The 70,401-nt window shown below is 32.7% G+C and overlaps 8 protein-coding genes and 1 long non-coding RNA gene across 13 annotated transcripts; 4 read left to right on the plus strand and 5 right to left on the minus strand.

Annotated features, from left to right (window-relative positions):
* Positions 1–2,602: 2,602 nt before the first annotated feature.
* Positions 2,603–4,241, plus strand: NAC083 (NAC domain containing protein 83). The gene is made up of 3 exons (XM_011088546.3): positions 2,603–3,202; positions 3,392–3,648; positions 3,739–4,241. The coding sequence occupies exons 1-3, from the start codon at positions 3,022–3,024 to the stop codon at positions 4,009–4,011; spliced, it is 711 nt and encodes a 236-aa protein (XP_011086848.1). The 5' UTR covers positions 2,603–3,021; the 3' UTR covers positions 4,012–4,241.
* A 3,336-nt stretch (positions 4,242–7,577) lies between these two features.
* LOC105168457 (uncharacterized) lies at positions 7,578–10,008 on the minus strand. The gene is made up of 2 exons (XM_011088547.3): positions 9,789–10,008; positions 7,578–7,991 (listed from the first exon to the last, which is right to left on the minus strand). Exons 1-2 carry the CDS (start codon positions 9,933–9,935, stop codon positions 7,905–7,907), a joined length of 234 nt encoding a protein of 77 aa, XP_011086849.1. The 5' UTR covers positions 9,936–10,008; the 3' UTR covers positions 7,578–7,904.
* Positions 10,009–12,539: 2,531 nt separating this feature from the next.
* LOC148787315 (uncharacterized) lies at positions 12,540–14,546 on the plus strand. The gene is made up of 2 exons (XR_016066951.1): positions 12,540–13,463; positions 14,022–14,546. It is a non-coding gene; the product is annotated as an uncharacterized LOC148787315 (long non-coding RNA).
* Positions 14,547–17,112: 2,566 nt separating this feature from the next.
* LOC105168458 (pyruvate dehydrogenase E1 component subunit beta-1, mitochondrial) lies at positions 17,113–22,218 on the plus strand. Of its 2 annotated transcripts, none has more exons than XM_011088548.3 (15): positions 17,113–17,236; positions 17,369–17,446; positions 17,553–17,606; positions 18,153–18,233; positions 18,310–18,336; positions 18,476–18,538; positions 18,685–18,771; positions 19,326–19,451; positions 19,570–19,703; positions 19,829–19,901; positions 19,970–20,035; positions 20,254–20,292; positions 20,411–20,535; positions 20,633–20,747; positions 21,894–22,218. In XM_011088548.3, exons 2-15 carry the CDS (start codon positions 17,408–17,410, stop codon positions 21,960–21,962), a joined length of 1,098 nt encoding a protein of 365 aa, XP_011086850.1. In that variant the 5' UTR covers positions 17,113–17,236; positions 17,369–17,407; the 3' UTR covers positions 21,963–22,218. The 2 variants fall into 2 exon arrangements, with proteins under 2 accessions (XP_011086850.1, XP_011086851.1); XM_011088549.3 differs by having other exon boundaries at positions 17,113–17,232.
* A 5,428-nt stretch (positions 22,219–27,646) lies between these two features.
* LOC105168459 (hydroxyproline-rich glycoprotein family protein) lies at positions 27,647–37,803 on the plus strand. The gene is made up of 11 exons (XM_011088550.3): positions 27,647–28,052; positions 29,262–29,334; positions 30,969–31,043; positions 31,690–31,751; positions 31,833–31,901; positions 33,223–33,251; positions 33,370–33,577; positions 33,669–33,929; positions 34,523–34,576; positions 35,277–36,255; positions 37,527–37,803. Exons 1-10 carry the CDS (start codon positions 27,942–27,944, stop codon positions 36,228–36,230), a joined length of 1,896 nt encoding a protein of 631 aa, XP_011086852.1. The 5' UTR covers positions 27,647–27,941; the 3' UTR covers positions 36,231–36,255; positions 37,527–37,803.
* A 204-nt stretch (positions 37,804–38,007) lies between these two features.
* Positions 38,008–39,980, minus strand: LOC105168460 (leucine-rich repeat protein 1). Of its 2 annotated transcripts, none has more exons than XM_088883414.1 (7): positions 39,703–39,980; positions 39,471–39,606; positions 39,303–39,374; positions 39,042–39,185; positions 38,870–38,923; positions 38,704–38,775; positions 38,008–38,271 (listed from the first exon to the last, which is right to left on the minus strand). In XM_088883414.1, exons 1-7 carry the CDS (start codon positions 39,791–39,793, stop codon positions 38,196–38,198), a joined length of 645 nt encoding a protein of 214 aa, XP_088739540.1. In that variant the 5' UTR covers positions 39,794–39,980; the 3' UTR covers positions 38,008–38,195. The 2 variants fall into 2 exon arrangements, with proteins under 2 accessions (XP_088739540.1, XP_011086853.1); XM_011088551.3 differs by having other exon boundaries at positions 38,870–38,941; positions 39,703–39,977.
* An 8,839-nt stretch (positions 39,981–48,819) lies between these two features.
* On the minus strand, positions 48,820–50,108 carry LOC110012467 (uncharacterized). Its single transcript, XM_020696309.2, has one exon. The coding sequence runs from the start codon at positions 49,813–49,815 to the stop codon at positions 49,096–49,098; it is 720 nt and encodes a 239-aa protein (XP_020551968.2). The 5' UTR covers positions 49,816–50,108; the 3' UTR covers positions 48,820–49,095.
* Positions 50,109–50,749: 641 nt separating this feature from the next.
* LOC105168461 (zinc finger protein CONSTANS-LIKE 15) lies at positions 50,750–55,301 on the minus strand. Its single transcript, XM_011088552.3, has 4 exons — positions 54,259–55,301; positions 53,116–53,316; positions 51,279–51,526; positions 50,750–51,168 (listed from the first exon to the last, which is right to left on the minus strand). Exons 1-4 carry the CDS (start codon positions 54,982–54,984, stop codon positions 51,066–51,068), a joined length of 1,278 nt encoding a protein of 425 aa, XP_011086854.3. The 5' UTR covers positions 54,985–55,301; the 3' UTR covers positions 50,750–51,065.
* A 9,752-nt stretch (positions 55,302–65,053) lies between these two features.
* On the minus strand, positions 65,054–69,293 carry LOC105168463 (Protein kinase superfamily protein). 3 transcript variants are annotated; one of them, XM_011088555.3, is made up of 9 exons: positions 69,080–69,293; positions 68,906–69,011; positions 67,511–67,582; positions 67,201–67,314; positions 66,844–67,122; positions 66,617–66,730; positions 65,994–66,066; positions 65,802–65,867; positions 65,054–65,259 (listed from the first exon to the last, which is right to left on the minus strand). In XM_011088555.3, the coding sequence occupies exons 3-8, from the start codon at positions 67,571–67,573 to the stop codon at positions 65,830–65,832; spliced, it is 681 nt and encodes a 226-aa protein (XP_011086857.1). In that variant the 5' UTR covers positions 67,574–67,582; positions 68,906–69,011; positions 69,080–69,293; the 3' UTR covers positions 65,054–65,259; positions 65,802–65,829. The 3 variants fall into 3 exon arrangements, with proteins under 3 accessions (XP_011086857.1, XP_011086855.1, XP_011086856.1); XM_011088553.3 differs by lacking the exon at positions 68,906–69,011 and having other exon boundaries at positions 69,080–69,291; XM_011088554.3 differs by lacking the exon at positions 68,906–69,011 and having other exon boundaries at positions 67,511–67,623; positions 69,080–69,291.
* Between the last annotated feature and the right edge of the window lie 1,108 nt (positions 69,294–70,401).

Genomic DNA, 70,401 nt, shown 5'->3' on the forward strand with positions numbered 1-70,401 from the left:
AAATAAATTTTCAAAAAAAATTGTAAGTCGAATAATAGTAAAAGTTTGAATTGTTTGAAAATAAATGTTAGAAGTGAAAAAAAGTTGAAGTTTGACTGTTTGAAAAAATAACTTAATGTTTACAAGGGATGATTGTATTCTTCTCCTTTGAGATGTGGTATAATTACACGTAAACTTTTGGTAGTTTGGGAAATTACACCTAACATTTATGAGGTTTGTTTCTATCTAACAAAAGTCCCTTCATTAGTTAAATTCACTGAATTTGATGACACTAACAAAAAAACTGAAATAAAAATTGATGTTTACCTCGGTTCATTTATTACTAACTTATTACAGGTTAAATAATTTTTTCAGACTAAACTACCCTTATTATGGTGAAAATATATCTCATCACATGCGTTAACATGTAAAAATGTAGAAGGATAATTTAGTTATAAAAAAATTTATTTCACTTGCAATAAATCAATAATAAGTCAATTGGATGTAAATATAGATTCTTTTTTTGAATTTTTTGTTAATATCAATAAATTTAGTGTATTTTGATTAATGAAAGGACTTATTTGTTATACGAAAGTAAATCTCAAGGATGTTAGATGTAATTTCCAAACCGCATGAAGTTTACAGGTAATTACACCAAATCTCATAAGAGAAAAATGTAATTGGTATTTACAATTTTGCTAATAAGCTGCAGAAGTATGTTGGGAGCTTTTAGTTTAAACAACTTATATTAAGCAATTCAAATGGAGAAAATTGTAAAATATAAACATAGTATTTGGTTTTATTTTTGGTCTATTTCTGAGATGGGCCAAAACATGAATAATATTTGCCTTGATTTGTTTCGAAAGTTTTGGTGTTGTTTTGAAATGTTTTGAAACAGTGTCTCATTTGTTTTTGGTCAAAATAAGTTTACACTAATTATAGGTCCTACAACTAAAAAAATTATATACATATTCATACATATATATAAATATATAAAAAAGACATAATTTGACAATAAACAGTAGTTTTTGTCTCCCACTAAACAACATCAAATATACCATATTTTTATTATATTATCTCCAAAAATAAATCCAAACACACATACTATCTCTAACACATACTTATTTATCTTTATTTTTCTCTCTCTATCTCCAAAAAACACACCAAAATAAATTAAAAATTTAACCAAACACTCTCCAGACCTTATTTTCAGTAACAAGCGGATAAGTATGCTCGAACCATGTGGGACAAAAGAGCTCAGGGGTATTTTGGTAATTTTACTGTGGGAAGCCATTAAAGGCCACTCTTGGTGAGCTCCCAGCTCCAGCTACTATAAGCATGACATAAGGTGACTTCACCCTTACGGAGCCGCAACTCTAATTTTCTTTCCCTTAGGGTTATTTTAGTTAATTCAAGATCAATACGCCATTGCCCATGGTCCCCTCGAGGGACTTGAAATTCCAAAAATGACCCCGCCACCGTCCACTATTTACCCAAGGAAAATTCTTCACTCGAATAATTTCTGAAAATCCCATGTTTGAAATTCCGCACAAGGGCTTTCCCAAAATGCACTCCAAATATTTGAAAATTTTGCATACTTCAACACCATCTCTACACAAATTCATAAGCATAGACGTTACGTGTGCGACATTCGTTCTTATGTACCACTGCACAAAATCACATCAATTTTTTTCTATTCCAAATTTATATTTTCCTATCGCGTGTTGCATTCAACATATATATATATATATATATATATATATTCTCTATGTGTGTAAACTTTAACTCATTTATATATTTCAAGAATTATAATAACTTATTCGTGTTTATAATAATTTATAAGAGATAAATATTCATGAAGTGAGATAAATACTTAAATATGCGGTGGAACTCGAACTTGTTCATAAAATCTCAACCTTAAGTTTCAATCACTAGACTAAAATATCATTAGTCATCCAAAGTCAAATTGCATATCTCGTTCTTTATTCAACATGTGAATTCCATTTGCAAAAAAGTTAACTCGTCGATATATTTTAAGAATTGCTCTGAAACACGAATTTAAAATATCGGATTAAATTTTCTATTCCAAACCCATACTGCATTCAACATAGAAACCCCATGCGCAATACATTCAACTCATTTGTATATTTCAAGAATTACACTGCAACACAAATTTAGAAAATCGAATAAGATTTTCTATTCCAAATTCATACTGCATCTTCAACATATAAACCCCACGTGCAGAAAATTTAACTTATCTGCACATTTCAAGAATTATCTGCAACACGAATTTAAAAAATCGAATCAAAATTTTTTACTCCACACCCATACTGCGTTTGTTGTGCTGCTTTGAACATACAAATCCAAAGTGCATAAACTTTAACTCATATGTATATTTTAAGAATTACACTCCAACAGGAATTTAGAACACAAAAGTATATAATAACATGTCTTATTCCCACAAAACAAGGTTGGAAAAGTGGGAGAGTTTTGAAGGCTTTTGGCAGAGGAAAACAAGGCATGTGAATGTGTAGTTCTTCAACTTTGGGTTTAAAATGCGTCAAAGGGAGTACGGGGGGGGGAGATTGAGTCTGGGTCACGCCAAATGCCCCTCACACACATATTTTATTCCCTTTTATCTTCTTCCTCAACACCTCCCATTTACTATAAAGAACCCTCACTTTCCCTCTCACATTACACACCCCTATTCTATACATCTCTCTCTCTCTCTCTCTCTCTCTCTCTCTCTCTCTCTCTCTCTCTCTCTTCTTGTTCTTGTACTCTCTTGTTCTTGTGATTTTTTCTTGTTTATTTTAATATAAAAAGAAGGTATAAGATTTCTTGATATATATATATATGTGGGTGTATGTATAGATGAGTGTGTGTTGTGTGTGTTTTCTCCTCAACTTTTGATGGGCTTATAATTAGAGGAGGAGTGCATATGACTTTCAAGAACTCAGAACAAAGTTGTTGATTTTGAGTCACTTTTTTACTTCTTTTTTTTTAATTTTATTTTAATAATATCTCTGCTTTTACAAAGAGATGGAGAGACTGAACCTCATGAGAAATGGGGTGCTAAGATTGCCACCTGGGTTCAGATTTCACCCCACTGATGAAGAGCTGGTGGTACAATACTTGAAGCGTAAGGTACTCTCCTGTCCACTCCCAGCTTCCATCATCCCAGAGGTTGATGTCTGCAAGTCTGATCCTTGGGATTTGCCAGGTTGGTCCATTGCCACAAAACCAGAACACCCTTTTCTCTACAACTTCGAAAAAAAAAATCATTTCTTGTTTTACCTATTACACCTCCTCCTAATGATCAAAATCAAGTCTTTTTCAAGAAACAAATCAGAGCCATTCATCAAACAATGCTAAAGACATCATATTCGTGGGTTTATTGATCCATGTACAGGGGATTCAGACCAGGAGAGGTACTTCTTCAGCACCAGGGAGGTGAAGTACCCAAACGGGAATCGGTCGAACCGGGCCACAGGCTCGGGCTACTGGAAAGCAACTGGTTTAGACAAGCAAATCGTGAGCTCCAGAACCCACCAAATCGTGGGGATGAAAAAGACTCTGGTTTTCTACAGAGGGAAGCCCCCAAAGGGCGCCAGAACCGACTGGATCATGCATGAGTACCGCCTCATTACTGCAGAAAAACCGGCCCAGGTGAGATTGAGATTTCAATCATCCGTACGGTTCTTGTTCTGCAGAGAAAACTGTTGCTAACACTGGCTGTGTTCCTGACTTTCCTCGCAGGAGAATTGGGTTCTCTGCAGAATATTTTTGAAGAGGAGGAGCAGCAGCAAGAACGAGGAAGAGGCTGCAGCGACCGAGAACGGCGGGGCGGCGCCGGTTTTCTACGACTTCATGGCTAAGGAGAGGGCTGATTTAAATCTCCTCCCGGCCAACTCGTCTTCCGGTTCAAGTGGGATCACAGAGATTTCGAACAGAAACGAGTCGGATGATCATGAAGAAAGCAGTAGTTGCAATAGTTTCATCGCCAGTCTTAGAAGGAATAAATGCCCTTGAAATGGAAACAAAAACACCATGTATAGACAGACCACTTGTACTAATCTAGATTTCAGCCAATCACTCCCTATGATCAAAATGCAGAGAACAAAAGAGGGTAAAAAAACCGGAGTTTTTTTTTTTCTTAATTCTCAGCAATTTTAAGAAAGTCAAGAAGGATATGGGAAGATCATTATCTGTACTAAACACCAAATTTCAGAGTAATTTTGTGATGATTTTGTCATGATCAATCCCACACTGTTTTTGCACTTGTACAATTTTTATCCTGGTAAAAAAAAAATCAAGTTCAAATTCTACTGCATCCTCTGTTCCACTCAACGTCCTTCGAATGTTTAAAGATCATATCATTTACTTTAAAGATTCGATGCAACGAGATTTGGAATAGAAAATCCAATGCATTCACTCTTACGTAAGTCCGAAAAAGAGAACCCTTTTTATCGAGCGCAAGAATAAGAACATAATCTTCGTAATATCACACTTTGGCATGGGGTTCTTGGCAACCTAAAAAAGGCAAATTTATGAGGAATCAAGTTCCCTGATGCATCACTCTGTCTACAATCAACTCAAAAACCAAACAACATTCTCTGCTGCTGATCATCATCAGAGACTCAGAGTCATCAAGAACCAACTCAAGTCTTGAAATTAGAGGAGTAAGTTGGTTAAGAGTAGAGGGCCTGAAACAATTCCTTGAGATGATTTCTTGCAATTGTGGATAGGGTTTTGATTGGGTAAGGCAAGCATGAATTTCAATTGCTTGGGGCCATGTATGCTAGAAATCCATGTAAGAATACAAGGGAGGAGGAAAGAAGTCGACCCTCTTGCCCCCACAACAGGTATGTCTGTAAATGAATTTGTTGACAAAATTGGGCATAGTGATTAAGGGAGAAAGATTCTCCCACTATCTTCCAACTACTATGCAATTTTGACTTGTTTATTTTGTTAATACGAAATATTTGACCTAATTAAGCACGCCAAAGTATGTTTGGTTTTGCGTTTCATACTATATATATATATTTGTTTGTTTGTTAATTAATTAGAATGGTCTTGCATGTAACGTACAAGCATCGGACATGCAGAGGCGTCGTCATATAAACCAAGCAGTAGTTGACTCACCTCTCGCATGCTTATATTGGTTATTTTTGCTGTATCTTTTTTTCATTTTTTTTCTCCTTTTCTGATAACAACGATCACTACTATGTGGTCCCTACTAAATATAGGCTTACTGGGATTTTTTTGTGAAAAATAATTTTTCAAAAAATAAGTTTAAGAAAATGAGGGATCATTTGTAAAATTCTTTACAATAAACTCAAGATTCGATCAATATAATAATGAAATAAATTCACAAAAACCAAAACAAGTATACACATATTTGATGATATTCCAAACAGTAACTTTATTATTCAAGAACCTCAGATTCAACCATTATATTAAAACATTATTGATGATGGCAAATATTATTGATGATATCATGTGAAGGGAAAATACTGCAGACAAGGTTAAGACAGTGCAGGAATATTGCCAAGTGGACGCAGCGGAGATTATTGGCGGCAGATTGCAAAACGCAATTAAGAATATAATTATTATTACTATTATGGCACTACAAGAAGGGAAGAAACCTCAATTTCTATATATATATATAAATAATAAAAACACAGAGAGAAAGACAGAACACAAAAGCATATAAATATTGCCGACCAGACTTCCTTGCGACAGTGGGTTCAGAATCATCTACGCCCCCTGTTGATGTTCTTCACGTCACCCATTCTATTAATATACATCACTTTCTCTCCACAATACATCTCTTTTTCATTCTCATCTCTCAACTAACATTTCATTACCATACTCTTCTACCCATTTTTTACCTTCACAAGTATTTCTATCCATCCAACACCTATTCTTTCTACCCTCATCTTCCTATATGATTTATATATAAAATTACAAAATACTCGTCATAAAAGTATGATGCCTTATCTACACTAACGTTTATCTGCTCAAAAAAATAATATCAAGCTCATTTGCATCTATTTCAAGTGCTTCTCAATGAAGCCGTTGATTTGACATTTACAGTAACTTTTGTTCCTTTTAGGAGGAATAACAGACATATTATCGTCAATTTTCAAGAGCATTTAGATATTTTCAGAAACAATACCAAACGCTCATAGTATTCCTCGAAAGAAAGTTCAAGTGTGTTTGTGTGTGTGATATGTATCTTTCCATTTAAATTTTTCAAGAAACTGTTTATAAAAAAACTAGAGTAGCGTATGTAAATTGCTAACTTAGGACATAGTGGTAGACCACAGACAAGAAAATTATATAGCATCACCTGATTAGGTCAATCACTAATTAAATAATCCTTCCACCAGTCACAGAATTGTATGTATGTGTATGAATGGTCCCCCAAGTATTTTATGAGAAGTGGGGGGTGGAGGGCAGCTTGGGGATTACAAGAGAATGGAGTTGCGGACAGGGAATGTGAATAATTGGCCAATTATGCAAGTTGACCAATTCCCAGAGCAACCACTTGCAGTGCGTTTATGTTTGCACAAAATTGAGTTGAGAAAGGTTGCTTAGAATCTCTGCAACAACGACGTCTCATTTCTTATACCCACATTCAAACAATACGGTCTCAGCCTCGGCCTCATCAAATACTTACTACTATAAAAGCTGTAGGGCCCCCCTCTTGATTTGAGCTGCAGGATTTCACAATTCACACGCTGCCTTCCTTATACCAACAACCTGCTTATTGGACTCTCTTTCATTTAAAATTATCACACAACCACAGCTACAACTGCACCTGATATCATATCTTATGAAACCTTTCTGCTCATCTCCCCACAAAATTTGGCGTGTTACAACTACTTGTGTACTACTTATCCCACTGCTATCGACTGTGGCATGCTAATCATGTTTGGTGTCTGTTGTGCGCGGTTCGCTTAAACCTGAGATCGTACAGGGTGCGGATCTTCTAGGACAGAGTGATCCTAAGAGTCACTAAGAACTTTCTAAAGCATCTCATGCTATATTTTTCGTAGAATTTGAAGTGATCAATTGTTTTTTCCAACACGATAAGTGACAAAGGGATAATTATCTTGACGTTATTCAATGGACATGTAAACAACTAACAAGGATCTCCTCTGTCAAGGACGGGAAACGTGAAGTTCTATCTAAGTTCCTAAAGGTTAACATCATTGTCAGGGACAAGGAAAGGGACTGGTATGGAAATTCAGCTTTTCGGTGGTTTTGATACCCATCAGAGTGACTTTGTCATCTACCAAATGGACCCCTATTAAATTTGACGATTCAGTATAATCCTGCTATGGCTGTAACCGCATTGGCAACAAAGAGTATCCCCATCTCGTGTCCTAAAATCTCAAGCTCGCTTCCATTGAAAGGACCATCTCTTTATAGTCCCAGCAGTCAAAACACAAAAGAATCACAAAAATCTAAGAAAAGGCACCACGAATAAGATCAATCGCTGCTGCGAATCATCTAATTTTCCTTACACAGTGAAAACCCACAGTAAATCTAGAAACCATGGAGACACCACTTGTGCGCATACTTAGAGGTAAAAGCAACTCCTACCACCTCCAAATTTTTATAACATCATTCACCATATGAATAGGTTTATAGTTGCAAGTCAAACAAGGCCTAATGAAAAACCTACAGGAGAAATGCTACAAGTTGATGCATAGTGTTAACTTGAACTAACCATACAAAGGAAATATCAAGCTAATTAAAACTCATAAGTTCCAGGCAAAACCTAACTACAAATTTGAGGCATAAAGATGGCAGTAGAAGTACACATAAATTTGCCTCATTCGTTTCCCAAGTCCCAAGTGAAAGAGGATCATGCTTTCTTAGAACTCTTACTCATTTCAACTAATCTGAAGGCTCTAGTTCTTGGCAGCAATTTTCCCACCTTCAGCCTGCGAAATTTCTGGGGGAGGTGGCTCCGAACATGCCCTCAAAACAGCCTCATTCTGTAAGGAGAAATATCAAATTCATTCAAGACATTTGACATCGTATGCAGCCAGAACCCCCCCCCCCCCCAAAACACCAAGATGGAATAAGAAGTAGAAAGAAAAACTTTCGCATAATCATGATAATCTTAATTGAATTCACTAAAGATCAATCAAAATATCAAATTGATACATTCTGCAATTACATGTGGGGTTTCTCATGATTCTGTTTGGGGCTCGAATTTCTCAAGTTCGGATTTCAAACCAAGTTTAGCTCAGCTCAACCTAGCAATTTCATACATATGCAAGCATGAACATGAGCTCAAGTGTTCAAACTGTTGCTCACAGATAAGTTTGATCAAATTGGAAGTAGTTCCTCGACTTCCTCATTTTTGAATTCCCTTGGAATTCCTAAATCTATCTCAAGGTGACAGTCAAGACTCAAGAGAAATAAAAAGCAAGGCCAACATGTGGGAGTATATTGTGTGAATGGACATGTAATTTGGCTGGTGAGCAGAAGCAAAATGTTTAAGTTTACTACTACGATGAAACTACAATTTCCTTTCAAGCAGGCAATTTTAATGGTGCAGAAAGTTGCTGTGGACCCAAGTGACACAAGTTCTGAGTCTTCTGACAAGCTATTTGTGTTTTCTAAATCATCAAACTAAGGTTCACTCTTGTCCAACTAAACTTCCACTACTACAGTAGTTGTATAGCACTTTACCACTAAAGCTTGCTTGTTATATGGCACTTTGCTTGAAAATATATGGGCAGAACAGAACAAGACAAATATGATTCCTAATAAGGAGATCAAGGATGACTCGACGTGGTTACTTCATTATCATGATTATTGTTGTTAGTAGTAGTGCTACTACTATTATTATCATGTAAGGATTGACAAACGCCAAAAACCCTATAAAACTGCAGCAATTTCCTTTATTATCTTTCAACAATAAGATGCCCATATTCCGTGATGCATCTCCTGGCCGTCAATAGTAGTACACCAATGCAATAATTTCCTACCCAACAATGAGCTGGATTTAGTTTTCAACTCTCCATGATTTCTCAAAGTTGTAGTACCCTCAATCAAGTGACTAAAGGGGTTGAATCAACCTCATCATAAACTTAATAACTCTGATGGGCCAACTCCAATTCCACTTTCTACAGTGGACGTCTCCAGAGCCAAAACATAAGCATACTACGAGTCATGCACTGACCAACCCAAGATTAAATGTAAAACTGCAAGAGAAGAAAAGCTTCAAGCAAACAGATTTACCATTCAAATTATGTATATATACCTAACAACTAGGAAAAAGCATAAGAAGGATGGACAACGGAACGGAATGAGAAGGGCTCATTATGAATCAATTAACAACTAATTCTTAAGGACTAATAAAATAATGTAAGACAGTCGACTCCTTTAAAGTTGACTCGTAATGGTTCGAATGTATCAAAGCCAGCACTTAGCAATACTCTAAACAAACACTCTTTTTTTCAGCAAACACAAAAGTTAGTGGAATCACTAAGAGCCAATTCAAGTATCATTCATCTCAAACATGATAAACTAAAGAACTACGCGTACAGATGGACATACTACACAGAAATGAGCATAGTCTCTTTGTAAAAGACTTTCATCGAACACCTGGTGTGCAGCACAGACGTCACATACCAATGCACCAAGAGACATTAGTTTCATCAACCAGACTCCAAATGAAATCAAAACACATCACAGAAAACTAAAACACATTACAAGAACAAATACAATAATCAAATTAAACTTAAAAAACGAGCAAACAGATATATGAACTCTTTAGTTACCTGCCAAACGCGACGAAGGCGCTTCTTGGCATTGGCTTTCCGGGTTGAGGTTAGCTTAATTCTCTTCCAAACAAGGCCTCCAGAATCGTGTTTCTTCACTATCTCCAGCACTCTCGTTCCCCAGAATGCACCCCACGCCGTCGCCATCTTTTCCTTCCCTTTCAGCAGTGAAAGAAACGGAAACTTGTTGGAAAGTACTGAGAATTTAGAGGCGAAGTGGGCTATTAAAAAAAACTATTTTCTATAAAAAAAAAAAAAACGATATACAGTACTAAACTGAAAGTTGTATGCAATTGAAAAATAAAAAAAAAAAAAAAAAAGGAAAGGAAAGACCTAAGGCGATTAAGTCCAATTGGACTTGACTTGCCCGTCCCCCTTCGCCCCCACCTAAAATCTCTATCCTCTATTTTGTTTTTTCATTTTCTTCAATCATTTTATATACTTTTTTTAAAACATAAGATTATTATTTATAAACACATAATAAATTATTTTATGATATTTAAAAATTTTACTCTATAATTATATGAACTAAATAAAATTTAAATATTTTAAATAAAATAAATATATATCTATTATCGGGAGCGAATTCAGAGTGAGTCTGGAACAAAACTTGAGATCTGCCCCAAATCTGATTAAATTTATAAATTCAATCTCATCCCCATACTCAAACCAGATCCAATAATTTAGACCAGAGCCCGCTCGAATCACTTACCATTCTTAAAATGTGGGAGGTAAATTATAATTTTTCCACAAAATCACAAGTTAGGCATAAACCATAAATGGAATGCAATTACAAATCTCATAATCTTGGCTCAAGATTGTTATGGGTATTGTGTAAATTGTGTTTAATTATCTGAAAATAATTGTAAAATATAAAGACATTAGTAAAATAAATCAGTGTAATATATGAAGTGATGAAATAAAATCCCATTAACTCACACACTAGGAACAAAATTACTATTGGCTACAGTATTCATGACTATGATTAAAATTAAACTATAGTAAGTAACTAATATTAACCACGGTTAATAAATCGATGTAAATAACTATTTGCTACGACCATAGTTAAATATTATCTTTTTGTGGCAATAGGAGTTCCCAATCTAAGTGTATGACCACGAGAAAACTATATCAATATTCAGTCACGTTACCAAAATTCTCCTAAACTTATGAGAATATAAAAAAACTTCTCAGCTTAAAAATAATGATCGTACTGAATAATATCATAAAATACTAATAAATATGCCATAAACCAAATCATAAAGTCATGATAAAAGAGATTATAAATAAATATTAAAAAAACCAATGATCACATAATAAATAAGATAACAATTCACAGTAAAATAAAATCAATAGTAAAAGTAAAATAATTAATAAACCAAAAATAATATAAATGAAGAAAGGTACATTTCCAAGTATACCCAACCACATTAATCTCCAATAAAACTAATGCCTCGGTTCTATTTTTCATTTTCAACTTTTAAGTTTCTAAAATTGCAATGAAAGCAAAAATAGGTTTATTTATACCTATTCTCACAAGAAATGGTGTACTATTATTTTCATCTCAAACATTACTTTATTATATAATTACATACATTTTTTTTCAATAATTAATTTCATAAACCAATGATATCTATTTTCCATAATGCTTTGATATATATAACATCATTAACAATTTTATATCGACAAAAGAATATAACTATTTTATTTAACTAATAAATATACTTGATCTGATACTACTAACAAAAAAAAGAATATATATATATTTTCATCACAGAAAAAAATATAATTAATGTGGCACCATTAACACCATAAAACAAAATCTCATCGACTAATTCAAATATATTTTTATTTCCACATAAAAATCTATACAAAACTAAAACATATGTTTGGTTTTATGTTTTCACATTTTCAAGACAAGATAAAGCGCACTCAATGTTTGTTTTTGTGTTTTTATATCTTATCTGTGTGTTTTTCAACTTTCTATATATATAATAAAAAAGAGACATGATTTGACAATAAACAGTGATTTTTATCTCCCAAATTCCAACATCGAACCTACACCACTTATTTTAAAATATTTTAAATTACATCAATACACAAATCCAAACATATCATCTATTTTCAACACAGACTTATTTATCTCTATTTTTCTCTTTTATCTCCAAAACACAAAACAAAATAATCAAACCACAAATCCAAACACTACGATGATATTTTCCGCTCAAAATAACAATGATCAATGAAAACATATACAACCAAACATGACAAAAAAAACCCAGCACACAACCGTACCTCAAATGTTCATAAACCATAACAAACACTCTTTGTTGCAAAATGTAGCAAAACTGACGAAATATTGTCGTCCCAAATTTGCCAAAATAATGTGCTACTACATTTCTCGCCAAGTCCCACCAAATTTTGCAACGAAATTTGCAACGAAACGATGACCGCCAACTTTTCATCGACCTTTTGCCAGAGAACTTGCAAAAATTTTCGCTCATTGACAACAAATCTTGTACGTCCGTCGCAATAAAACAGTACTTTTACATAAATATAGTGACACTATAGCAAATAAATGGTTTTTTTTTATCATGTATATATATATAAATGAATGGGAGTTGTTGGGCTTAATTTAAGGTTTGGATAAACAATGTGAGTTGGGCAAGGTAGGTAGGACTTAGGAGCATGATAAAGAATTGAAGGGTTACGTGTCTATTACTGGAGGTAATTGGTGTACTTACTGAGTTGGGGGGCGCGCGCGGTGCGTAATTGGAAGGAATACGTCGGCTTCTCGTGCTCGGCCTGCTGCATTTTGGCGATCATTCATGATTTTCACATGGCAATCCCCTGGAAGTATTCACCCATCATTTGATTTTTCTCTATATTTCAAAAACCAACTTTAGATAATCAACATATCTTCAGCATTCCAATGCTCCCACTTTTGCATCTTCTCAAGATCTTATCACAATTTCTGCGGTCAGCTTTTGTTGCAATAAATAGGCATACATTGCCTGACTCTTGGGTTACTATGTACATACGTATGCTCGATGTGTAACTCTCTCTCTCTCTCTCAAAAAGAGAGAGAGAGTGTGGGGGGGGGGGGGGATGCATGCATTGTGTTTATATATATTTGTGATTTTTGTGTTTGAAGAGGAGCAAGTGAGGTTGAATTGGGAGAGGAGGCGTTTCGGGCGTACAGAGCATGGCACCATCCTCTGCATGGAGCGAGATAGTGCCACGCTGTGTGCGACCAAAGCTCTTTCTCTACTCGTCTTAGCATTTTTAATGTGAGGTCTCCCACAACGATTTTGTTTATTTTTCTTGCAAAAATTCGATTTTCCAACACTTTTTAGATTGTGATTCTAGCAATTTTCGAATGGGAAATCGATGGTTATATCGGCATCGAGGGATATTTGATCAGCTACAAGTACCTTTACTCTGGTAAGGTATTACTGATTTTCTAATACTTTCCAATTTGTGTTTTTATTTTAAGAAATTTCAGTTATTGTTTTCTGAGAAGGGCTTCTAGAGCTGGTCTTAAAGGTTCGTAACATTTTTTGTGCTTTCTAAATTAATTTATTAACCGTCACAATTTGTATTTTATTTCCACTTATGAAGGAATATACAGGTATAAGTTCAATATTACGGATTCGAATCTCATCGAATATATAGGTATTTGTCTCACTTTATGCAAGTTCTTGTAATTTAATTATTGATGTATTTATCGAATTTAATTATTACTTTGTATATCAAAATAAGTTATTGTAAATTTATTATCGCTATTTATATCGAAATCATAAACAATATTTGTATTCATTATAATATTTATAATAATTAGTTCAAATTTTTTTATTAATAAATGTTTAATATTGATTATATAATTAAAAATTATTTAAATTTATAATTAAATAATTATAATATATAATATTAATAATAAACAATATATATAATACTTATTAAAAACAAGCAAATAACTAAAATTTAGGCTGATACGCTCGCGAAGAAGACGATCAATCTTGACAAGTCAAGACAGAAAAGGAAAAAAAAAAAAACTTAGTCATGGACTCCGAGTCGCGGACAATCTCCGTGACCGGCCTTTTTTTTTTCTAAAAAAAATTATTTTTCGTGTGAAGCACAAATTTGTTAATATTTTTATAAAAATATCATTTTATAATTTTTTTTAATAATAAAAAAACAATTAAACCTTTCTTGATACATGGGTTTTTGCAGCATGCAATAATTCTTGGATTTTCGTGCAAAAAGTTATGGTTCACTCACGCCTCGGTTTCCCTAATCTCGCACATCAAAATTCAAACAATTGGAAAGAAAAGACAGAAAAAGGAGAAAGAGAGAGAGATTGTATGAGTCTTTCTTGGACAGTAATTGATGGTTCTGGTCAGCAAACTTGTCTTTATTAGGACTATAGTTATGTGTGATGTTTGCTTTAATCTTACAAGTGTAAGAAGTTATGCAGGGACTACGTGTTCCACTCTCGTTTCTACGTTGCCTATGCCATCACCCCCTTTTCGTTTCGAACTGCTGCTGCCTGCCTTTGACTGCTGCTCTATCGTTACATAACCATACCATACGATTATGTATTTATGGAACCCTACAAGTCCGTATCTTCTTATTAGTCGGTTTGGTAAGATTTTGATTGTTCTAGAACTAAGGCTTTGTGTTTTTTTTTAGCCAAAAAGATATTTAGGTTTCGATATGTTTTAATTAATAATTAATTACTCTCATATATTTCATCAATCTGAGGTTTTTTGTGTTTATATTATTTATTAAGTCTAGCTAGAGTTACTATTTTTTAGTCGTTGACTAAAATATCTTCGAGAAAGTTTAATTTTATGTCAAATTATAACTAATTTTAATTTTTTTTTATATTAGTAATACTAATTGCCGCGGCATGTGGTTTCAGCAAATATATAAAAAATAATTATGGTGTGAGACGAAAAAAATTATGAAAAAAACAATCATGGTGTGAGGGGATGAGAAAGAAAAAAAATGTGCAGTGGGATGAGAGAGAAAAAATAAATTATAATGGTGGATTTATTAAAAATAGGAAAATTTGTGAGGGGAAGTAGAATAAATAGCAGGTGAAAGAAAAAAAACTGTAATGATAAGACTATTAAAAATACTGAAATTACTATTCGGACTATTTTTATTTTAAAGGGAAGAAATGAATTCAAGAGTAAATCAAAGTATTCAAAAGTTGATACAACTAAAAATATTCTTTTATGAATACCAAAAAAGCTCCTAAGCGTACTTCAGGTGCGTGCATTACGTCTTTCGTTAGTTTTTAATATAAGGAGCGTTTTGTGCTCCATTTATTAAAATATAGAAATTTTTTAACCTATTTTTAAAATATAGAAGGATTTTTAGCTATTTAGCGAAAACACAGAAGAATAGAGTTTAACCTAAATTTTAACATAACAGATGGAATATGACACTCATGAAAAATATAATTGAAAATTTTGGTCCACTTTGATAATTTACTAATAATTGGAAAGTTTCATATACTTTAGTAATTTATGTTTTTGTAGTTTAAAATAGTGAAATAATACCAATAACACTATTCATCGTCCAAAATCAAGACAAAAATATAACGTATATTAAATTCATTTTGTTTCCCAATTATTATATAAAAAATACTAAAATATACTCAAATAAAAATTCGTCTGACCCATAATTTTAGAAAAAAAATGCAAGCAACTCCTTTGTGATATTGTATATAAACAAGTTACCTCATATGAAAAAAAATAGCAATTTGTATTCTTGTATTTTTTTTTTTTTATATATGCAGCAATTTATCTTCTTGTATTTTTTAAAATGAAGCAATTTACTTCATTAGAAAAAAAAGGTAAATTAATTCATTTAAAAAAATACAGAAGGGTTAATTGTTATTATATTTTCATAGGAGACAATTGCTCATTTATAATATTACAGAAAAATAAATTATATTAAACCCTAAAAGTTTTAATGGTTAAAAGCTACAGTAAAACAATTCTTAAAGATTATTAGTCAAATTAATGTTAAAGATATAGACAAGAATGTCTTTCAACGTGGTATCATAATTAGGCTAAATAAAAAATTATATGTTCGAATTTCATTACCACTCGTTAAACAAATGTTTCAAATGCATAATATGTAGAAGATATATTGAGATATTAATACTAAGGGTAAATTATAATTAGCTTTTCTAAAATTTGATATAATTATTAATATTTTTTATTATTTAAAAATTATAAATACCCTTCAAATAGAAAATAATTATATAATCCCTTGACAGTGAAGTTGGCAGTACTATTTTACTCTTATTGATTTTTTTTTAAAAAATATACAAAAAATTAAAAATGGGTAAAATAAATCATCTATAAAGAATATTAGTTCATAAAAATATTTTAAAAAATTTAGAATTTATATTTTATAATTAAAAAGGACATTTCGATCCGTTCATCACAAAAATTAAATGAAAGCTTAAAGGATACTAACGAAATGGACTCGTTGTTAAATAGACGTTAAAATTAGAGAGATACTTGTAATTTTGTAAATAACAAAAATATATTTATAATTATGTCAAACCTCATAAGAGGTGGTTGTAATTTATTCCAGGATTACTTATATTTAGACACTCTCTAAAGATGTTGAATTACACTTTCCACCAAAAAAATATTAAAATTACATTTACACCACTTTTGAAAATTCTTAATTTACACTTGATCCCCTTCTATTAGGATTTGAATGAAAAATGTTGATGAAAGTAAAGACAAATACGTAAACTTTTAAATTTTCCCTCGTTCAATATTTTCATATATACTTTTGCATTTGTAAAGGAATAAAGTAATATATATAGTATGAGGTTAATATCGTTGCACTTTTTCTTCATAAGTATAAAATTATTACATTAAGATATTAAATGATGCGTAAAATTAAAAATTTATGCAATTCTTTGGCTGATGTCAATATTTTTCATCCAAATACTGATAAATAAGATTCAAGTATAAACAATAAATTTTCGAAGAGAATATAAATATATTTTTAATTTTTTTTTAAAAAAATATAATTTTATATTTTTTTAAAAAGTTTACGTGTAATTAATCCTTTAATCTAATATTAATAAATGATTCTTCTTACAGCTTAATTTGTTCTTTAAAAAAAAAAAAAACGGCCCTTGTCACGATAAAGATTCCGAGTTGTTGGTTGGGCTGTCGACCACGTTGCAGCAAAAGGGTCCCGCTTTAAGACAGTGGCGATACACGTGTGCGCAGAAGGCTAATTAGCTGCTTCATTCAACAATGAGTAGTCCCATATTCTAGCGCCTAGAGGTTTGTACAACTCTTTCCATCCCTCTGCAGAAGCTGCTCTTTTAAGGCCTTCAAGAACACGACTTTTATATTTTTTTCAGGAAAATCTCATAACGGTTTTCACTGATTTATCTGTGGGTAATTGTTTGATCATGATCATATGCAATTAACCATTATCCCACTCTTGAATATGAAGTTGATGATGTTTTTCGGTGTTTGGATGAAGAATTGAGATAATGTTTTTTCTTTTTCATTTCTGTGAATGTGTAGAGAGTTTGGATTGTCTGGGTTGAGAAAGGAAGGAGAAAGATGCTGAAGATTCTAAGGCAAAAAGCTGCTGCTGCTCCGGTTAGTTTGGGAAATGCGCTGTTGTGCATTATTATTCTTGAAATTGAATGTTGTTAAATCTTGGGAAGTGTTTGAGAGATTGCTTAACTTATTTATTTTCATATAGCTTTTGAGGACTGTCGTATTATCATCAAGAAATTACTCTGCTTCAGCTAAGGAGGTACTTTCATGAACTCTGTTCTACTAACTATGTTGATCACCGCAGCCATTTTTTTTTTTTTGTGTAAAATTCATATCTCCCAGTTCTTGTTTGAAATGTTATATGTAAGTTGAGAAGGGCTTTAGTGGATCAAGATTAATGCCTAAAACGATTCTTGGGACTGTGCAGCGATTGAAGTTTGCCTTTGTTAAGATTATTGGAGGATTATGCTGTTGGTTTCTTTGATCATGGATATATAAAATATTTTAAATGTTTTTGGTTGAATTTGTTCGTCGTTCCTGGTCGTACCTTCATCTGCATCGGTTTGGCACAATTGTGAAACAAATCTCCGTGAAAATTGACCCTCCGAAAATGGGAGATACAGTACAAAATTATATAGCCTGAGCCTTTGCCGAAATGTTTTTGTAATACTAATAAGAAAGGGCCAAACTGCTGCTATAGTCGTGAATGTAGCCCTCGGATGATATGTTGAATTTGTGCTACTTGCCGGTGATTGAAGTTAGATCTCAAAGTTCTACGTAAATGAGAAACATTAAGTTTATGCAGATGACTGTAAGGGAGGCGCTAAACTCGGCTCTTGATGAGGAAATGTCTGCTGATCACAGAGTCTTCTTGATGGGTGAAGAGGTGTGGATCATGTCATTAGCTGTGGGATTGTTTTTCATTTCTTACCTTCTATTCATTGTTCTCTTTGTAATTCCAGGTGGGGGAATATCAAGGTGCATACAAGGTCTCTCTCTCTCTCTCTCTCTCTCTCTCTCTCTCTCTCTCTCCCCCCCCCCCCCTCTCTTTTGGAATTGGGATATGAGTCCATTGACTGCTTTTCTAGCTGCATGGAACTGTAATTGGGTAGTCGGACTTTGTTATAGGTCACTCAAGGACTCTTGCAGAAGTATGGTCCTGAAAGGGTTGTAGACACACCAATAACAGAGGTGTGATTTATGGACTTGGCTGCTTTCCAGATCAATTTAAGTATTTTTGAGAAGAAATTTCCTCAAATTTCAATATCAAATATCATTCTGAAGTGTTTGCGTTATTTCATTCTTTATTAATCAATACCTTTTTGCTTGTTACATAGGCTGGCTTCACAGGGATTGGAGTTGGTGCAGCATATTATGGACTCAGACCCGTTGTTGAATTTATGACGTTTAATTTTGCTATGCAGGTTGGTTGTTGCATGTATCTAGGGATTTTCGTTATCCATTGGAATATTTTCCTTTGATAAAGAACTTGTTTTATATATTGTTCTCTTAGATAACAAAGTGCTTACTAGAGGACAATACATTGACCATGTTTGTGATAAACCCACGAAACTCCTCAATCCTGAGGAGAAAGTAGTGACAGAGAATAGTCGAAGGGTCTGTGTGTAAAGGAAACTCAACGCGTGCATTGCTACTTATAGTTGGTTCTATGTAAGTAAAACGATTGTCGTTTTGTAGTTTGCGGTGTGTTTCAACCCATGCTGAGATAGAAGTAAAGGTTAGCTGCATTAGGTTTTTGTAACAAAGTGTGACTTGTAGACTACAACTCGTCCAAGATTTTTGTCTGAAATTGAGTGTTTGCGCACCTCTCTTCTAAATAGAGGGCGGGGAATGACGATAAGAAAACATTCTTGATTGTCTTATGGCATCCAAAGTATTCAGGTTTATGTTAGTCGACTTGGATAATTCTCTTTTTGAATTTTCTGACCAGATTACATAATTGAATCATCGAGTGCAGGCAATTGATAACATCATTAACTCAGCGGCCAAAACAAATTACATGTCATCAGGCAATATAAGCGTGCCTATTGTTTTTAGAGGACCAAATGGTGCGGCTGCTGGCGTTGGTGCTCAGCATTCCCAGGTATTGTTGCTGGGTCATACTTACACTTTTCTTGATAAATATGTGCCATTTTGCAAGATTTTCTGCTAAAATTTGTCAATAAATGAAGTTTACGTTAGTTCATTTTCATGCAATGTAGTGTTATGCAGCATGGTATGGTGCAATCCCGGGCTTGAAAGTGCTTACCCCATATTCTTCTGAAGATGCTCATGGACTTCTTAAAGCTGCTATAAGGGACCCTGACCCTGTTGTCTTCCTCGAAAATGAGTTGCTGTGAGATAAAATCCCATTGAGATATTATGGTTTTTAACTCATTCCAGTGACGAACAATGCTGATGCATCATTTGTATGCATGATGAATGCTAACGGTGTGCTTTACTGTATTGTACATGTATCAGGTACGGTGAATCTTTCCCGGTTTCTGAAGAAGTTCTAGATGCTGGTTTTTCCACCCCTATTGGGAAAGCCAAGGTACGTACTCGCTTAGCTCTTACATATTAATTGTGGGGTTTATTTATCATTTCTTGTTGCCGTTACAGATTGAAAAAGAAGGAAAAGATGTGTCTATTGTTGCTTTTTCAAAGATGGTTGGCTTCTCTCTCAAGGTAGGTCGCTGTAGCTCCCTTTGCTTGATGTCAGGGCAGCTCAATCCGAAGATTGACGTATGTAAGAAATACATGTGGGACTAACAGAGACATCGTGTCAAACCATCGCGAAACTACATCACTGGGAGTTTCTATCTTTGAAAACTCATCCAACTGCATAATTACTTCCCTGTTCTTGGATTTTTACGACAAGTAATCGAACTGCATTCTTTATCCAGGCCGCAGAGATACTCGCAAAGGATGGGATAGATGCAGAGGTATGCTGATTGGATCACCTAAAATTTGAATAATGAACTCCATTTTTATCCATATTGGTTCAATTCACTGTCTGTTTCTTGAATTTTTCCAGTTTCTTGATTTTTCCGGGCCATGCAGGTCATAAATCTACGCTCAATTAGGCCACTGGATAGATCCATGATTAATGCTTCAGTCCGTAAAACCAACAGGCTAGTAACAGTCGAAGAAGGGTTCCCTCAACATGGCGTTGGTGCTGAAATCTGGTTTGCCTTCTGGAGACACGCTTTTTGTGAATTTCCATCAGAAGGATCAAATTCAATATGTTCACAAGAGTACATTTTATCGTTCTTCTCCTTGTAGTGCATTGATAGTCGAGGATAGTTTCGATTACCTCGATGCCCCGGTGGAGAGGATAGCTGGGGCAGATGTCCCCATGCCTTATGCTGCTAACCTTGAGCGAATGGCTCTTCCGCAGGTTCTCATCATTTCTCTTGTTCTCCTCTCATTTTATTTAATAATCAAATCATATCAAGTTGTGTCCGACATGATTTAGATGGTGTTTGGCTAAGTTTTTCTCAAACATCTTATCACATATTTTAGGAGCTTACAAGATGTTGAATTTTATTCTAAAAATAAGCTCATAAAGTGTATGGATAAAATAAGATGTTAAGGTGTTTGGCATAATGAGGTCTTCTATTGGTAAAACGACTGAAATTGGTAGGTCTTCTATTGGTAAAACGACTAAAATTGGTAGGTCTTCTATTGGTAAAACGACTAAAATTGGTATGATACTATGAAAATCAAACAAGTTGTTATTTCTTGACATGCTTTGCTTAAAATTTTTTAGAACACCTTTATAAATAGTATACATTAGTTTAATTTCAAATAAAAATTTAATAGATAATTTTTTTACAATTGACGAATATTACCTAAGCTTTTGAATAAAAATAATATATATGTACATTTATGCTAGTTGAATACTTATATAGATATATAATTTATGTTTTCTTTGTTAATGCAATGATTATTTCTAGTCGTATAATTTATAATATCTTAAATTTATATTTTTCAGTAAATATAATATTAATACCAATTTTATTTTTATTTAACTATAACAATATATAATTAAATAATTGAATATTTTCTTTTTTTCGAATATTAGAAAATTAAATAGTAAAAAAAAGTTTTTAACTCCTAGAGAGAGAAATAATGTGTGTTTGTGTGTGTGTGTGTGTGAGAGAGAGAGAAAGAGAGAGAGAGAGAGAGAGCGTGTATACTTTTGTCCTATGATATATTAAATTTGTATAGCTTATAAGATTTTATAAAAAAAGTTCGGAAAAATTAATTTTTTTTAAAGAGCTTATAATATACAAAACATCTTATTTTGATATCTTATAAACTCTTTAAAAAGAAATTGTCAAACACTTTATTGGAGCTTATAAGCTCACTAACATCGTATAATATGTTTTTAGGAGCTTATAAGCTTAGCCAAACACCCTCTTAAAACTTGTATTCTAGAAGCACTCCTCTACTAACAAGCTTGTAGGTTTTCTCCCTTTCTCAAATGATTTGGAGATCATTGGTCCTGATCAGTTTCCGATTGTCGTGAAAAAATTCGCAGGTCGAAGATATCGTTCGTGCAACTAAGAGAGCTTGCTATAGATCCATCCCAATGTCTGCGTCTACTTAAATTTTCAGACCTCTTGGGAGAAAGTTGTCTTGAACAGTTCCAATTTCTCGAAACTTCAGGCAAATGTGACTCAAAATTACATGTATTAATAATTTTAGTATAGGTGAATGAGAAACGTTGCATTATATTTGCCAGTTAAATGATGCTTCTCATTTCGTCTAAGAAATTTTTTGCCCTAATCATATTTGATTGAATCCAATCATACAGTATATGTAATAATGTATTTGTTGTGTAATTGATTACTCTTTTTGAATTATACACTTGTAATTGAATGGTTGAATTCAATTTGGTTAGAAGTCCCATTCACTCAATTGGTCTTGAGTGGTGGTAATGGTCGAAAGTCGACGTTTTCGCTTCCACGTTAGCATATTAGATGACGGATGGGTTCGAAGGTACTGTTTTCTATGAGGCTCATTTTTAGTCATATACTATTTTAAATTGTAAGATTATATAATTTGGGATAAACCATTCTATCATACTTTTTTCATACAAAATATCACATCTTTCGTATTAAAAAAACTATCACAAAACATCGTAATTCAAATATATTTTCATTCTATCACATATTTTTATATAAAAGACTATCACAAAACATCGTAATTCAAATATATTTTCATTCTATCACATATTTTTATATAAAAGACTATCACAAAACAACTTAATCCAAATATAATTTATTGTATTGTATATTTTCGTCCAAAAATTTTTCAATATTTTTTATCTATACTATTAATTAAAAAAAAGACCTTATATACTAGCATTTTCATGATTTTGATAACATATTAAAAATATATGAATTATACCCTTAGATGAATTATTAGATAATTAAAAAAGTTAATTCCGCAAGCAATCACAACCCGTCGGTATCTTTTGACTGAGGAAGCTCAAAACACAAATTGAGATCTCAATGCATCTCATACATAAGTGATTATAATATTTTTAATTCCATTAACAAGCTTTGATGCATCATGGATCATTTCATCATTGTTTTTTAGCTCAACATTCGAAACAATAAAAAGAATAAATTATAGTCACCTTTTATGAAATTTGGTATGACTATAAATATTTTTTCGTTGTACCACATAGTTTCAATGCTTATAACGACGAGCTCATTCGTTAGACTTTCATCCAAAATATTTTTTTTATTATGAATTATAATTTTGTAAAATACTTTTATAATCTAATATTATCAGTGAATTATTTAATTTATCCACCCTCAAATTTTTTTACATATTTTCATAAACATTTAAAAAGAATAATAAAGATAAAATAGTAATTTTTACATTATTGGTTAAAGACTACATAATTAGTTTTTTATTTAAATAAAATATCTATAATTTTTTAAATAATACAAAAATATTTATACTCCCCCCTAAGGTTTGGTGTAATTACACGTAAACTCCCTATAGTTTGAAAATTACATCTAGCATCCCTATTGTTTGCTTCCGTCAAACAAATAAGTCCATTCATTGGTTAAAATTCAATGAATTTATTGATATTAATAAAAAAATTGAAAATTAAAATTGATATTTACCCTTCATTACTTTATTACTAACTTATAGCAGGTCAAACAATTTTTTGAACTAAACTACCCTTATAACGAAAGAGATATACCACCTCACATGCATTAATGCGTGAAGACGTATTAAGATAATTTAATCATAAAATAATTTATTTGACTTGTAATAAGTTAATAATAAGTCAATTGAGGATAAATACAGATTTTTTTTTCAATTTTTTTGTTAATATCAGCAATTTCAATGAACTCTGACTAATATGGGGACTTATTTGGTAGATGAAAACAAACTTTAGAGGTACTAGTTTGTAATTTTTTGAACTATAGGGGTCTTGGTGTAATTACACTAAAATTTAGTGGAGGGGGTGCAATTATCCCTTATAATTATTCTAAATCTCAAAATAAATCGCCGCATGCTGTAATTTATCTAGATAAAAAAGGAAAGTCGCTATTGTGGACTTTGAAAGAACGAGTGGAGACTAGTTGTCACTCGGATTTGATTTGACCAGGCGTTAACGCGACTTTGAAGCCGTATGAGTGCCGGCGACTTTTTCTTTTTGTCCTCCACTAATAGTTTCAAACAGAGACCAAAACTTGAAAGAAGAATAATGATCATAATTGTTGTTACAAAGGCGTCTTTTTCATTAAGTTGCGCTTCTCTTTATGTTTCTCAAAAAGCGGCTTTTGAATCTTTCAACATCTCAATCAAAGGCGTGTGACTTGGTAGGGTCTCCCGCCACATTTAGATCACCTACAAAGGTATAATTACCAGATGATTAACTAATTACTACAGTTTACTACCTACAATTGTTAAACATGCATGGATTTAATCCACGTCGAAATCGGTCAGAATTCTTTGATGGTCGGATCGGGTCCGTTGCCAATCACCTACAAGTGTGGTTTCTGATAAAAGAAAATATCATTAGACTAGATGCTCCCCAACTAAAATTCTCCAATACCTAAGTCAGTGAAAGTTGAGAGATGATCGAAAACGATCTAATGGAGTAAATAAAGTCAAAAAAAAACAATAAATATAACGTACCATAAATGTGTGTAAGCAATAATGTTTATATGTCCAAATGGCTGTACATAATTGATCCACGTGGCCACATCTCATGTGAGGTGTCGTAAGAGGATCTATAGTCCGAATTCTAGATTTTTGATGCGAGACTCCAGCGGTGTCGTTGCTACCCGACCGAAAAAAAGTGCACGGATCCTGAGGTCTTTGTGTATTTTCTTCTATTTTTAAGGGCATTTTTGTCCATTTGACTTAGAAGGGTAGTATACCCCCATCAGATATATATAATAAAATTTGTTTAACAGAACACGAACGGGTAAAATTGTAAACAAATGAAGTCAAGTCCGATGAATTTTAGATAAATTTGTCATAGTTTGAGCTCGAGTGTTGATATTTATCATTTTTGACAATTATTACACAAGTCGTCGTTTCTGTTAAAAATTGAAAAAGTTCATAGTACTATCGATCATTAAAAGTTTATTTTACTTAATTAATATTAACTTTTTTGTACACTATAAATGATCTTGGGCTTAAATATCATACAAAATTGATAAAATCTACCATGTGGTCGGGTAAAATTATTGTAAAAATTTAAATTTTAATTACGGTTAATCAAAATTTATTAAGGTTTGACTTAAGATAAAAATATTTGCCGCAATTTTTAGTTTTAGCAAATATGCTCAATTTTGTGTTAATCACAAAACATGTCAAGTTTTTTGCCTTTTATGGTACTATCCAACAATTTGAATTTTTATATGTACGGACTCATGATAATTTTTTTTAGGGTTAATCATATTTTGTTATTCGAATGATGACTGTTTTTATATTTTGATATTTAAATCTTTTTTTGTGTCAACCTACCATATAATTTTGTGTTTTGTCATTTATAACTATTTTTTAATCAATTTTTTTGTCAATAAAAATCACATGCGGTGCACATGTGATATTTAAGAGTTATGTAATATGATATATTTCACATATGCACAGCATGTAATTGTTTTCTGGTAGAAAAATCAATGAAAAAATGGTCATATATGGCAAAGTGCAAATTTTGCAAAGTTAAAATGGTAATTTGATAAAAAAAAAAAAAAAGAATTCAAATTACAAAGTTAAGAACGGACATAGTTTGGATGACAAAATATAATTACCAATTTTTTCTTGTTTTTAATTTAATAATTCATGTGAAAATCGTTTAATTTGAATAATCTACAAGTACTAGCCCTTCATGCCCCAAATTCAAATTTTGCACCGTGAATACTCTCACAATCTTTGTACTCATCCTCTTACATCTCTGTTGATTTAAGCATGAAGGGTTATAACTGGGCCAATGTTTTTAAACTAGGATTGGACTAGCCGACCAGGACCAGATCTGAGATCGGTCCGTATATGGGTATAAAAATCAGTATGGTCAAACTCGGTATGAACTAGTCAAAAGCTGTCAAAATTGGTGAAAATATGCGATGAACTCGATTATTTTTTTTCTTTAAAGAAAACATAAAAAGAAAAAGAACATAGGACGTGAAACTGCCTCGACCAGCTGTGCACGATGCTCGACGATGGATTCTTGAGCGAGTTGTGGAAGTTGCTGGGCGAAGAACTGAAGGGGCATAGGGCGAGCTGTGGGCTGTGGGGGGCGCTGTTTGTGGAGAAGAAGGGAAAGGTGATGGAACAGACGTTTGGTAGGGGTGAGGAGATAAGGTAGAATGTTTGGGTGAAGATGGAAAGATGTTTGTGGGAAGAATGAATGATAAATGAGACCACTAGCATGCACTCAAAAACAAACAATCTGCAATTTTTCATTTTAAAATTATTACTTTTTAATTTATAATTTTTATTTTTTTAATGAAATTGATTGCTACTTTTAAGTAAAGTTAAAAATTTGATTTATTCTATTTATATATTATAATGTTTTATATTTTATTGTGATAATTTTTATTTAGTTTAAATAATTGAATTTATTTTTGCGTGTTCTTTATTAAATTTTATTGAGGATTATTGTTGCTACTGAATAAAATTTACCTTGATTTTTTTTTTAAAATTTCGTATTTAAATTTTGTCTTTTAACTTAATCAATTAATATATAATATGTTGTATAATATATATATGTATATAGTATAGTTCGTGTCAATCGATTTTTTTAATTTGATTGAATTGGTCGAATTGATGATCAAATGACCTAGTAACTTGTCTGGTTCGATCTCCAATCCGATTCTTGAAACAATGACTGAGGTATTTCGAATGTATAGTTCTTACAATTTTTTGATATGTGGGTCAAAATACTAGATTTCAACTTATTTAAATATATTAAGATGTTCTTTTATTTGAATTAGACTCTCGCGGGTCCTCTAAATTCGAGCATACACCAAATTGGACAAAACTCATTATTCATCAAAGAACTAAATAAACTTCGTCTAAAAGTTAAATTTATATCATTTTTTTTTTGTTTATATCTATGTTTTATATGAAGAAAAATGTTAATAAGCATATTGGATACAAGAATGTTAGCAACTATAAATTATAAAATGACTGCTGTAGAGTGATGAGTGATAAATTAAAAAATAAATTTATTTTAATAAAATTAAATTGTAATAAGATATTTGTTACGATATCTGTAGATGATAGATGATGGCGCTCTGTCACTATCCAATAGTGTATAATCAATCGAATATCATCAATCACTGAATTGGTATATTTTTCAATTGAAAAGATATGTTATTATGATTAAATAATATGTTATTTGTGTGTAACGGTATGTCCTTTCATATGAAAATGTGATTATTCAATTTGAAAAGTCACGCTCTTTTATAAATATACTTTTTAAATGAATATATCTATTCAATATCATTTTTCCGACCTTATGGAGGGTGACATTTTTAATTCTGAACTGATTTTTACAATTTAATACTGTAATTTTTAAATTATTGCAATTTTCATCATTTGGGTCGCAAAATTACACGTAATTTACATATGATCCAATTAATTTATTAGTTTAATGTTATTTTTTTTTAATTTAGGAACATGAATGCTAGTCCAAGAGTAGTTTTTGGAATTCTTGAATTTACTATTATTCAAATTTAAATTATTTGTAATTTTTATGTTTTAATATTTTTGAGAGGGGAAAAAAAAGGGAAAGAAGAAAAGAAAAGAAAAGAAATGAGGCGAAGTCCTTGATCTGACATGGTAGTAGTTTTCTAACAGCTTTGACGTAACCAAAAATGGCGACCTCTTTGGTTCCGTGCAAATTCAATTCCACATTCTACTCTTTCTCTCTCTCTCGCTCTCTCTCTCAACATTCAATTTGATCTAGGGTTTCATTATCACTAATCAATTCCACTCTCCCACCTTTGTTTTTTGCCTTTGTAAATTCAGCTCTGGTGCGTGTGTAGAAATTTTTTGTGGTGTGTTTGTGACCTTGCATACTTGTTTTGAGAAAAAAATCAGCGAGATGAAGACGTCGCTGAGGAAATTGCAGAAATTCGCAGCGCTTAGGCACGACAGGAGAGCGCAAAAGCATCATCAATCTCTGGCTCTAGATGAGCTCGCTCGAGCTACGCAGGTAAATTTACGCTGTGATTTGGTTTGAGTAGGAATAATAGATTAAGAATTTGCGGTTTTCTTTTGTTTATTTTCTGGGTTTAAGGTGTTTAGTTCATGGGGAATTTCGTATAATTAAGGGGAATTTAGCAAATTTATTTGCAGAATTTTGGAATAGGGAATTTGTTGTTTATGATTGATTTATCACAGTATTCCTCAATTTAACAAGATTCATGGAGCTTTGACTGGTCAACTGTCTTGATGAAGTAGCAGTAGGTGTGGTTATTTTAGTATCTTAAATGTTATAGTCTGAGTTATTTTGCCATGAACATGGTACTTTTGAGTGAGTTCGGTGATCTGAACTACAATTGTTATTGCAATTTTTCTGTTTGTACTGACTGTATTTTTTATGCACCATCTTAAAATAATGAACTTTATATGATGGAATGACTTTCTATGAGTCTTTTGATAAATACTGAACCATTTGGTCCGAATCAAGAAAATGTTAAAAAGAAGAAAGAAAATAAAAGGAAAGGAAAATATGAATTCAGCTTTGCAGATGGTAATAAATAAAGTCTGCATTTTCTTTTAAAGGAAAAAAACAGGAAGGAAAAACATGAATTCAGCTTTTGTGATGGCAATAAATCAAGTCTTTGTATTCTCAAGAGGTGTCTAACACCTTGATTTTGTAAAATATTATTGGACAACTAGGTGATTATGAAGTCACTGCATAACAAAACAAAATGCAACATTGCCTCGTGGAAACTCGAACTGATGATATGTTGACTCTTCAGATATTCAATCCCCCTTCAAATCAGTACATGTTTCAGTCTATTGTTAGAATAAAAAATGTGTTGCATCTACCAACTTGTTTGCTGTTATTTCTTTGAATAGTATACTTACAGAATCCTTCTGCGATGTGGAACTATTGTCGCGTGACATTTTGTGTGGTATAACCATGTGCTGAGAAGTTTGCTTCGGTGTCCATGGTATTTACATATGTGGTTTATCTGGTCTTCAAGTTGGTGGTTACGGAAGGGTTGAGGCCTATGGAAGGTGCAGACATGTTTATGATGAGTAGTACTGTTTCAGAGACATCACATATTTCTTTCTGGCATATGTCAACCTTATTTGCATTAGCTAAATAGTTGTGTTGGATCACCACATACCACTTGTGAAAGTTTCACTCTGTGATTCTAATTGATAAAAAAATTTGTTTTTTCTCTATCAGGACATGAATGATATGAGGGACTGCTATGATAGGTTACTTTCTGCTGCGGCCGCAACTGCAAACAGTGTATATGGTATCTTGATGACAATAAGAACCCTTTATATTCTTGAAATACTTCTGTGAAGTTATGAAGTAAATTGTCATTGATTTTGAATTCAAGTTGAATTTCTCTTGATAATCCCACTCCAATATTCAGTTTTTAAGTCATTTTTGCTTTGATTAGTATAATAATGGTTTGTTCGCTGGTATATAATGTGATAGCTTGCTTTAATCATTTGCCATTTGATATCCTTGATCATTAGCCACACGGAAAAATTACCTGACAAGTGTTCTAGGTTCGTCTGAAGAGTTCTTTAGCTACTCAAATTTCACATGACTTGAAAGAAAATAAAGCATGCATTGGCTGTTAGAAAAAAGTCTTTGTTTAAGATTGCTTGCCTTATGGTTAAAGGAAGCAACAATAATGTTGAAGAAGGGCACTATATCATTTTTGGAAAATTGTTTCCGATTCCGGTGATATTATGAGAGTACAAATTACATTATCTGTCTATACAGAACATGAAGCTGTATGTGATACAGTTAGTTCGATCAATGTGCCCATTTGTACATAGCATAGTTGTTAAAGGCTCATGGTGCACAAGGGCGCATGGCGCAACGTGGGCCTTTTTGAAGCACGACGCTAATTTGCAAAAATAATTTATATATTTGTATTATTAATATTTTTCAATGACAATAATGTAAAAAAAAAAAGTTAAATACAAACTACAAAGATTAAATAACAAGTTCAACATTAAAAAACGTTATATAACCATTAAAAGAAGATGAAAAACAAGTGATGTTAAAGAAAACAAAAAAGATCCAAATGTAAGAAGGATTGAATAAATCCTACATTTTTTTACCGAAAAGCAAATAAGGGTATAATCTAATCATCTATTTTTATTAGATCATCTTCATTTTCGTCTCCATCATCATCATCATTGTCATCATCTCCATGATCATCGGATCTAAAGCAATTATTGTCTTCTTTAGTATCATCAGACTTTCCTTTTTATTTTTCTTCATGAATAGGATGAAGACGGTGTAAAGTAGATCTAGATGAAGTAGACCCTTTTTGGGTTGCTTTGATGAAGATGCCTGTGATGTGGTACCACAACTATGGTTAATAGGGTCACATTTCCAAATTAAATCTATTTAAAGCCTTACGTAAACTAGCCTTAGTCTCAGTTGCAAGTAGATATTCTTTTTGCGCTGGTGCTTCATATTCCAATTGCACCATTGTTCCTTGTACATTTTGGTATGAGAAACTTGAACAATTTGTGTTTTCTCTCACATTTCTTCAGGTCTTTTATCCATTGATTTTTATTCGATTAAATTCGCATGAAGTTCCTTTGCCAAGCCCCTTTCTTTTCGGAATTTCAGAAACACTGAGAAAAAGGGTTGCTTTTGATGACCTTCATAGGGCCATGTTTTCCAATTAATTCTATTTAAAACCTTACATAGACAAGCCTTAGTCTCGGTTGCAAGTAGATATTCTTTTATGTGGCTATGCTTCATATTTCAAATGCACAGTTGTTCCTTGTACATTTTGATATGAGAAACTTGACAAATTTGTGTTTCCTCTTACATTTCTTGAAGATCTCTTATTGATTGATTTTTATTTGATTGAACTTTCATGAAGTTCCCTTAACCAATCCCCTTTCTTTTCAGAATTTTCAGAATCACTGAGGGAAATGGGTGATTGTCTTCTTGAGAAAACAGCTCTGAATGATGATGAAGAAAGTGGTAGGCTGAAATTTTCTCATGCACGTACATGTTTGTCGTTGAAGAAAATGGACGATGATGTCCATGAATGTAGAATATATGAAGAATTAGTTGGTAATTCATAAATTCTGCAATATGTGTGCGGGTATGGGGAGGCAATTTCTTAAAAATATAACTCTTATCTAATTCAGGTTGATTGGTCTTTTGAACTTAACTTTAGGATATTCATGGATCAATTTGTTCCATTTTATTGCCCGTTGAATGAGTAAGAATATTATTTCTTAGATGTTTGTGACACAATTGCTTTTCTGTTACATTTTTGTTAACTTTGAGAGTTTGTCTTGGGAAGAGGTGTTCCTGTCATGTAGAATACACAAGTATGAGTTTGCATGATGCAACCCTAAGCGACCTGTTGGTTGCTGAGTAGTTTATTAAACTGGAGAAAGCATATTATGTGGATTTATTAAAGCATAATTTGGATTAGCGACCCAAAGTCATTCTGCTAAACAAGTTTTATCCTCTGATGCTGCTAGGACGAGACGACAAATTTGCCATATGCCTTTAAATTTCTCTCTCATTGCTTTCTCTTTATAATCTGTGTCTGTTTGCAGTGAATCAAATATTATAGTTTTCTCTTCCAAAATAACTAATAGCTTTTATCATGCAGGAAAAGTTTTATTAATGCTGGGTAAAGTACAGTTTGAACTTCAGAAACTTGTTGATGGTTATGTGAGTGTTGACTGATGTGTATAAAATAGTTTCTACTTCCTGCACTGATTTTTAAGCTGATTTATTTATTCTGTATGTCAGCGTTCTCATATATTCCAGACGATTACAAACCCATCAGAGTCTCTTCTGAATGAACTTCGCACAGTAGAGGTAATAATGCATAGATAATGTATTATGGTTGCTCTTTTGTTATTATTATTTGAAATAGTTCATGGATAACTGCATTGATCATGTATTTTAAAGAGTACAATTGTACAAATGCTGGTATTTGAGGGGGATAAAGGTAACCCTTGAATTCTCTTCCAAGTATCACCAGAAGCATGTCATTTTTCTGGTCAAGTATATGTTTTCTCTATCTTTCCCCTTTCTTTTCCATTTCCAGATACTGTATTTCTTGGATTCCAGTGGAAAGTATGGTGGCTTTGATTCCTGTAGCATTTTTTTGTTTTCTTTTGTCTTGCCTTCGCTCACTAGCTTGCTGTAATTTTTTGCCTGCCTCTACAGTTACTAGTGTGTTTTGTGACCAATTGTGTTGACTTAGGCTTTTTTCCTGGTTGAGTTTATGTTCTCTCTATTTTCCCCCTTCTTTTCAATTTCCAGATACTGTATTTCTTGGATTTTAATGGAAGTATGGTGGCTTGGATTCCTTTTAGTTTTGTGTTTCGTTTGTGTTGCCCCCGCTCACTAGCTTGCTTTAATTTTTTGCCTGCCTTTACTGTTATTAGTGTGCTTTGCAACCAATTGTATTCACTTAGGATTTGTTTGATTCAGTGAGTGGAAAAGGGAAAAGGAAGTGAAAAGGGAAGGGGAGGGGAAGCAATAACACTTTTCCTTAAATTGTTTGTATTATTGATAGGGTAGTAAATCTTAAATATTTCCACGTGTTTGTTAAGAAATAGACTCAGAAAAAAAGATTATCTTTTGTAATTTTTAACAACTAGCCGTTTTCTCATTATTTTGTCTAAGTAAATAAATAATTTAAAACTAAGATAATTTTAAACTTAAAAAAATAAAAATGAACCTGTTAACTTATTAATAAAAATATGCATCAACATTCAACAAGAATACGAATGAAATATTGTTTAGATGTCAATCTTTCAAATAAAGGAGTCTTGTTTTATAGATAAATTATGTCTACAGACAATATAGTAAATAAAAATAAAATGGGTACTTTCATGGTCTTTTTAGCCTGATTTTCGACACAAACAAAATTTGGTTTGGGAGGTGTTTCATATTTTTGCAGCTTTACTTCCCCTCCATTTATAACCTTTTTGTATAAGTCCCTTATACTCACTTTCACATGTGTATTCACGCGGACCAAATGAGCCCTTAATGTGGATTTTATATCGTTCTAGCTTTTACTTCTTAACTTAATACCAAGAGAAAATCTCCAGAAGAGATATTTGACTCGTTTCTTTGGCTGCAATTTATACGTCAGCTGTTCACCTAACCTTTTCCCCCCTTTATACAGGAGATGAAGAAGCGATGTGATGGGAAAAGGTTCTATCCGGTTCATTTGTTTAGACACTTTTCTTACCATTTTCTCAACACTAGCGGAGGTTTCACTTGTTTATTCTTAACCTCATATTGTTTCCTTTTGTTCTGAAATAACTTCCAGAGAAATATATGAAGATCTGATGAAGAAACAGAAAGAGAGAGGGAGGTTAAGAAACAGTAAAGGCGAATGTTTTAACTCGCCCCTGCTGCAAGAAGCACATGATGAATATGATGAGGAGGCAAATGTATTTGTCTTCCGCATGAAATCTCTAAAACAAGGACAATCCCGTAGTTTTTTGACACAGGCATCTCGGCATCATGCTGCACAGGTTTGTTTTCTTTCTGAGAAAACATTAGATACATGAAACGTGATTTCTTGTTACATCACAGTTGACTCATAGATCTTCACTTTTACAACAGTTGTACTTCTTCAAGAAGGCGCTCCGATCTTTGGAGGCAATTGAGCCACATGTCAGGATGCTTGCCGAACAGCTCCATATTGATTACCAATTTACTGGACTCAAAGATGATGAGCGTGATATTTATGATGATGATGATGAAAGTGATGGAGACGATGAAACTGAAGATGGTTCAGAAACCCATGATGAAGGAGAATTGAGTTTTGACTATGGACAAAATGGTCCAGTCCAAGAAGTCTCTTCATCAAAAAATTCAATGGAGGTACAACTTTAACATCTCTTGATACTGAAGTAGAATATCCGTCTGTCAGTCAAAATAAAGAACTTCTGATCAACTATTTCACATGCTTTCGCTGTTGTTCAAGCACCACAAGTCTTGCTTATTGACACTAATTTGATCTTAAAGGGTGTTCCAACTGTTGGGGTAACTTAAATTTTGACTGACGGAGCAAAACTTCCTTTTGGCATGTGAAACTATGAAATCCTTGAAGTTGTTGTACTGCTTTGAGTTACTAACTGGTCACTCATCATCCTTTAACCTGTCAATTCGTGCATTTTAAATGCAGCTGCCTCTGTAAGCCATCTGGGAGTTCATAAGGAGCACAGCCAGATTATACTAGGAAAACAGTTTTTCATATTGGCAATCAGTTAGCATTTTGTTTGTGATAGATAAACCATCTTAACCTCATGGGTACCATGATACACAATGAGTCATTGCCTTGATGGGCTTGTTTGCTAATCTTCACTAAAATTATCTTCTCAGACTATTCTTGAAACTTGTTTCTCCGATTATTTGTCATAATTTCAGCTGATATAGCCATCTATGGTTACTTAAAATTTGTTATATTTTTGCAGTTGGATAATACTGATGCGGTATTTGCTGCTGACGTTAAATTGGTTTCTGCAATGGTGAGGAATTCAAGTTGTATGTTTTTGCTGATGGTTCTTTCTCCTAATTGCCACTGCCTCCTACCTGACCACGTCAAAGTTCAACTAAACTTTTTAATAAGTTTTCGTACATGCTGCTTTATTTTGTAAATTTTTTTCTCCCTTCTGTTTTCCTCCTCTTTGAACTTTGGGTCTTAGTTAAAAATTGCTTCAAAAAGAAGTTCAAAGCATAATTCGGTAATTACAGAAACGAATTGGTGACTTTTGAATTGGACCAAGTGCTGGGACATCATAAAGGGAAAGTAGGATTAACAGTGAGATTCATGATAGTAGTTGTTCCATTTATGAGCAAACGGATTTGTTTGATGAAATAAATTTGTTGCAACTAATAGTTGACGTAGTTATAGATCTACCTATCTGAATGAAGACTGCCCGGACAATGAGAAAGATTTTTGCACCTTGGATTTTATCTGATGTTATTCTCTTAAAGCGTTGAATGAAGACAGAAGTTGTTATAGTTCACGGGTTGCATCTGTGTGGTGGATGTTTCATTTGAAGTCCAAGTAATCCACAATTTCATACATAGGAAAGCATGCATTCAGTTTCGTTTTTTGATGTTTGCATTGTGAGTCACACGTCTTGTATTTAAATATTTCTCCAACTCCATTATTAGATTGATATTAACAACGCATTATGGTGTACTTTCGGTCCATGCTTTCAGGAGATTTTACGAAGTCCTGGTCGAAATTCTTTTTCTTTCCAAAGAGGGCCCCGAGTGATCAGCAAATCAGCACCTCTCTTTCCTGAAAAGAAACTTGATTCAGCTGAGCGAGTGAAGCATTTGGGGTCTTCGGCATCACGAAAATTCACTTCTTATGTCCTACCCACGCCAGATGAGGCAAAGAGTCCAGTATCGGGGAAATTGTTGAATGAAGTATCTCAAACAAGACAAACAGTGTTCAACCTTCGGCATTCATCTCCTTTAGATCAGAGCAAGTATGAGAAACTTGGGGCAAATGAGAAATTATCTGGACCAATCATCTTAGACATGCAATCTGTACTGAAAGAGAGCAACAACACCACTAAAGCAACTCCCTTGCCCCCTCCATTGACAGAAGGCCTTTCACTTAAACAACTTGACCAAAATGTCGCATCTCATGCTAAGAAAGCCAAAAGACAGGCTTTCTCTGGTCCATTAACAGGAAATCCATGGCCACATAACCGAAATTTCACAGCCAGTGGGCCCATTGTCTCATCAGCCTTCCCTCCACCATTTTCCGGGTCCCTATTACGCACCCCATTACCCCATCCAGCATCAACCCCCAAGTTGTCTTCTCGTGTTTCACCTACTTTCGTGTCATCCCCTAAAATTAGTGAGCTTCATGAGCTTCCTCGCCCCCCAGCTCATTTAGCTGCTAGAAGACCCTCCAATCGTGGTGCTCATTCTGGTCCCTTAATATCACAGAGTCATGAGCTGTCTACTGCATGTGTATCGACAACATCCACAGCAGCATCTGCACTCACTATGACACCGCAGTCATTGCCACGCAGCTACTCCATTCCGGCTGGAGGTTCAATAGAAATAGCATTACATGTTCCTTCAGAAGGTTCTCAAGACTTAAAGATGGCAGAAGATATTTCCTCTCCTGTCCAGCCAGCTTCTCCTACATCATAGCTACTAGCCAGCCAGATGACTGAAGGTAATTGGAAAATTCACTTCTCAGCTAAAGCATGCATATTGATATTGTTTATTAAATAAGGTAAAATTTCAATAGGGTATACACAAAATTTATACAGACACAGAAGAAAAATTGCTTCAGTTATCACCCACCTTCCTAGAAGAATATGGATTGAAGTATCTATACCACCTTGATAGAGGTAGAGAGAGATTTCTGCTAGAGGGTCAAAAACTCCACAAAATGAAAAAAACTGGATCTGGAGGATAGAACCCTTATCTGTGTTCATGTCTTTGCTTTAGTATTTGGATAGGGTGGCTCTGGAGCCATGTTGCATTTTTTCGTGGAATTATGCAGATTTCTTATTGTTTAGGAGGAAAATGTATATGGTTCATTCTTTTTGATACCTAAAGATCTAAGTCACCGCTGTGCCATGGCAGTTTTAGGCGCAAGAGAGCTCTCTGGTTTAGTGTATCCTCAAGAGGGCCTCTGTAATTAACGTAGTTTTCAGGTACTCTGCAGATGATACAGATTATCTACCTATACTGAAAATGCATAGGCTTACAGCAAATATCTGTTGAAACGAAGTTAAATATGCCAACGTTTTATTTGGTTTTAGCACTTACAACAAAGAGAAGCGAAAGGAGGCATATGCCTTGGGCTCTCAATACAAAAACAGAAGAATATTTTAAAATATGCTAGTCCCCCCTGCTCCAATTCCATGTGGATATTTGATCGAACTAAAGGAGAATTCATGCGTTCACTTCAAAGTCTCACTCACCTATAAAAACACTTCGTCATGTGGGTGAAATGTCTACAAACACGAAAAAGGACTTTTATTTTATTATTTTGCTCTCACTCAGTGATAAATGTGCTAATGTAGATGATCTGGATAGCTACAAGCTTAGAACCGGGAGTATTGAGTTGTCTATTTAATGTTCCCGAGAGTTGATAGATTGCAAATGCTCGCGAAATACTGCAGCATATTACATTTTACTCTTTGAGTTTGTGAGTTGTGCATGATTAGCCTGTTTCTTAGTCAAATATAAAGAGAGAAGTACCATGAGCACAAATTAGTGGAAAAATGATATTACTGACACAAGTTAACGAAACGAGACGTGTAGGTTCACTAAACCCAAAAAGTAGTAAAATCAGCTGTGCACTCTCTTCATTGACTTTAACAGAGTACTGATTTCATTTTGAACATGTTATTTCTCTTGTTGTGGAATTTTTTTTTTTCGATGCATGCCTGCGTTTACACGATAATGATGCTGATTTGGTATTATTGTTGACAGGTAACTTGAAGAGGATACATTAGAGCGCCGCTCTACTTCTCAGCCATCAAAGGGAAATTTGTTAATAGTTACTAGTTAACTCTTTCTAATTTTGTTAGTCATGTATAAATCACTAGCTCCTCAGATTTGCTATCTAGTCGCTGTTATGAGCAAATATTGTACCATAACCAGTGACACAATCAATTTTGTAATGAACCATGTCCTAGATATGGAAGCTGTAACAGTACTAGCCTTCTGGAAACGAGTCTGAATCAGTGCAAGATTGATATTAATTGGACATTGTCTGAGCTATTGAGAATGATCAGCTATCGTCATATAATTAGGTCTAGCTTGGACCTGGGAGTTACCCTTGCTCAATGCAAATCTTGTTTCAATTAATACTGGTAACAATTGCTGAGATTGCTATATATATATATATATATATATATATATATATATTACTATTTGAAGATTGTTCCCATCTCTTATATACTCCATATGATTTGAGGTGGACTTGGGATATCCATATCTCATAGTTTGAACTTTTGAACAAACAGTAGTTCTGAGAGGGCCATCAAAGCTAACTATTTAAGACCCAATCCCATAGAGTTTACTAGTTACAATGATGTCTGGTTCCAACACATTACTCATAGCGCAATTCTATCTGGTATTATTACTTCTAAACATCTTTCATTTGCAGCCTCCGACGTTGTATCTCACGAATCCCATCAGCTCAGGCCCTTCTAATCTTGAGTTGTTCGCAAAACTGCAAAACCAGGGAAAAAGAGAACAAAATGCTCAATCAAAATTAGACAAATCAATTCAACAATATATACTGCAGCCGATACTTCACAATCAGTTCATATACTTGGGGCGTGCTCTTATCAGCTTTCAAGACTTTATAAAATGTTTGATAAGTTCTTTTGAGAATAAATTTATAAGATCACAAGAAATAAGATGTTTGGAGTTTGTAAGCTCGTTTGGAATAGAAAAAGTAAGGAATTCTCAATTTATTTTTAAACTCCTAACAAATTAATTCCTTTTGAAATTGTGGTAGACATTTTATAAGTTTCGTGATCTTATTTTATTTAAACATTCGAGAAGATTTAATTTTAAAAATAAGATTCAATATCTTATAAATTCTAAAGGTGTATTACAAGATGTATGAGTTTGTAAGCTATCGTTTTCAATAAGCTACCTTTCTTGGGTGAACTTAGAGAAGGCGCCCACCGTTGGGATCGTCCCACACAAATCATTGTCCGACACATCGCTGTGCAGGCAGAAATAAGTTCCAAATTAATCAAAACCATGCGAAGGGCTACTTAATTAGCTAGCTTCAAATCTTGAATAATAATAAGGCTCACAAAATCTTGAGGTTTCCAAGCTTGGTAAGTTCCCTAGGAATTCTTCCAGTCAGCCTGTTACCATTAAGCCGCCTGATGATAATGTCGCCGTATCAGAAGCACAAAACAATGATACATACTAAAATAATAATAATGTAATAAAGCAGCAGCAGCAGCAGATGGAAATTATTACAGGAATTTGAGATTTGAAAGGTTTGAGAAAGAAGGAGGGATTGATCCAGTAAGGTTGTTATGGTACAAATCCAGGCTCACAAGACTCTTGAGCTGTCCGAGTTCTGCTGGAATTGGTCCCGTCAAGTTGTTCATGTACAGTTCCCTGTAATTAAACCACCAACCATGCATTTCATTTAATTAATTAGTACTTGCTTATTAAATGTAGTAATGCATATATCAGAACACCCCCCCCCCCCCGGGTAGAGTATACGGTACTGACAGATACTGAAGGCTTTCCAGCTTCCCCAGCTCAGGCACAAGCTTCCCTGATAGCTTAGCATTTCCAAGATCACTTCCAAGAAGAAAAAAAACATTTAAAAAATTAGCTTCTTTAGTTGAAACTAATGAGAATTAAGAGTGAGTGAAAAATGAAGGGGTGATGACTGACAGTCGAGTAACCCTATTATGAACAGGATCGCAGGTGACATGAAACCAAGTGCATGGGTCGACCAGGGTCGGATCCCAGCTCTGCAACACCTTTTCCGGGTCATTTAAACTTCTTCTCAATGCATACAGAGCATCCCCTTTTAATTCAACAACACCTCAATTACACCATTACTTAATTATCAAAAAATGAAATAACTACTCATTAAGAACAAAAGATGTTGTTAATTAATTACCTTCTAAATTTGCATCTATGGCTGATAATGCAAGAAAGAGGAGAAGTAGATGACGATGAGAAACAAGAACCCTTCTTCTGCAGCACCCCATGTTTGAAGTGTAAAACCCTTCTTTTCTTTCTTTCTTAGTTTATGATATGATTCCCAATTCTTGAATTTTAAAGGGTTTTTTTCTTCTTTGTTCTTCTCTCTCTCTCTTGAATTTAAAAGGGTTTTTTTCTTTTTCTTGTTAACTCTCTCTCTTATAAAGAAGGAAAGGAATAAGGAGTGGGGAGGGAATCCAAATCCATGTTGGGGAATTTATAGAGCCCATAAAAGGACTACTCAGTGTAAATGTTAGGTCTTTGAGGGGATGTGGGGTTGCATCTGTCTGTGTAGTGTGTCTCATCTCTCTCCCTCTCTCTCGATGATTGGGAAATTTCAAAAAGAAAAAAAAAAAAAAACTTGGAATTTCAAGAATTTGGACCTCATCTGTTTGTTATAATATATAGAAGAATGCAAAGGGCAAAGGGTAAAGTGGGGCTCTTTGAAATGGAACATATATAAATACATCATATTGTTACTCAAAATACTAAAATGATGGAAACAAGACAAAACATAAAAAGAAATAAAGCTGTGGTGTTTGAGCAATTCTTTGTCCTTTTTTCCATTTTCATTCTCTTAATTTTTTGGAGATTTTTATTTCTTTATAAGGATAACCAATTATGCATTAACAAATGTTTGTGTGTGTTTTATATTATTATTTCTTTAATTACACAAACATTCTATATCGTTTGCAACATTACAAGAACATCCCCTACCTCATGAGAAAACATTAATGTAATTTACCTACATAATCTACTCAAAGATTTATGGTGTTAGTTATTTATTTACGACATATGATTAATGATTCACACCTGTGTGCAACACATATTATTATATAATAAACATAAACCAATTAATGTACATTATAGTATAGGTTTCCTTGAAACATGTCTGAGGAACACAAGATGACAACAGTTGATTTTTCGAGCATATTTTGTCTTTCAATTCTTCACATTTGTGTACTCTCTATGTATATATGTACCTTAAAAAACTCAAACATGGAAAAACTGCAAAACCTCTATTTTTAATTCAAGAAACAAAACCCTTGAAAAAATCCAATTACGTGGATATTCGTGTTGGTCGGGCTCACAATTGACGAAAGTACTGTTTGGTGTTCATTTTTTTGCATGCTTTTTTAGTCATGTATCCTGTTTCTTTTTACGTACTTTTTTTTCCTTAAGAGATTTTAAACAATTAGGTAAATCAATTATTTATCATTACATTTATTTTTTTTTAAAAAAAATCATGCACTATATATATATACACAAATGATTGGTAATATATAGAGCGAATGTTTTAATTAAACCAATATTCAAATTTCAAAAATTGACAAATTAAGAATAAATTCGTCAAAAACTTGTAATTATGGGTGCAATTTGGCATGTGCAGTGCACCTCATGTGAGCCCGAAGTTCCAATCAAATTGTGATTTTTGATGGATTTTATCTTTAATGTTCAAATTCTTTAAAATTGTCGACTTAAATATCAAGTTGATCAGTTCCAATTAGACTGAATCCACTTCTTACAATTATGGATTAAAATTATAATTTTTCTATTTATTGGCACCATAAACAGAATTTCTTATTTTTTTTTTTAAAGTAAACGCTCAAATTAGAATTTTTACCTCTTTTAACCTTTTAAAATTAGGTAAATTATATTGACCTTGCTTCAGTTTAGGCCTAAATGCACAAATCCTCTTGCTTTTTGCAATTAAAACTATAAGTACACCCCTCTTAGTGATTGTTTGTGTAATCTTCTGCCACTAAATAAAAGTATACCTGTAATTACAATAACCTCAACGGGGTGTAGTGTAATTTTAAAACCAATGAAAATTTAATCTAATTTCAGAAAATGTCAATATAATTATTTTTAAAATTCGTTCATTATTATATACATATATATATATATATATAACATTATTATAACCACTTTTACGTTCTTTTGACTTACAATTTATTTCCTTTCCCTTGATTAAACTTTGTCAAAGGCATTTATAATTTGAATATATATATATATACATATATGAATCAAAAAGTAAATTTACTTGAATAATGATATATCGCACTTTCAATCATTAAAAAAAAAAAGGATATGTCACATCTTTCAAATTGTGCAAGCATTAGATTGACCCCACCAAAACTTTGCATAATTAGAGTGCATAAAGTCTAATAGAGCCATATTCTCCAACTAAGCACTTCACATGGAATTTTTATTTATTTTTTAATTATACTCAAAATAACGTGGTTGATATCAAGTATTAGAATTAATATCTACTAATATATGAATTGTTGTTCAATTTTAATAAAAGCTGTTGATTAATTATAAATATTTAATATGAATAATTAATATATTAATTTTTATAATTATCAATGTTTGAGATTATATTGTCATCGTAATTGATGTACTTTAAAAAAAAATAAAAGAAAGAAATAAGGGGTGCATGGTCCAAATCGCTTGAGAAAAAGAATTATCGGTCTTGATTTATTTAAAAAAATAATATCTTTTTTCTTCAAGAAAAAGTCCCTCTTGAAAGCATTTGATTCGTTGATTAAAGTTTTAACATCTTTAAGTGATTTTTGTTTAATATTAGTTACTTTGAAAGTATATTTCGATAATTGTTAAATCAAGGATTTGAGTGAGTATTTTAAACTCAAAAGTAATTTATATATGAAGTGAATTTATATTCGCAAAGCAAATAGGGTCACATATATTCTAAAAATTATCAATAACGAAATAAATAGTATAATACATTTAAGATATAATTAAATGAATTTCAAACAAGCTCATGATACAAGTATGTAAGCAAACGTCAATTTTTAAATATTGGAGATTTATACATTAATTTAATCCCTGTTTGATAATGTGATTGAGTAGTCCAAACATATAATATTTCAAATGCTAATATGATTCTCGTGTTATTTGGCCCAATTTTAATATTATCACTTTAAAAATAAATTTCATCCAAATTACACATTTATTTCCACTGAAATTATTTTTTTTTATCTATTTATTGCATTATGCCTGTGAAATAAATTTCTGATCATTTCATTAATCTCATAAATGAGGTTAATTTTTACTTATAAAATTATAAATTGAAACGTTACAATCATTTTTTTAAAAATTGATGATTTCAAAATAAAATTTTCTAAAATTAATTGTGCAATTGTTGAGCTAAACTGAAGCATAATCAATTAAATGCAAAATAAGTAAGTGGGGTAAAGATGGAATGTTGTAAGTGATAATAATATTTTCTCAAAAGAAGTGAGTTTGACCAATTAAGTACACACCACTTTGAAAATGAATGGTTTTGTTCTTTGCTTTTGAAGAGCAACAACCATAGAAGATGGACACCCAAAAAGCCTCTCTTCATTCTTCACACAAAAAGCCAAAAGCTTTCCACATGGACCACTCAACTTAGTGGAATATTATTATGCCAAATTCCAGTTGATGGATTTTAAATTTCTAATAATAGATTTTTTTATATTTTTTATAATTTTGAATTTAAATGATATTTTTTAAATTATTTATGGATATCAAATTCAAGTTACTTGAAATCTTTTTACCAAATCTTTCCGATTAATTCCAAATCATTCCATCGATATTGAGTTCCAATCATGTTTATTAGGATATTGATTTAATTAAGTTAATTGCAACATACTCCAGTATAAATACTAATAGGCATAAAACCCTCTAAATAGAACAAAGAACAGCAACCAGCCTTGCTAAAGTGGTAAGGTTAAGGCTTTACAACTAAATATATTGTGGATTTAGGCACCGTTATTGTGTGAATATATTCTTTGATTTGAATATATCAATGTGTGGAATTAGTTTTTGAATTTAGATTTAATGATAATGTATATATTGAATCGAATCTTATAAAAAGAAAAAATATAAAAAAGAGCAATATAACATTCCGAACTCTTAAGGAAGGGGGCAACGCAACTCTTGAACGAGGGAGACAATGAGTTTCTTTTTAAAAATTCATAAAGTCGGATTCATTTTTTTTAAGCCTATTAATATTTTAACAGGAATGCATGCAGTTGAATTTAATTTAATTTAATTTAATTAATAATTTTTAATTTGAAAATATATGTAGTTAATTTCCTCAAGAAAGTGTGCTAGTAACTTTATTACCAAATTTTCCCTCAATCAATGGGGATTAGCATTCACCACTGACTTTTTAAATGCATTGTGTTGGTTATCCCACCATGTCACTAAATTTGGATTTATTATAATGTTAATTTAGCATTTTTTATTTTTTTTAAGAGGATCAAAGTTGAGTTTTTAATTTTTAATGGGATTTGAAATTATGAGCTATATCTTTCATAAAAATAAAATCACAACCATTAAATCATTTGATCGTTAGTATTTTATCTTGTTTGGTGCTAATACAACTTTATCATCCATTATATCGTTCAGTACATTTAAATTTAAATTTTGGTATAAAATATTAATAATTCAAAGTAATAAATATATTTAAAAGAGACAAAAAAAAATTATTATAAAGGTAGACATCCACTTATATTTGTAAAACTTTATTAATCGAGCAAAACCTAATTGGCCACTATTGCTCTTTTTCTTCAATCTACAAACAAAGTGTGATATATAGACCAAAAGCACTGTATTATGAAAAATTCTAACCCAAATCAGGTTTTGTCAAATCAAACCAATCACATGGTGAATGTATTATATTTATTGTGTGATTGATTATTTTTCTTTAACTATATACTAATTATACAATAAGTATATTATAGCGATAATTACACTATGCTCTCCTGAAATTTGGTGTAATTATAGACCCTCTATGCTTTGGAAAATTACATCTAGCACCCCTGAAGTTTACTTATGTTTAACAAATAAGTCCCCTCGTTAGTCAAAATTCAACAACAACAAAAAAAAGAATCTATATTAACCCCTAGTTGACTTATTATAGGTCAAATAATTTTTTGTGATCAAATTACCCTTATACGTCTTAACGCGCTAATGCATTTGAGAAGGTATATTTTCATCGTTAAAAAAGTAGTTTAGTTCGAAAAAAAAAATATTTTATCTGCAATAAGTCAGTAATCAATCAATCAAGGATAAATATCAATTTTCATTCAATTTTGTCAATATTAGCAAATTTAGTTAATTTTGACTAATGGATGTATTTATTTGTTAGATGGAAACAAATTTCAAAATTGCTAGATATAATTTTTCAAACTACAAAGTCTACATATAATTATGCCAAACTTAAAGTGAGATAAGTGTAATTATCCCTATATTTATAATTAGTTTAAGTCTAATTAAACCGGTCCGAACTATAATTTTGGTTGTATTATTTGGTTAGGTCCAAATGTTCCATTATGAATCCTAGTAAAATTGCATGCTTTCCTGTCGTACATACTCTTTCAACCAACGTAAAAAGGGGTACTTGATTGCTGCTACCTTTAAGACTAATCCATCGGGGTCAAGACTCGATACAGATATCCCAATTCCACCAATTATTAATAAATTAAGTGGGAATTAGAAGTCATCTCATGATTCGGGTCAAAAGTTTCTTTTGTGTTCAACATGATGACTTTGCTGACCCATTTATTTAAGCAATTTCCCGCTCTATTTTAGCTTTTGATTAGTCATTTTTTTATCTATTTCCACTGCAATAAGTTCTTTTTTCATGGGTGGTTTTTTTATATATATATTTTTAGATCGATTTATGTTTGAGTTTAAGAGTTAGTTAAGTTATTAGTTATTGGTCCTACCCAGTTGGTTGGTTCATACATAGTTAAAACGGCACAGATTGAATTTTCTATTAAAAGTTCCGTTGTACCTTGTATTTCATTTAATATCACTAGGATAAAATTAAATATTAATAACAAAATATGATAATTTTAAAATTTTAAGTAGTTTTCATTAATTTCAACAATTTCCTTTAATTCAAAAAAAAAAAAATTGAAACCTTATCATTTTCTTCTATTAGAGGATTCTTTTCCCACCCTCTTTTGCTGCAGCCCACGACCTCTCTGTCCACGCGCCTCCCACCACCATCGTATTTCAAGCATTCTTGCCGATTGCAATGAATCTCTTGATTTGGAACTGTCAGGGGTTAGACAGTTTGTATCCTTGGAGACCTGGTGAGGCTCCTTGGCCTTCATATTCGAGACCAAGTTTTAGCAAGGAGATGTGACAGTCTAAAATAAAGATTGAATTATTTTGGATTTAGGATGAACACAAAAGAGAAAGGTGGAGGGTTGTTACTTCCGTGGAGGAAACACATAGGGGTCACACTATAGTCATTCTCCATTGTCATATTGGACTAGAGCATAACAAAGATGAGTCATGGGCCAAATAATATTTATATGCGTGAAATCAGAATTAGAGAAATATATCGTGAAGATATTGAAGTACATAGAGAAAAATTTGATATACTAAATTGGTGGAAAGTAAACACTCAAAAGTTTCCAATTATCTCAAAAATAGTTCGGGATGTATTGGCAGTTCTGGTCTCAACTGTTGCTTCAGAATCCGCATTTAGTACCTGTAGTCATGTTCTTGATACTTTTATGAGCTCTTTGTTTACTAAAATAGTTCAAGCACTTATTTGCACTCAAGATTGGCTTCGGAAGATTCCAAACCAATTTAGCATTGAAGAGGATTTGAGTGAATGGTTGAGAAAGGAACTTTTTTATTTGTTCTTGTATTTTGATTATTGTTCGATTCCGTATGCTCTAATATCTACTTGTCTAACTATTTTCTATTTTATTGTAGAGTTAACTAAATTGAGAGTTGATTCAACAATTATTAACATTTAATGGTGCTACTTCTTGTAAATTTTTGACAAAATACTTTTTTATTTTTCATATATTTTGATTATTGTTCAATTACGTATAGTCCCCTTATATTCTACATGTTTAATTATTTGTTCATAAGAAGTATATTTTCTTGCTTTTATTTGTCCAGGAACAAAGTGCTTCTTTTGTTCATTGTGCTTCTTTAACTTTTCTTTCATTGTATCTATTGTTCATTGTGTTGCTTCAACTTTTGTTTCATTGTCCATAGGTGCTGATGCTATTTTGCTTAGGAAATTCTTGCATTGTTCTCCTACTTTCTGTTGTCCAATTTAAGGTCAGATGTATGTAAAACTTTGGAAGGTATTTTAGTTATGTAGGATATTGCAACTTGAAGTTCTTTGTACAGATTTTGTCAAGCAGTGGCAATGTCCTTGGGTTACAAATTGATGAAATTGCCTCAGTCTTCAGATGTATATTGGAGGGGAATTACTATTCATCCTCAAAATATTTTATGAGGGGAAAATAAATTTGGTCCTTTAATTTTGTCTTCGATTAATTTTGGTCATTATCATTATCAGCTTTTTACTATTAATTTGCAAAAATATGTAAATTTGATCCAATTTAGGATTTTTGCTCAATTTTTGCTGGAATCTATCACGTGTCCGCTGGAATTTCCACCTAAGCAATGAAGTTGATGATGTGACGTGCACTTAAATAATTAAAAAATTTTGTAATTCATGGGGTTTGACCTTTACCACTTATGCTATAACGAGTATTATAAGCTCAATTATGTTGTATAACCTATATATATGTAGAAGTATTTCAATATAAATCGATAACAATATTAAAATATATTAAATATTTTTAAACAACTAATATATTATATTATTTGTTTTGATAAAAAAGTTAAACCTAAAAATATTGAGATTTTAGCAGAAAAATATATTTATGTACTTGAAAATATATTGTTTTTAATGCTTATATTTATATATTATTTTATAAATTTATTATTGTATATTGTATGTTTAGAAATATTTACAAATCTGTTTTAAATTAATAAATATGTTAATAGACAATATATATTATGTATTTTAATAAATAATGTATTACTTTTTAATGCTAAAATTTAATATATTTTACATAATTATTTATTTTATAAATTTATTATTATATTGTATGTTTTCAAATATCTATAGACCTTTATAAAATTAATAGATGTGTTAGTAGAAAAAATATATCTATGTATTTTACAGAATAATGTGCTACTATTTAGATATTTGCATAATCATTTATATTAACATAATATGTTTAACAATATTTAATACATTAAATATATTATCAATCTATATCGAAATATTCTAGATACATAGATTATATTGGATAGTTGAGATAAATGGTGAAGGGTTTAAATGCTATTTTAATTGACTAAGGGTCAAATCCCATGTGCAAAAGAATTTTTCAATCATTCAAGTTCATGTCAGATTATCGCTACATGACACATGGCAGATTTCGGCAAAAAATTGAGCAGAAATCCTATATTGAACCAAATTTATGCATTTTTGTAAATTAATGATAAAAAATTGATTACGATAATACTCAATGGATCAAAATTAATTGAGAACAAAATTAAAAGACCCATTTTTTTCCCAAGTATATACTTTTACCTTGCTTTCTATTGAAGCATTGGAAATGAAAATAGACTTACATGCTTCTTCAAATACCCTAACTGGACTAAACGAATACTCGAATCTGAGGCGTACACCATTTAATCAATTTAGGATTGGGTCCGTTTTTACATTATCCAACATATCGGGTACCAGATCTGTTGCCCACCCCTACAATTTTGTACACTTTCATTATTATGGGTATATATTATTATTTGGTTTTTTCCTTAAAAAAGAAAAAAAGAGATACAAACTAAATTGTATACGCAGAAATTGGGGTCTACTTCTTAAATTGTGTTAGACTAATATGCTCTGGTCAGCTATATTCAACTTTACTGTCACCCTCAATGCAAAACTTCATTTGACTTAGAATTATTGTTCAAACGATTTTGTACTATTTAGGTCCACTTTCCGAAATACATACATTGGATTGATGTACTCTGGTCTATTAATACTATACTAGCTACCTTGATTTGATTTGTTCAACTTCTATCTTGATGATTTTGGACTAATTTGATCCAAAAGTGATTCTAATAATTTGTGTATATCGTACATCTAATTTGCTGAGCTACTATCTTGACCAGAATTTAATCAAATATATCATCAATGCTACCACATCCATCAACCATTAATTACTAGAACAAATAATTTCAAGATCAATAACAAGACCAAAGATAAGATGAATAATTTAGAAATCAATACAAACAATCAAAAAACCTAGCAAAAAGAAGTTGATTCATTCTTCTAGATATTTTATCTAATTATTTATCACACATCGTTGATATCGATATGATTTTTTTTTAAATTAAAAAATATAATTATATTATTAAAACAGGAGTCACATACAATATGACATAAATCTACGTGCAATAGTTACTAGAGAAAACGTCTCATCGGCCAGCCCGCTTCACCATTCGGGATTTCCATCTCGACAGGCTTCATGACGCAATATCCGGTTCTGGAGCAAGATCCCACCACTCTCCTCTTCTCCACTTGCTCTCTCTTGCGCAGATTCTGCCTGTTTATGATGGCTCTGAGCCTTTCCCGTCTGTAATGGCTGTTCAAAGGAATTGGGATGGCATCAAGCCCCATCAGCCTCCCTACCACCCCTGGTTTGCACCAAATCACACTCTCCCCGCCGACCACAGCAGGAAACGATGATGATGATGATCTCTTTTCTGCTCCCAACTCGTAGTTCTTAACTCTGAGAGGGGCCAAGTTCGTGAACGAAGACCGGTACATGGCGTCCTTCCCGTCGAGGGAAAATCGAGGGTACTGATTCAAGGCGGTTCTTGCGGTTCTCAGGATGTCGGAGCTGTTCACGCACGACATCCTGTGCTCGACTCCTTTGTACTCCTCCTTCCTGGCCATCTTCTCCTCCATTTCTAACTGCAAGATCATCTCCTCCAACGTGGGCGGCCGTTCTCTGGAGGGGGAGTCGACGAACGATCGTTGTCGTTGTCCCGTGCCCAGGTGGTCGAGTTTTTGCTGGTGGAGAGTCGACGTTGAGGCTTCTCCATTGCAGAAGTTTCTGAAACCCTTTCTCATCTTGGCTCCAAATGAGTTCTTGAGAAGAAACAATGACAAGTCCTTCATAGTTTAGGTTTCTTGTTCAAGAATCATGGTTGGAGAATGCAATGACCTCTGTACGAGACAGTACTGACGATGGCGTGCATATGAATTGAATGAGAGAACGGTGTATTTGATTTTCTGAGACATGGCTTTAAAAGCAGTCACATGAGGGAGGGGAGGAGAGTTTTAATCACAAGTTTCCCAACTCCCATAACACATGAAAAGCTTGTAAAGATACTTATGGCTTTTGGGTGGTTCATTTACACTAATTTGTTGAGGGCAAGAGTTTCAAACTTTCAAGCTAACTACTAACAATAATGTCTTTTTGTACTATTTTTTTTTTTTGGTTGGAATCGTTTATAATATTCATTCACAAGTTGAGAACCACTATCCACTTCGATCATCTAAAAACATGATAATTACACTGACATGTATTGGTATATAGGAAAATTTACGCAAACTACTTCATCATTTATAATTACACTGACACCTCCGGTCAATCAATAAAGTGATCACAAAGAGCAAAAAATATAAATATCCCTTCAGTAACCGTTGATTAAAAATGAAGTTATCTTTTTCGGATTCCTGCTCAAAATTTCAAAATGACGTTGTTTCCCACAGAGTAGGGTAGTGTTGAGGCGGGGAACAGCACAAGATGTGTGACAAATTTAAGGGGTGAGGGTAGATAGATAGATAACATGAACCCACGAGATTGGCACACAATTCGCTGTCGCATTAACATTTTGGTACAATGGGATTCATGTGAATTTGGCAATCGGGACCACACCATACTGATGGCAAGCCACGGCTGGATTAAGTTTGTTTAATTCTTGGCGTTGTGGAAGGTATGGGTACACAGAGAAGTCATCTTCGTTCGTCTTTATGACCTGGGCTTCGACAGAATTTTATCACGGATTCATATAGAAATGTACATGTAAGGGTAAAGTGGAAAGAAACGTGTAAGTAATTAGCTTAATCTTCTTGTCTCAAAAAAGATCGTTCAGAACTACAATACGTTCCATCACCTAACTGGAACCGAGTTCTTATCAATAAGATTGCTAAGCTCTCACATCATCATGCCCATAACTCAGTACAATGCTAACTGCACATTAACTTTCTATAATTTGGCACGATAAATTATCAGAACAAAATGCAACAAGATAAACCACACAACATTTTGTTCAAAAGAGAGAGTTGCTGCATGAAATTATACATATAAACTGAAAGTAACGAGTATGTAGTATGTACATATAGAGACAACCAGCTCGCTCTACTCATCCGGTCACAGCTTCACTAGCTTTAACAAATCGGCCCTTGACTCGCTTCCTAGTATCAGCTCTTGCTTTTCTTGATTCATACCGTATATGCTTGTCATATCTGGAATAAGTATCATGCCATGACCGATGAAAAGTGCATAGAGACTTCATTGGGGGGAAAAAGATATCCATAAAGCATATGGTGAAAGGAAATCAGGAGAAAGTAGATACCTCCGTGTTTTCTTCTTTTCCTTGTAACGTTGCATCGCGTTGCCTCTATTTTTTGCCAGCAGCTCAATGTCAGCCTTTGTCATTGCAGCCGCCACACTTTCACTTTTCATTAAAATGGACTGATCCATGAACTGGAAATCTTTTGAGGGTTTACTAAAACCCGAACATGATGACGGCCTTGAGACAGGTAAATTGTTGCTTTCGGATGTCGCAGGCCCCTGACTTGGTGTTCTGTTATTTGAGGCACTCTGCATTTCCAGGAATTCACAGAAGTTTGATCTCCAAAATTGTAAGCAGCAAGAACAAAGAAATGCAAGACAATGTATAATTAGCATTTTAGCTTTTTACTTCACATAAAAATATATATATATATATATATATCATCTTAGTGAACTCTTTGCACCAGTTTAGTTTTAGATCCCATGAATATGTTAAGAAACAGAGGCATAACCTTGAGGAGAAAAGAAACTTGGACAAGGTAAGAGTTAAATCTCCATATCTTTTAAGTTTGAATGTATGATGAACACATTTCATTCCTATGACAATTTATTGAACTAATTTGAATGTACAGAAGAAAAGTTATGACAATATCAGACATCAGTTTACCTGAGAAATGGGAATAAAGGCAAACAAATGGCTCACGTTTTCCCAATTACCCATCTATTAAAAGTTTTAGGAGTTCAAGGAATTAATATTTGGCACACCCATACTCCATAGCCATGTCAGATCCAAGGAAAAGATACTTGTACAAGTGAACTCTTGAGCAACAAATTTCCTGCACAACTTATTTAGACATTTACCTATGTAAAACAGGTGTATTCCGTTCACATTTCCACTTTCCTTTTACCAAATTTATAATCATGCACAAGCTGCGCACAACACTCTGTTTCTTGTCATGCATTTTAGTTTGGTTAGTAAAGGTTTGAAACCCAATATTATTCTTCTCATGCTCAACCTTTGACTTAAATCGAACATAAATGCTCTGCAATTATGCAAAAACATTAGGCAACTTCTAACATAATCTGGCATTTAAAACATTTTGTGTAGCAAGGAATGTCTCACTAACAAATAAATCAACATGTAAAGAAAATTCCTTTTAAGATCAAATCATAAATAAGTTTTTTAAACAAGTTGGACTAGTTCAACATAAAATAGCATACATCATAATATATTTATGTATTTTAAGATAGCATGTTGTCAAGAAATGTATGCATAATCAGTCACCTCATAAAGTGTGCTGGAAAATATGGAAAACCGAAATACTAATAACCTAATAGGTTACCAACATTTTGTTTCATGTATAGAAATTAGGATGCTAAACAGAAAAACATTCTCCCTCCATATCCAAATGAAACCTCCTACTTTGACTGGAAAAGGTGTTGTAGGTGACAGTTGAAATCATAATTAAAAAAAATGGTAATTCCATACTATCCTTAAAGGTAGTGATCTCTATTTCAAATGAGATGAGACTTTTGAGAATAAAATTCTGTTTTAGGAAATGAAAGTTATTTTGGGATGTGTCTTCGAAAGCATATAGGAATTGCTAACTTCAGGACATAGGAAGAGTAATCTTGGATAGGTAAAGATGGAATATATTAATAGAGTGAAGATGGAAATGGAGTCTAATTCTTCAAGTTCCAATCGACCCATCGTCATCCAGAATGCAAAAAGACATTGGCGGGTAGCAGTTTGGGCCATAAGTTCCAGTCTCCTTCATTAAATATATGAAAGAGTCGACTTGTCGGGCTACAACTTGCATAAGTTAATCACAACATGAAGCACTAATGGGAAGAATTACTTGAGATAGATAAGAGATGGCCATAGAAGAAATGCTTACACTAAAGGGAATCATATCCTCATGTGCAATTGAGCAGTTCGCTCCAGAGAGGTCCACCCTTATTCTCTTTGCACCGGATGCTTCTTTCAGTAGTTCTCCATAATTTTTCACAGTGTACACCATGTCACTGCCATCATATTCTAGCTCTAGGGGGCTGGACTCCTCATGGCCCCTCAATTGTCCCAGATTGAAGTCCCATATCTGCAAAATCCAATGCAACAGAGATATCAGCAGAGAACAAAAGGCCTATAAAGCAGCACATATGAAAATTAAGACGGGTGAGATTGTGCTTCAGGAAGCAGTATTGAGATCCATCAGTTTCTCAAAATACGTACTTTCTTGAAAATTTACTTCATTTTTGGGAACAAAATTATGTCCTCACATGATTTTCTAGCTTAACATCATTGAGAATGTTATCACATACAGTCTGTCAGACACTAAGTTTAATACAAAACAAATAGTACAAGCTCAAGAAGAAGTAGGAACTAAGTACTCATCAAAAAGTATAAGACTAACTTTGGGAAGTGATGGAATACATCAAAATCATCAGTTACAGGTATGAACATCTAAAGGAGTAACAAGGAAGATGAAACTAACAGGGATATTGAATTAGCAATGTACACAATACCCCAAGTATCTTCCGGGGTATTGTGTTTGCGGACACAGTCAGAAAAGCCATAGATAATATAACAATAGACCTCCCTAATAACAACACCAGACAACAACAAATGCTATACATCCCCAAATCCTAAAAACAACTAAAGAACAGATATAAATAAATTGAGAATGGGAGTTCATATAACCTTTTCCTCAAACGCGAATGGGATTTCTGCAACTTCCAGTTCAAACCTTTCAATTACAAGCATCCAAAAAGTGATGCCGATATACTAGAAAGTGCCCGTAGACAACATTATAACACCATTAAGATATCAAGTAATACCCCACAAGTTACACATTATTCCTTCAATATCATTGTTCAGATATGCATAAAGCATTAAGACAAGAATTCAGGAAAAAGAGTTCATACAAAAGATAGACATCTTCCCAGAATCTGTTTTCAGCTTTTGTATCGAAAAGGAAAAAGACCACAAAGAATTTATAGCATATGTGAAAATGCAGCAGCCAAGAGCAGATCGAATCTACCTGTGCGCTGTGATCACATGTCCTGGTGTTCCACAACATGTTGCTTTCCTCTTTCGAATTCTCCAAAGTCTGCATCATTAGCAATGACGTAAATCCTCCACCCTGCTGCTTCTGTTCTTGCGGTTGCTCCTCATACTGTCCACACATATTCTCCTGCGGCCGGGCGCTGCTTGGAGTCGGCGGTCCTACCTCCTCCCCGCTACCACCGCCAGCGCCGCCACTATCCGCCAACAACTCCAACAACTGCTTCAGAATAACCTGCTTCTGCTTCCCACAGTTGGGGCTCTTCTTCTTCACCAATTCACCCCCATAATTAGAATAAATCACCGAACTGGCATTCGGCACCATCAGCTCCTCCAGCAACCCTCCCCATTCATACGACGTCGTTTTCTTCTCCTCAATCTCCAAACCCCAAGCCGACGCCAAATCGAAGGCCGATGGGCACCCCGAGAATCCCTCAACAGGGGACCGATCGTGCGCAGATGACACCGCGCAGCTGCCATGCGCATCCCAATCACACTCCTGGCAGAGAACAAGCCCGTCGGTGGCGCATCTGATGGAGGCCGGCTCGGCGGCGCAGTTGTCGCAGATCTGGGAACGCAGGTGCTTCTTGGCGAGGGCGTTGGCTGAGTGGACGTGCTGGTCACAGGACAAGCATAGCTTGGCGCTGTCCGCACGGCAGTAGAGTATGGCCGGCCGTTCACCACAAAAATCGCAAGTCACCATCAAGGAAACAGCTTCCCAGAACCCAGAAATGCAAATCTTGATTGATGGACTACAGAGTAGACTCCGGAAATTCGAGGATTGAATTCTTGAAATTCCAAAACAAGAAAGGAAAATGGAGGGACATGTGCAGTGATAGAGTAGAAAATTGTTGAAAATCTATGTATATATAGAAAGCGGAAGATCCAAGATTTGGTGGGTTAGTTCAAACTAGCATCTTATGTGGAAGATTGAGTGTTAGTTGCAGAGATTGCAGCAACGAAAGAGGGAAGAAGTACATTACATATATATACACACACACACACATCCATTCATCAACAGAGTGGCAGAATTAATAACATATTCTCCTTTTTCCCTTTCTTTTTTTTTCAAAGTCTAATTTTGGAATTGTGTTTGGAGGATGTACGGAGTGGGACCACTCGTAAAATATCTTTACCTTTTTGCTGAGCTGGCACCACCATCTTTTTCTTTTTCTCTTTCTTTTCTAGATAATGTCCTTTTTCTTTTTCTTTTGTTTTCTCCAAATAATTATAGCTTCTTCCTTAAAGTTTAATCTAATTAAACTTATATTTTTGTGTTTTCAAAATTTCTTTTAATACTATTAATAGTTATTTACATTTATTCATTAAATCTTTAATATTTATTTAATTAATTTATTACATATTAATAAATCTTTTCTGACTATTTCATTGTTTGATGTGTCCATAATTCTCTCGTCTTAGTTTTGTGTTTCTACACACGACACCACTTGATACGAGCAAAAGTTTGCTCATTCGAATAATTTCAACTTGAGATCATTAGGCCTAACTCTTCACAAGTCCTAACAAAGGCATCTGTAATAAACACATTAATACTCCAATGTTTAAATCAATATCTGATGATAAACATAAAAAGTGAACTGAAATGCATAATGTAAAGTAGGAATTCAGCGTGAAGTTACGTGCACAGTGTTAAGAAAATATTACCTTTTAGAGAGAGAAGTGGGGCTCTTTTTATAAATTAACAACGAATAGTTTACTTATTAATTAGCTCGACGCTAACTTTATAATCAAATTTTTCGTAACTATTAAGCTATTTTCTTATAGTGAAATAATAGTGTTAGACCTCATCTATAACAAAAAATAGAACACTCACACAAATACGCACACACCGAAAAACTAACTATTTTTTTCATTCATCCACTACTTTTTGTCCAATAATTAAATGTTTTCTCCGACAGGCTTTAAACAATCATACTTTAATTAGCAATGACTAATTGTTAGCATACAATTAAAATTGAATATTATTACATCCACGATGTGAGTTTAAATTCTCGTCAAGATTTTTGATGGAGTTAAACTTACATTTTGATTTATGCATTGAGTCTCATCTGATTAGGTTTTTGTTCTTAGGACCAACATGTTAATTATAGGGTGTCGCTCCGACTTCCTAATTTACTCTACTAATATATCACTGGCATTGAATTTCATAAGGATCACAAATTAAAATACAAAATGTTAAATAATTATTATCTTTTAAAAAGTGATATTATTATAGATATATTCAAAGGAAAATAAGGCTAGTCATATTTAGACCCTCCTCTAAAAATGCAAAGTTACGCATTTTCCTAAAAAATTCCAAAGTTATACTAACACCTTCTCTGAAGATTTATTATTTATACCTAACTCATTTCATTAGGGTTTAGATAAAAAATACTGAAACTAACAAAAAAAAAATGAGGAGCAAATAAAAAATGTATGTAATTTTTTTGTCAGCGTTAGCATTTTTCTTTTCCTAACAAAAAGATGTCAGGTGAAAGGAAGAACTTTCAAAAAGGGTGCGAGTGTAATTTTAATTTTTTAAAAAAATATATAATTTTATATTTTCGAAGAATGTCATAATTAGCCCAAGAAAATATGAGCATTAGCAAAACTAAATTGTAACTAGTTTGGATTTGGAAGGAAAGAGTAAAGAGAAGGAATAGTCTTTTAACTTTTCGTACTCGCATGACTTCTCACATGTATGTTTAACTTGTTATTTCTTTTTTTATTTAATAGTATTGTTTAATTTGAAAATAAATGATGTAATTAATCATATTCAATAAAAAAAAAATTTCTCCTCTACTAAGATAAAGTATTCATTGTTTTTTACTTTCTCATTTAATATAATTTAAGTTACCAAAATTTCTTCTTCCTCTTTCTTAATTACTATGTTCTCTAAATTCAAATTTTCAGAAATCATATTATAAGTCATGAATGGACCATTTTACCCTTATTCAAAATACATACATACGTACATATATGACTTAGAGATTTCATATGTGATGTGGGCTTCATATTGTAAATAATGAAATATATACTCGTCACGAAATGAAGAAATGATCTTACACTCTAAGGTTCTGCATCTTCTGATTAGTGTCGGACTTGGTTGGCCTGACCTAATCCAACCTAATGATTATTTAATACCTTAGCCATTTGACTTATCGCGGATTAATGGCCTTACAGTCGTTTATATCACATTGGCGTGACCATTTTAAGTGGACCGAACTCGTAAATATTTTGGCTCCCATATGCCAGATATGTTACGATGTTCACACATTCATTGCATTAATTTTAGCCGCATACCAACCTCGACTCTCTTAAACACCGAAAAACTATAATTGGGGCTTACTCAGTGTATCACTGACCTCTGATTGTATTTAAGAAATAGAGTTGAAAAATAAATCAAATTATTCGAAGCTTGTTTGAACTTAATTTGTCAAACTTAGCAAAAGAAACTTGAACAAAAGATTTGGTTTGATAGAAACTTCTAAAGTCTGTTCCAACTTGATTCAATTAATACAGAATTAATAAAATACATTTAAAAATATCAAATTATTCGAGCTCGGTTTATGTTTGATTCAATTACAGCTCATTTAAGCTCAATTATGTCAATAATAAAACCAATTCAAATACAATTTTAAAACTTGATAATAATTCAAATAAAATTACATAATAATATATTCGGCTCGATTCGAATTATTTATGTGCGTATATATGGAAGAAAACATTTATATATATATATATATATGGATAGCCAACTCAATCTGAATTGAGTGGGGTTTGACACAAGCGTGCAAAATAAGCACAAAATATGGTCCGACAATCTCCTTTTGAGGTCGTTTTCGCCTTTTAATCTTCTTACAAATAAATTGAGTTCATAATTGTCAAACACTTTGTCTACGACATTGCAATTGCCATGAGCAGCATCACTATTACTGCTACGTACTATTGGTTCCCTACCCAATCTTTAGGCTTGCAATTATTGTCCACTACCAACTGTGCAGGGAGATAGAGTACTTGATGTTTGATTGGGATCCAAATGCTGTATTTGAATTTTGAATTTATTATTATTATTATTCTTTTTTGGTAGGAAGAATAATAAACGTATAGGTACGAAATTGTAATTCAGAAAAAAATACATGTGTGTTAGAGTTTTGGAAAAATATAATTTGATTATTTTTAAATGAAAGTATACTGATCCGATTCAAGTAAATGTTAAACTTGTTGATCAGAGCGTCCTAACCAAAATGATCTGATACTTAAGTTATTTCGAATATACACTTCAAAGATATAATTATAGTATAAAAAATATCGTGCGTCACCTCAAGGGTATTTACAGGGTCACATTTTAATACTTGTACGGATCTAGCTGTCTACATGCCAAGAGTTGGGCAATCCTAATTCTCAGATGACCATGTAAGATTGGATCGAACGCAATCCGGTGGAGGGCACTCGGATCTTCTACTGTACATCTAATGAGTTTTGCCTCTTTTTTACGGTAAATCTTTATTTACTCCAACAAATAATAATTAATGAATTATATTCTCAACATCTATTAGTAATTACATCAAGACTTAAATTAATAATTCAACATATTATTTTCAGAAATAATTAAATAATATATCTTAGGAAAAATAAATAATTGTGATCTGATCTCTACCAAGTCTAGAATAGGCGTGTGAGGAGTGCTTTAATTTGGTGGTGCTGTAGAAGGTGCTAAACAAATAATGCCTTGCCTTTGCCCTACACTGAATTATTTAGATGGAATTAATTAACTATGTCACTAAACCAAATTATTGTTCCTGTTGTCTTTCATTTATTCATCATTATAACTGTTGTTTTCATTCTTCTCATAATTACATATACCCTACTCGTTTACCGACCAACTCAGAACTGTGTTTCCATAGTGGTTACAATTTGCAGCTTATAATCCCGTTGGAATTATAAATATACCTAAATATTTATTGTGTCCACAAAATAATTTCTATTACTTCAAAGAATATGGTTAATTTTAAAAGTTAGCTACAATCTGCATTTGTATAATCAATTAAAAAAATTAAAATTTTAGTCACGTAATTTATGGAGGGTGACATTTTCTGTCCTACAAGAACTGATTTTCATAATTTAGTCTCAGCTATAATTTTAAAATTGGCCGAAAAATTACACGTAACTTTATACCTGATCCAATTAAATTACAGTTTTAGTCATGTAATACAGAATTAAATTATGAAAATCGATTTATGCAAGATAAAAAAACGCTACTCCCCTTAATTAAAAGACTAAAATTACATTTTTTTTCCTATTATAAATTTGAGAATTCACAAACCATGTTTTTATTTCAAAGTAAATTCTCTTATTATCAATCACACAATGGTGGGACCAAACTGGTGCATCATTAATTAATTGCTAGTGTGGTAATAATAGAGAACTAAGGTGCAAAAGGAACAAATTAATTATATATGGTATAGTGTTAAAATGAGATGTCATTATGAAGATTATGGGAATTAGGTTCAGACAATAATTTATGTAACATGTTACCAATATGGACAGAAGAAAACATTATTATTTTAAACAAGAGGGAGATATTTTGTTTGTCTGAATATTCCTTAATTCAAAGATCACTGTATCAGTCCTTACCAGTGAACATGCACAAAATCTTCATCAACTGCTAATTAATTAATTAAAAGGGTAATTACATTCACAATCTTTGAAATTATATTTAGTCACACCAACACCTTTTATTTTATTTAATGAAATTTTACAGAATCATCATTTAAGGTACAATGATTGAAGGGGTACGTAATATATATCATGTAATGAACTAAGCCAGATAAACAATTGCAGTGTGAATTAATAAGACTATACATATTATCAAAAGTTCACTATTGTCTATACATGCAAAAATATATAGAAAACTATGCTTTTATAGCTGCCAAGTTGATATATATATATATATATATGTATGTAGAGAGAGGGGGGGGGGGGGATAGGGGGTGCAATTGCATGCATGTTGTCACTCCTGTCCACGTTTAAGTCTTTGTATATAGCAAATGATAATTTGGTGGATAAGTATTATGATGATTGATAATCTTGTAAGAATGCGTTGGGTGGGACCCATTTCCACTACTGTCAATCGCTTCAATGCAAACAACCCATGTACTAACTCTTCTCTTTCAATCACATTTTTTTTCAAAATTAAATTACCATTGACTTCGCATAAATTTTGTTATGTATATAAATTTTTTTATTATTTAAAAAATTAATGAGCATTTAATAAATATTATTTTATGATAGAATGTTGTAAGAAGTATTTGTTAAATGATTATTCCTTTAAAAATATTTAAAATTTTCTGACAATAAGTGAATATTTATAATTATAACAAACATTAAGAGAGTAGTCATTTGTAATTTATTTTTTTTAATTAATTTGCCAACATATGTAAGTTAAACTTTATGTTAGTAATTAATTTGCATATATATTATTGTTTGAATGAGAGTGATGTCCGTCGGCAATGCAATAGGAAAGCACGTTGAGCCCAACATTAAGTAAAACGTGATGTCCAAAGTTGGAATATTCTTTGATAATTTTAATACATATATAATCTAAACTATTAAAAAAATAATTATTTAATATTTAATATCTTAATACACTTCCTCTTATGTATAAATCCTAAACATGAAACATTTATTTTATATATGGGTGACAATGATCGATGCAATCCGAATCCAATACCTTTTTCTTTGCCCTGGTTCTAGTACCATTTTAAACGACCACCTCATCTAAAAGTTTAAGTTGTTAAATGGGACAATCTTTTAATATAATTTAATATCTTAACATCATTAATTTAATATTCCCAAGATTTAGGCAAAACTAGACTTAAATTCATATATAATATTAAATAAATAATTATGTTATGTATCAAAAGAAATTATAGTATTAATTATGTAAGTATAGGGATGATAGTTTTAGTTTTGTACAAATCCATTTTACTAATATTATCCTATAATTTTAAAAATTTCACAAAGTGATGATAAAAATAGTGATCAATTGCTTAAACGATCTGAAAAGTGCACACAACATATGCACATGACCAATTTAATTAGATGCACAATTATCCTTAAAATTATATGATAAAAATATCAAAATAAATTTATATAGAATTAAAATTACCATTTCATAATGAAAAGATTAAATGTATTTGTATGTAGCAAAGTAGAGTGATATGGTCCACCCACCCCATCTGCAATGTCTACCCTAATTTGAGGAGCAAGGATTTTGATAGGAAATGGATCTGGAGATCTAAGGGACAGTATTCTCTGTTGGTGCAAAAAGTTGAACCCTAAAAGGCATGTAATAATTTTGATGGTAGGGTCAAAGTGGGGATGAGAATTTTTGCAATAAGATGATTGAGTTGTGGGACCCTATCTTATCCTTGTCAATCAAGAGAGGCAGAATTGTAAATAATTCGAATTCAACAGATTAAACTATTGTTCAGATGTATTTAAAATTATATTTAAGTTACATTTGATTTTTGATCTAATCAATTTTAAATAAATTTTAATTTAATCAAACATCAATCAAATTTAAGTAATTTAATATTTTATATTTATAATTTTTTTAAAAGTTATTTAAAATAAATTAATTTAAGTATTAATTTTTCTAAATATTTAATTTTTTTTATATATTTTCAAACAATCTCAACTTTCATTTCTACTTATTTTATAACTTTCTCAACAACATGACTCCTCAATCAAAGTAGAAATAAATGTTCTATTGATTGGGATTTTTTTTTCTTTTATATCTAATACATTCAAATTCAAACAATTATTAAAAAATAAGACATTATTATGAAAAATAAATCATATACCCACATTTGCAGCTCTCAAACCCAAAACTTATTTGTTGTGAGACATCCACGTTCCAACCCAAACAAGGCTGCATACGTTATTAGTCGGTAAGTATCCTTATCAGCGACATAATTTAAAAACATGCCTTGATCCACAACAATGAATCGGAAAATTCTTACTTAAATAAAATTTGGTCTAACCAAACCAACAACCGAGTAAATAAGATACAGTCAATATGTGATTGATTTTTATTTTTTTCTTAACTATAGATCATTCACAATATAAGTATATCAGACTTAGGACTTCTTTACTTAAAATGATTGGGTTTGATATCTTTGTCAATCAAAATTTATTTTTTATTTACTTCATTTAGTCTAAATTCAGTATGAATGTAGTTGGCCCGTCATTAATTATAATAAAAATATAATTAAAATTATAAAATTATCTATCTCGTCTTAATTTTATCATACAAAAATAAAAGAATTATTACTAAATAATTGGAGTAGAGTGGTGAAACCAATCAAATTTTATTATTTCCAAAATTAGAAGTCACGTGGAATAGTATGGGAGAGATGGGAATGCAACTCTTTGTTTTGGCCTTTTCTAAGCCGGGTTTTGCGGGTCCCTAGGCCGGCTGACGCCATGCGTGACATATTTTTCCATATCCTTTTCGGTCATTTCACCATCAGCATTTGAAAGTATCATTTTTCCCTTTTTCTTTTATCTTTTTCTTTTTGTCTAAATAGTAAATATTGTTGATATATTGTTTTATTTGGAAAGTAAATAATTCCGGCCCTCCAATTTATTTACATATTGTCATACTGTACAAACTACAAAGTTTTTAAGTATTCTAAATAATATATATATATGGTATATTTTTATTATTGTACCATACTTTGGCAGGTTTATTAACAACCTCTATTCTAATTTAAACAATGTTTAGGGAATTGAAAATTGCATTTTATTTTGTAGCTTTTGCACTTATTTTTTCATTACTTCTTACTTTATTTTAGTTAATATGTGCTGGAAATACATGTTAACTTTTCGATTCTTAAATTATTTATAAAAAATTTGAGTCAAAATTAATATGCACCTTGAATAGCAGTTCTTCCAAAAATTAATGATTTTATAATTTTAAAGTAGTAGTACTACAAATTTTGAGAAATAACGAACCAAAAAAAATATATCTTGAAATCCTCCCAAAAAGGAAACAAATACTACAAAACTAGAATGCTAGAATTTTTTCCTGAATTGAATGAATGAAATGCAAATGGAAGACCCTATTTAAAGAGGTTAGAAGGTGTGATTCAATAAAAAATGTTTTAAAATGTTAGAATTTAATTTGATCGAAATAAATTTATTAATTTTATTTATCATTCATCATTTTTCAGCAATTCCCAATATGAACAAAAATTAATACATAAAACATGTAGACACTTGAGAGAATTTCAAACGAGAAGTCTTTGCATCAGAAAAGGTAACTTGTGACCTTAAATCTTCCTTTGAGGAATATCTTCAGATGTACACAGCTAATTAGTGAATGTGATGCTTTGAATAGTTCAGCTATTAGTGTAAACTAAGAAAATAATATTCCTACAATACTTTTTTTTTGTTTGGGTAAATATAAATTTGATTAAGTGAAAAAAGGTATGATGTTACAATATGGACCTCAGAATCTATCTATCAGGTATGAAGGACTGTCCTACCAAACTGTCCTCCAAATTCAATATAGAACAGATGTTTGTACATTTTGTTGAAGCTCATAACTCAGAATTCTTATCCTAACCTATTCCAACATCATCTACGGAGTCTGCTTTGGTGTGGAAGTTGTGTGATGGAACCTCCTCAGGTTCTCCTCTCTCTAGATATGGTATACCAAAGAGGCAAGCAAGCATCTAGGGCTGCATTCAGTAAGTGTTTGCCTCTCTACCAGCGTTTGGTCCATATTGACATTTTGAGATCGGCCAATGAAATCTGATTTATAATATCAAAACAGTGATTGAAGAACTTGCATTGGGAAAATTTGGTGGTTGTAGGTTTCAATCTTCTAATTATTACATAATATATATGCAATTCCTATCATCATGCTCCATCCAGGGCTTATCCAATGTGGTCAGCCCATCATCACAATACCTTTTCTAATATCTCTAATTCTCATCATAATGTGTATTTTGATTCTGGATATCATCTTATTCAAAATTTATCGTGCAAACTTACAAAGTAAACAAAATCTTACTTTACATAATATTTTAAAAATCATTTTGTTCATCAAAGTATACGCTTATAATCTTATTTAGCTAATTCAATTCCACAAATAATCTATTCAGACATTATTAACATTTATAAACTAAGCATGGTGCAAAGCCAGATGGATGTGGTGCTCTCTAGCCGGCAGTCCCTCCAGTCATTTGAGGAATGATCTCTTGCCTGTTACACGGGTCAGCTGTTGTGATTAGCTAGGCTCTGATTCCATGTATGTTTTTTGGGTTTGGAGTGTTATTAGGTTCATCTCTGAGCTATACGTGCTGCCTGTATTGGTTCGACCCATTTCTGTGTTCATGTTGTCTTCAACTGCTTTTGCTTAATCAACGGAAGGTTCCTTACTTACCAAAATGTACGCAAAGAATATTTGTATAAAATTTCATAATTAAAGAAAGAGTATATTTATAATTATAATTACTACTTCAAGAGATATAATTATTATTTTGCAAAGGAGACGGGTATTTGTATAATTAGACCAAACTCAAGGGAGCATCCATGTAATACCCAAAAGTTACTATCACCGATGACCTCTCTTACAGGAACAACTTAGAAGAGGAAAAAATAAGCATCAAGGTTCATGATCTGGAGAGAAATTCATCGAGACCACTTTGATAGGGCGACAATGGCTTAACATACAATCAAGGAACCAAAAAGAATCAAAATTTAAACTGACGAAGAGCTAAGGTATTTACTTGGGATAAATGTTTGATGCATATATTTTGCTCTTAATAAGCAAGAACCAATATGAACAATACAGAGAGGACAAATAATTCGCAATAAATAAGATCTATCTTTGATCTTGAAAAGAAGTGCAAGAAAGATGAGTGTTACAAGCCCAACAAGTGCCTCCAGTCCTTCCAATACATCTCTGCACCGTAAAAGCAAAACGAACTATTACATAAGCTACAGGTTTCCATGGCATTAACATATTGAATAACATGAGAGATATTAAAAAATGCGGATTATCAATATCTAGTGGGATAATAGTCCTTCGAGTGGCTCCAACTCTCGACAGTGTTTCAAATCTCACTAGAACTATTCATCAACTTTTATCCAACAATGAAATTGAGTTGTTGCTCTAAAATTCTTCAACTCCATTCGAATGGGAGAAAATAAATTATGAAGTTTCATATTATTTTGGCCTTACCTTCAGGGACTTTCAAAGAATGATGTTAACAACTCGTGATGTTAGAATCCTATATCACAAACCTAACATTCTAAAAAACCCAATATTGAATACTAAAGTACCTTAGTGGAAAAAACTGGCTTGGAGAATTAGAAATGATGTAAATGTGTGGATACAAAAGGAAAAACTCATTTGTGATTCATGCTGAGATGTATTCAAATGAAACCAGAATCATGTTGGCAACGAAACATTCGGTCATTATCAACAGAAATACTTAGTCTTACCTTCGTCCAGAATAGATAGTTGAAGAGCTCAACCAACCATTGTGCGTTTTCTTCCTCTTTGTCGCACTAAAACATATCACCGCACATCAACAGATGAAACAAGAAAAAATTATAACAATACAGAAGCCATTAGATATCATTTCTTAGAGAACAAAAGATTATGTAGAAGCCAAAGTATGAAAGAAGGAACACCTTGGGCTAGCTTGTTCAAAGTTGAGGACCACTGCTTTGAGGATTTCCTGTATGCAGCTAGGATTTTGTCCATCTAAACAATGTAAAAACAGAAAAATGGTTATTCTTTCTTTCAATGGCTTCATTTGGACTTTGAAACAGAGTTTCAGGAGATGCTGGAATAGAAATTAGCAGCATAATGCCCAGATGACTGTTTAATGTAATGATATATGATATATTAGGCATGTTGACACGCTCATAAACATTTTCCAATTTCCACTCTCATCCTAACAAGTTTTTTGCCATAATACAGGAAATACAATCTATGCAAGTTCTCTATCTAACAGCTGCTTAACCCCACTCTCAAAATGTTAGTAACTGTTGAAAAAATGACCATATCAACTAATACACAGAAAATCTCGCACAAACTCCCGCAAACAAAATAAATATGGGTCATGCACAAGTTTACATTGTTTTCAACTAAAAGAACAAGTCAGTGACACAAAAGAATATTGATGACCAATTGATAATATTTCTAATAAAAATTATTAAAAACATAAAAGGACTCAGTAGCTTCATATTTTTTTTTTATCTTTCCAACAATCGAGTGGCATCTGAGAGTATGTTAGATCAAGGACTCTCACCACATTTCCACATGAAGAGTGCATTGATAGCAATGCTCTTTCGAGAACATATAGATCAACGGCTTTATCTTCCGGAAGGGTTGAAGTGAAGCTCAGACCAAAATCAATAAGCACCTTTCAAAAGGATAAAAATTCTACATGAATTATTATTCCTTATGAAAATTATTTATAAAAATGAAAAACTTGAAACTTGACCACAAAGATAACCAAATGAATTTATAACCTACCAGCTGATTGGTACTGTTCCGGATTAACATGTTTGATGTTGTCAAATCACCATGGACCAGCCCACCATCATGTAGTTTACCAATAGCATCACCAATCTGTGTTGCGATGTCATTCAACCTTTCTTCAACAATACCTTGCAAACCAAAGTCAAGGAATATGTCCTTCACTGCCTGACCCTCAACAAACTCAAAAGTTAAGGTATGCAGCAAAGGATCAACAGCATAGAGAACTGGAGTTGATACTCCAAGCTTTCTAGCTTTCGTCATGCACCTAGCTTCCTGCTCAGCAATGGTAGAAAGTCAAGTAGGCAGCAAAGCACTAAAGAGCTGCATATAAACAATACTTATAGCACTAACCGCATTCAAACGTTTGACAGTGAGCTTTGAATCCAATGATGGATGCCTATATTTTTTTGAAAAACGTTCCTTAACAATAGACCTTCTGCCAACAAAAGTCGATTCGAACACTCTCTGGAAAAACAAAAACAAAAAGATCACCACATGAGAAGCGGAGAATTGGTCTGTCCCTATTAATTAATAAATGTTCCTGAAACTATTCATTGGAGTTAATGTATTGTTTTCATTTAGTAATCCCAGAGATAATTAATAAGAATAAGTATTTGCGCTATGATGTTCTATAACAAACCACAAACGAAAGTTGACTTACAGCCTCAGCTCCTTGCTTAATCAAAACCAACGAACCCTCTACTCCATCTAACTTGATCTCCATTTCAAAAAACTACCACAAAGCAATTTATCAATTTAAAGTTGATGGTACAACTGCAATAGCACATAAAATTATAAGATAAATGACAAACCACTAAAATACATGAAAAGACCATAAGCCAAATGAAACCAACCAAATGCCTTGAGCACAAATCAATTTACTGTAGGCAAAACCAATCAATGGGATGACAGAGGGGGAGGCGGGGGGAAGGGGAGAAGGAGGAGGAAGGCGATGGTGCAGTGGAGTGGTGATCGGAGCTTTTAAATTGACAATTAACTAAGTGAAATTAGTTTAGTTTTAAACTCACTAAGTGAAACTTATGTAAGTTTAATATAATTAAGTTAAATTACTTTATTTACAGCTCTTAAGTTGAGAATTAACTAAGTTCTAAGATAATGAAGTTAAAGTAGTTTAATTTTAAACTGACTAAATGAAATTTAAGTAAGTTTAAACATTGAAATTAAATTAGCTTAGTTGAAGCTTTAAGTTGAAAAATGAACTAAGTTTTAAACTAAGTTAAACTAAAATATATGTTTAGAATTCTAATCTACAGTCATAATCAACAATGTTCATCCAACCTCGTCAATACTATCATCGTCCCTTCCACCTCAATGTACCAAACACATACTAGAATGAACCACAGAAACTCGAGCAAAAGGTATCGAATTTCACCTCATAGTTGGCCAAGCAAAGGCAGAAGTTACTTCAGATTCTTAGTGCAATTGACTAATCATTTGCAGTAAACAAGTCTTGAATAATTCAAGGACAACCACCAGTGTCACACTTCATTAAGACATCAAAATCTCAAAATGCAAAAATGATGACTTCACACAAACGAAATTCCCACAGGCCCAAAACCAACATATCATTCACTGGATTAACAGAAGCAACATATGCAAGAGGAATTGAATGTAGTCCTAGGTTAAATAAAAAGGGAATATATACATATCTGAAGTAGTATTATTTTAATATGCTGCAGATCTGCAATAAAGTAACACATCCACAATTCTATAACACAAAACAAATAAATTTGAATTATAAATTTGTAGTGAACAAATACCCAAGTCACAGCAGACCTGAGAACAGAACAAAAGCACTCACCTAATGAACAAAATAACCCAATCCTAAAACAAATGTTGGGTTACACGAAATAATAAAAACATAAAAAACAAATTATCAGGGTAGCTAAGAAGGGGGCGTGGCGGAAGGAAGAAAGAATGAAATATCAGCGGTTAACAAGAATCTATTACTGCAAAAAAAAAAAAATAAATAAATAAATAAGAAAAATGGAAATTCAAGCAGATAGAAAATAAAATTGAAGGAAACAAATAGCACCGAAATCAGAGGTCTTTGGGCGAGGGTCTCCCTACCACCTCTGATTCTCCTCCGGGGGTTTGGGAATGGATAGAGTTCACTTTATATCAACCTATAACTAGTAGACCTATACAAAGACTATAGTTTAGCATTTACAAATATATTTCGTTATCCTATTCTGAAATTCAGACTCACCTGGGGGAATCAATCTAAGTCTGCTTGGGGTTGGGGCGGCGGTTTTGGGGTGGGAGAGAAGAGAGAGCGGCGGAAGGAGAGGAGGGAAAAAGAGAAAAGAGAGAGCGGCTGAAGGAGAGGGATAGGCCGGCGCGCGGGTTAGGCCAGTTAAATATATTTTTGCTGTGATTCAACATTTGCGGTTTTTCAAATCTTAGTGTAAGCCTAAGCCCCTCAATCCCATCATCATCAAACTCATATTTTGAGTCTAAGGGCTGGTTTACACAATTTTGGCTGTCTTTTCATATATTCATAGTTTTATAATTTATAACTAAATAAATTAAACTTAATGTGTTCCAAATAAATAAAATATACGAATAATTATGGCATATACTACGTATATGTATTATTTATATTATGCATCCCATAAGATAAAAGCAGGAAAAATTACATTATTTATACACAGCTACTCTTGATAGCTGTTTTTCTTGCTATAAAGAGCATTGAATAAAACAATTTTGCTAAAAGGAAAGGGATTCGAAGATTTTTTTTACTACAATTAGTAATGAAAGTTATTTTTACTAAATTTTTTTTATATTTATGCATTTGTTGTCTTTGCTATGTTGTTATTCTTAGTTTTTTTTTTTTAAATTATATTATATTTTGTTGTGAAGATATGGTGGAGCAAAACAATATTGATATTGTTATATGTTTTAGAGGTCAGCTAATTGATTCATATGACTGTATGGGTTATGATCGGTCTCTATTCTATTTTATAAAAATGTGTCATAGTACTACGTTTGTTGAAGTAGAGTCAATCATGTATCAAGAATTTGGCCTAGATAGGAACGAGTTTAACTTACAAATATATTTTAAATATATAATATAATGTTGCTGGAAACCTAGAGATGATGTTGCTAATTAAGAGTGATTGAGATATACAATTTCTTTTCATTTCGGTGAATGCATATGTTAGTTCTCTCATTGATATTTGCACTCATTGATGAATAATCATTCACTTCATGGAGATGGTTCGCAGAAATGCTTTTTGAAACATCTACTTCAAGGTGATGGGGAGTGCATTTGTCTAATTTCAGCTCAATACAGTACTATAATAAATGCAATTAATTGTCTCGCCTTTAAATTTCCTCGTGGAGTGCGTAAGTTCTGTTACGATATGTATGTTCGAACTTCAATAAGAAGTTCAACAACATTCAGTTTAAAAATTTTTGTAGGAAAGTGAGCGTTTGAACAGAATGTTTGCAAGTTTGATCGTATTTTGAAAGGAATGAAAGGAGTGAATGGGGGATCATACAATTAGATGGGAAGAATTAATAATGCAC

The sequence above is a fragment of the Sesamum indicum genome, linkage group LG8 (genome assembly GCF_026168435.1).
Source record: "Sesamum indicum cultivar Baizhima isolate 11 linkage group LG8, ASM2616843v1, whole genome shotgun sequence".
Taxonomy (NCBI): domain Eukaryota; kingdom Viridiplantae; phylum Streptophyta; class Magnoliopsida; order Lamiales; family Pedaliaceae; genus Sesamum; species Sesamum indicum.

Bases quoted from the DNA above. Each gene is read 5' to 3' on its own strand.
- NAC083 (XM_011088546.3), top strand. From the start codon at position 3,022: ATGGAGAGACTGAACCTCATGAGAAATGGGGTGCTAAGATTGCCACCT. The intron at 3,203-3,391 runs GTTGGTCCATTG...ATCCATGTACAG, and splicing joins TGATCCTTGGGATTTGCCAG to GGGATTCAGACCAGGAGAGG. The intron at 3,649-3,738 runs GTGAGATTGAGA...CTTTCCTCGCAG, and splicing joins CTGCAGAAAAACCGGCCCAG to GAGAATTGGGTTCTCTGCAG.
- LOC105168457 (XM_011088547.3), bottom strand. From the start codon at position 9,935: ATGGCGACGGCGTGGGGTGCATTCTGGGGAACGAGAGTGCTGGAGATA. The intron at 7,992-9,788 runs GTAACTAAAGAG...TTCTCCTTACAG, and splicing joins GCCTTCGTCGCGTTTGGCAG to AATGAGGCTGTTTTGAGGGC.
- LOC105168458 (XM_011088548.3), top strand. From the start codon at position 17,408: ATGCTGAAGATTCTAAGGCAAAAAGCTGCTGCTGCTCCG. The intron at 18,539-18,684 runs GTGTGATTTATG...CTTGTTACATAG, and splicing joins TAGACACACCAATAACAGAG to GCTGGCTTCACAGGGATTGG. The intron at 20,748-21,893 runs GTTCTCATCATT...AAAAATTCGCAG, and splicing joins AGCGAATGGCTCTTCCGCAG to GTCGAAGATATCGTTCGTGC.
- LOC105168459 (XM_011088550.3), top strand. From the start codon at position 27,942: ATGAAGACGTCGCTGAGGAAATTGCAGAAATTCGCAGCGCTTAGGCAC. The intron at 29,335-30,968 runs GTATCTTGATGA...CTTTCTTTTCAG, and splicing joins AACTGCAAACAGTGTATATG to AATTTTCAGAATCACTGAGG. The intron at 31,752-31,832 runs GTGAGTGTTGAC...TCTGTATGTCAG, and splicing joins AGAAACTTGTTGATGGTTAT to CGTTCTCATATATTCCAGAC.
- LOC105168460 (XM_011088551.3), bottom strand. From the start codon at position 39,793: ATGGGGTGCTGCAGAAGAAGGGTTCTTGTTTCTCATCGTCATCTACTT. The intron at 38,942-39,041 runs GTAATAATTTCC...CATTATCATCAG, and splicing joins CTTTCAAATCTCAAATTCCT to GCGGCTTAATGGTAACAGGC. The intron at 38,776-38,869 runs GTGAGCCTTATT...CTGCCTGCACAG, and splicing joins CTTGGAAACCTCAAGATTTT to CGATGTGTCGGACAATGATT.
- LOC110012467 (XM_020696309.2), bottom strand. From the start codon at position 49,815: ATGAAGGACTTGTCATTGTTTCTTCTCAAGAACTCATTTGGAGCCAAG.
- LOC105168461 (XM_011088552.3), bottom strand. From the start codon at position 54,984: ATGGTGACTTGCGATTTTTGTGGTGAACGGCCGGCCATACTCTACTGC. The intron at 51,527-53,115 runs GTAAGCATTTCT...CTGGAAATGCAG, and splicing joins AGGATATGATTCCCTTTAGT to AGTGCCTCAAATAACAGAAC. The intron at 51,169-51,278 runs GTATCTACTTTC...TACTTATTCCAG, and splicing joins GAAAAGAAGAAAACACGGAG to ATATGACAAGCATATACGGT.
- LOC105168463 (XM_011088555.3), bottom strand. From the start codon at position 67,573: ATGGAGATCAAGTTAGATGGAGTAGAGGGTTCGTTGGTTTTGATTAAG. The intron at 66,731-66,843 runs GTAGGTTATAAA...TCCTTTTGAAAG, and splicing joins GGAACAGTACCAATCAGCTG to GTGCTTATTGATTTTGGTCT. The intron at 66,067-66,616 runs GTGAGAGTCCTT...TACATTGTTTAG, and splicing joins ACTCTTCATGTGGAAATGTG to ATGGACAAAATCCTAGCTGC.